Here is a 72,089-nt window from a genome sequence, read left to right as displayed (position 1 = left end):
ACCAAACCAACACATGAGCCAAACCAACACCTGCACCAAACCAACACATGAGCCAAACCAACACAACTGGCAAACCAACACACGCACCAAACAAACACATGCACCAAACCAACACGTGCACCAAACCAACAAATCCGCCAAACCAACACATGCACCAAACCAACACGTGCACCAAACCAACAAATCCGCCAAACCAACACATGCACCAAACCAAAACATCTGCTAAACCAACACATCTGCTAAACCAACACATGCACCAAACCAACACATGCACCAAACAAACACATGCACCAAACCAACACGTGCACCAAACCAACACATGCACCAAACAACCACATGCACCAAACCAACACATGCACCAAACCAACACATGCACCAAACCAACACATGCACCAAACCAACAAATGCGCCAAACAAACAGATGCGCCAAACCAACAAATCCCCCAAACCAAAACATCTGCAAACCAACACATCCGCGAAACCAACACATCTACTAAACCAACACATGCACCAAACCAACACATGCACCAAACCAACACATGCACCAAACCAACACATGCACCAAACCAACACATGCACCAAACAACCACATGCACCAAACCAACACATGCACCAAACCAACACATGCACCAAACCAACAGATGCGCCAAACAAACAGATGCGCCAAACCAACAAATCCCCCAAACCAAAACATCTGCTAAACCAACACATCCGCGAAACCAACACATCTGCTAAACCAACACATGCACCAAACCAACACATGCACCAAACCAACACATGCACCAAACCAACACATGCACCAAACCAACAAATCCGCTAAACCAAAGCATCTGCTAAACCAACACATCCGCTAAACCAACACATCTGCCAAACCAACACATGCACCAAACCAACACATGCACCAAACCAACACATGCGCCAAACAAACACCCCCCCTAAACTAACACAACCGCCAAACGAACACATCCCTCAAAACAACAAATCCACCAAACCAACACATCCCTCAAACCAACATATCCGCCAAACCAACACAACCCCAAAACCAACACAACCCTCAAACCAACAAATACCTCCAGCCAAAACATCTACCAACCGAACCAACACATACATCAAACCAACAAATCCAGCAAACCAACACGTGCACCAAACCAACACATCCACCAAACCAACACATGCACCAACCCCAACACATGCACCAAACCAACACATGCACCAAACCAACACATTCACCGAAACCAACACATGCACCAAACCAACAGATGCGCCAAATGAACAGATGCACCAAACGAACAAATCAGGCAAACCAACACATCCCCCAAACCAACACATGCACCAAACCAACAAATCAGGCAAACCAACACATGCACAAAACCAATACATCCACCAAACCAACACATCCGCCAAACCAACACATCCGCCAAACCACCACATGCACCAAACCAACACATCCGCCAAACCAACAAATGAGCCAAACCACCACATCCGACAAACCAACACATCCCACAAACCAACACATCTGCCAAACCAACACATCCCTCAAAACAACAAATCCACCAAACCAACACATCCGCCAAACAACACATCCGCCACCCAACACAACCCCCAAACCAACACATGCACCAAACCAACACATCCGCCAAACCAACACAACCCCAAAACCAACACATGCACCAAACCAACACATCCGCCAAACCAACACATCCGCCAAACCAACACAACCCCCAAACCAACACAACCCCCAAACCAACACATGCACCAAACCAACACATCCGCCAAACCAACACAACCCCAAAACCAACACATGCACCAAACCAACACATCCGCCAAACCAACACAACCCCCAAACCAACACATGCACCAAACCAACAAATCCGCCAATAGTAAGGGAAACATATGAAAATCTGTTAACTAAATTGTTACCAAAAAATTTCTTCACCAATATGTTTGTAAAGGTGTGTAATAACATGTGTTAAAATGTTGAAGGTCAACTCCCGTGGGAAACCCAGAAAAAAAGCTGTTGAATTCGGGTACCGAAAAATATTTTTCGAGAATTTTTATTTTTTTTAAATCGGCCCTTAAGTAACTTATGAGGGGTCAAATAAGGGTTTTTCATGATTCTGAGTTGATTGTTAACATTTATATTTCACCACAGACACTCCTTTGTGGAAAAATAATTTCTAAATATATCTCATTTTCTACTTTGCAGGACATGGAGTCTAGCAATATGGATGAAGACGTTACTCCACCTGTGCTCAATTGCTTCATCTGTGCACGCTCGGATACACCAGCTGAAAGGCTCATACAGGCAACTCCAAAGGGATACTCAACTTTATTGAAACAAGCAGAAACTGTCGAAAATGTTACTGTTGTGGAACGTATGAAGGAGGCTCAAAAGGAAGGAAAACTGAGGTACCACCAGAAGTGTAAAAATGATCTGTACAACAACTTTGTTGCAACCACCAAGAAGTCAGCTCAAGCATCAAAGGCAGAGAAAGAGTCATCAAAGTTGAAGAGAAGACGCACTACTTGTGAGTTCAGTTCATCAACTGGCTGCAGTTCTAGAAGATCACAGTCAGTTGACCTCCTGTATAAGGATGTATGCATTCTTTGCAACCAACCAGCCCAGCTCTACAAAAATAATCCAGCACAAGCTAGAAAGAAATACAGAGTGCCAGATAATTTGACTGCAGATACACTGAAGGCAAGCTTGCTGAAGACAGCACGGAGTCGCGGGGATGACTGGGGCACTGAAGTCACTGGACGCCTGGAAGGGATCAACGACTTGGTAGCAGAAGAAACACTGTACCATTTGCGATGCAAACTTATGTTTGCGAGAGGTGACAGTTTGTCCAAGACTGATGAGGAAGGAAAAAGGAAGAGAGGACAGAGGAGTATTGATGAGGAGCGAGAGGCAGTTTTTATTGAATTCTGCGAATGGTTAGACTCAGAATTAGAGCATGGGGTAATGAACATGGACCAAGTCCATGAAAAGCTGCAGGAGTTTGATCAGTCACCAGAGAAGAGCCTTTCTTATTCAAAGCATTGGCTAAAGATAAAACTTCTAGAGAAATACGAAGACACCTTGTATTTCACAACACAGGAAAGAAGGGCAGATGTACTCTGTCTCAAAGATGGCACCGACAATATTCTGCGAGGGCATCATGCTAATCTTGACCATGGAGATGAGAAGACTCAGATCATAAAGACGGCACTCAAGTTCATATCCAATGATATTGCCTTGATTGATTTAGGTCCAAAGTCATACCCCACCACACACATTATGACTGACATCGATAGTCAGCTGACACTTGTTCCTGCAAGCCTTCAGATGTTCTTGAGACCGATTGTCAAGACAGACGAAAGAGTTGCCGTTTGGGGGCAGAATTTTATTAAGGCCTGTCGACCTCGGTCTGGAGTATTGCCACACCAAATGGGGCTTGCCATACAACTTGATCATAGATTTGGGTCAAAATGGATGCTCAACAAGTTCCACCGGCTGGGATACACTGAGTCTTACACGGAGACACAAAACTACAAATACTGCTTCCTTAATAGTAGGAGTGGAGATGATGTTCCAGATACTTCTGGCACTCTTGACACCATTGTGGAGGAAACCGATGAACAGATTAATGATGAGGTTGCGGTTGATGCTGCGCTTGAGGATCAATCAGTGATGACAGCCAAAGTGCCAGCCAGTGAAAGTGAATTGTCAAGTAATGATCAGGTGGTCTTTATGGAGGTTGGGGAAACAAACAATGCAGTCACTCAGTTTGTTGGAGACAATATAGATTTAAACATTGTCTCTATTCACGGAAACACTCCCTTTCACTCAATGGGTTGGATCGAAGTCACCTCTCCGGCACCACCTTTGCCAGATCCACAGACAACAGCAGCTTTCCCCCGGGTGAAGTTGAAGGCACTCGACAAAGCTAAGATCCTGAGAGGAACTGAAGTAAAGATTATTCCATTTACGAACAGGAAACAGATAGGAACGAACGCGATCATGTTTCTCCCCCTCGCTGAGCTTTCCTCCTCCCTGGCTCATGATCAGCCACTCCTCACTCCAGGTGACACACTCTGGGCAGCGGGGTGGGTGATCAAAGCCAACGATCCTGAGTTCCCACACTCCAACTGGAATGGCTGGATGAAGAGAATCCATGCTAATGATGCAAAGCAGAGCACACAGATCGAGTTCCTCCCAGTTATTGAAGGAGACCCTAATGACCTCAACACCATCTTCACCACACTGAAAGAGTGCATACGGCGCGCTGGGGTCGCTATAGTGACCTTTGATCTTCCGATTTGGCTGAAGGCTGTGAATATAATAAAGCAGGCAAATCTACCCGTCATTCCAAGGTTGGGTGGTTTTCACCTGCTGAATTATAATCATTGTCATCATAGTATAAATGTTAAAAATAATAATAATTTTATTTCTGTTTTACATTATACTTTACTTGACATAGACCTGGTGCTTTTTTTTTAGGTTTTGCGAAGGGGACGCGGCTGAGTACATCGACATCTTCCTTGACACAGAAGCCACCAAGGAAACAGTGATTCAGGCTGGTACTGCGATTTTCAAGTACATTTACCATGGACGAGATACTACATTGGGTGAAATTCGGTACAACATGTTCTCAAGGAAGGCAGCGGCAGGAGTGATCAAACCAGAGACTCTACCTCCAACAGAGGGTGCAGCTGCACAACATTCACTCCGTGCCTACCTGCAGACCCGGGACTGGATCCTTCTACAGAGCATGTCTCTGAACCCCAGTGACTATGGATGGACAATAGGTGTGCATGGGTATGAGCCAGTTCCAACACTGGACCCCACGGCTCCTGAGGAGCTATTGCAGTTCACGAGCTGTAATTGTCATGGAGATTGCAGCAACCGGCGATGCAGCTGCAAGAAGAATGGGGTCACGTGCATCTCGGCCTGTGGAGTCTGTAATGGCATTACATGCAGAAACTGCAGTCATGATGTTGTTGAGTCTGAAGAAGACATAGACAATGACTGTTGAAACTTCTGACATTGTGAATGAGAAATAACACTTGAGTATTATATATGTATGTGAAATAAAAGCTACTTTGTGTGTAAATGTAAAAGTGAAAATATAAATGTTAACAATCAACTCAGAATCATGAAAAACCCTTATTTGACCCCTCATAAGTTACTTAAGGGCCGATTTAAAAAATAAAAATTCTCGAAAATAATTTTTCGGTACCTGAATTCAACAGCTTTTTTTCTGGGTTTCCCACGGGAGTTGAACTTCAACATTTTAACACATGTTATTACACACCTTTACAAACATATTGGTGAAGAAATGTTTTGGTAACAATTTAGTTAACAGATTTGTGAAATATCTCATAAAATGCCCTTACTACAAACGAAGACATCCGCCAAACCAACACATCTGCCCAATTAAAGCACACCCAAACCAGCACCTCCGCGAAACCAACACATCCACCAAACCTTCACATCCTCCCAATTAACGCACCCCCAAACCAAATAATCCACCAAACCAACAAATCCACCAAACGAACACATCCGCCCAATTAACGCACCGCCAAACTAACACATCCGCCCCATTAACGCACCTCAAAACCAACACGTCCGCCCAATTAACGCACCCCCAAACCAACACTTCCGCCAAACCAACAAGTCCACCAACCCAACATATCCACCAAACCAACACATCCACCAAACCACGACTTCAGCCAAACCGACTCATCCACCAAACCACCACATCCGACAAACCAACACATCCCCCAAACCAACACATCCCCCAAACCAACACATCCCCCAAACCAACACATCCGCCAAACCACCACATGCACGAAACCAACACAACCCCCAAACCAACACATCCCCCAAACCAACACATCCGCCAAACCAACACATCCCCCAAACCAACAACCCCGCCAAACCAACACATGCGCCAAACCAACACACCTGCCAAAAAAATACATCCACCAAACCAACACATCCCCCAAACCAAAACATCCACCAAACCATCCAACAAATCTGCCAAACCAACACATCCACACAATCAACGCACCCCCAAACCAATACATCCGCCAAACCAACACATCTGCCAAACCAACACATCCCACAAACCAAAACATCTGCCAATCCAACCAACACATTCGCCAAACCAACACATCCGCCAAACCAACACATCCACCAAACCAACACATCCACCAAACCAACACATCTGCCAAATCAACACATGTGCCAAACCAACACATCCACCAAACCACCACATCCGCCAAACCACCACATCCGCCAAACCCACACATCCGCCAGACCAACACATCCCCCAAATCCAAACAATTTTTGGGTCTTCAGGGTCTTTTGGGTGTTTGCATCTTCAGGGTGTTTGGGTCTTTTGGGTCTTCGGGGTGTTTTGGGTCTTCGGGGTCTGTTGGGTGTTTGGGGGCATTTGGGTCTTCAGGGTCTTTTGGATCCTCAGGGCTTTTCAGGGTGTTTTGGGTCTTTGGGGTGTTTTGGGGCTTAAGGGTCTTTTGCTTCCTCTGGGTCTTTAAGTGTCTTTGGGGTATTTTGGTTATTTAAGGGTCTTTTTAGGTCTTCAGGGTCTTTTGGGTCTTTGTGATTTTCAGGATGTTTTGGGTCTTCAGGGTGTTTTGGGTCTTCGGGGTGATTTGGGTCTTCAGGGTCTTTTGGATCTTCGGGGTGTTGTGGTTCTTTGGGGTCTTTTGGGTATTTTTGGTCTTCAGGTTGTTTTGGGTCTTCAGGGTGTTTTGGGTCTTTGGGGCCATTTGGGTCTTCAGGGTCTTTTGGATGTGTTGGTTCTTCAGGGTATTTTGGGTCTTCGGGGTCTTTTAGGTCTTTAAGGGTGTTTTGGGTCTTCGGAGTCTTCACAGTGTTTTGGGCCTTCAGGGTGTTTTGGGTCTTTGGGGTCTTTTGGATCCTCTGGGCCTTTAAGGGTATTTTGGGTCTTTGGGGTGTTTTGGGTGTTCGGAGTCTTTGTGGTCTTCGTGAACTTTGTGGTCTTTTGGATCTTCATGGTATTTAAGGGTGTTTGTGGTCTTCAGGGTGATTTTTGTCTTCAGGGTATTTTTGGTCTTCAGGGTGTTTTGGGTCTTTGGGGTGTTTTGGGTCTTTTGGGTGTTTGGGGCCATTTGGGTCTTCAGGGTCTTTTGGATGTGTTGGTTCTTCAGGGTATTTTGGGTCTTCAGGGTCTTTTGGGTCTTTAAGGGTGTTTTGGGTCTTCGGGGTCTTCGTGGTGTTTTGGGCCTTCAGGGTGTTTTGGGTATTCCGGGTCTTTTGGATCCTCTGGGCCTTTAAGGGTATTTTGGGTCTTTGGGGTGTTTTGGTCTTTGTGGTCTTCGTGAACTTTGGGGTCTTTTGGTTCTTCAGGGTATTTAAGGGTGTTTGTGGTCTTCAGGGTATTTTGGGTCTTCGGGGTCTTTTGGGTCTTCCGGGTGTCTGGGTCTTCGGGATGTTTTGGGTCTGCAGGGTCTTTTGGGTCTTCAGTGTTTTGGGTCTTTGGAGTGTTTTGGGTCTTCAGGGTTCTTGGTGGTCTTAAGGGTCTTGGGGGACTTAAAGGGGCATCAAAGGTCCGAGGGGTCTCAACAGTCTAAACTCTAAACAGTGTTAATTTTTTTTTGAAGAGTAAGAAAACGTTTTGGTCGCATATAAACATACATACAAACCGACATAACGACATTAGTGGGGCAACTTAGCATAACAATTGTGCATTTTGTGAGGAAAGCACCAAATTTGGCACACTAGTAGACTATCATATTATGAAAAGACCTGGATATTGGGCCATCTCAGATTCAGAGATTTGATTTTTGCAAGATTTCGATTCGATTGGGATCGAAGAGAACACCTTCTTCGTCTTCTGTACAGTGAAGTTGCCAGCCCTGAATTCTCTGGCTACATCTGGGTGCTTCATTGGGAGTGCAACCATGTCCCTCAGGTGAACAGGGACCCACCTGGCAGAGTGTGTGTGGCCTAAGGCATGGAACCATGGGACCAGTTCCGTCAGGGCATCAAGGTACATCGTGAATGAAGCCTGCCGCAGAGAACGCACGTAGACCAGTACCAACATCTCTAGTTCCAGCACAGTTGCCCAGTACTGAAAGTTGGGAATGTCTTCTCTCTGGTGACACCAGTCTTCGAACTCAGGCAGGTCCTCTGCATCATCAGCATATGTCATACAATGGCGTTCATACGCACGGTGTTGCAGGATGTGCAGTGCCGCTGCAGTGATTTGATGAGCTCTTCTTGTGCGGGTGACGTGGGCAGCTCGCAGGAAGGAGTCGGCCGTCCCTGGCGTTGCAATCTCAGCTTGCAAATCTGCAAAATCTGCAAATCTTGCAAAAATCAAATCTCTGAATCTGAGATGGCCCAATATCCAGATCTTTTCATAATATGATAGTCTACGAGTGTGCCAAATTTGGTGCTTTCCTCACAAAATGCACAATTGTTGTGCTATATTTAGCTTAGCTGCCGGACTACATAACCATATACGTTTGCCCTATTATAATAAGAGATATGAAAGTTAATATTAAATTATCACCGATTTGTGTGTGTGTGTGTGTGTGTGTGGGGGGGGGGGGGGGGTTGGGAAGAGTGCGTGTAATATCATCTTCGTCTTCTATATATATAAAAGGAAGTTTTTGTTTGTTACTTGCAAAATCGAAGATTTTTCAAAGTACATTGGTCGGTTGCGTTTGTGGTTCTGTCTGTCTGTTTGTCTGTCTGTCTGTCTGTTTGTCTGTCTGTTTGTCACCGGCCTCACCGGCCTACAATTCTAAACCGATCGTCACGAAACTTCACCAAGTTGTCTCGGTCGTCCCAATTGAGAAGCCTATTGATTTTGAGGTCAAAGGTCATCTGGAGGTCAAATTTCTAAAATCGCCATTTTTAATCCGATTGACTTGAAAATTGAATAACATTTGTATATTGCGTCAATAAATTGGGAAATGAACTATTTTTGAGGTCAAAAGGTCAAAGGTGAACTCAGGGTCAAATTTAAAAGTCATCAATTTTCATCCAAAAAGCCGTCAATTCTCAACCGATTGACTTGAAAATTGAACAGCATTTGCATATCGAGTCACTAAATTGGGAAACATACTATTTTTGAGGTCAAAAGGTCAAAGGTCAACTCAAAGTCAAACTTCCAAAATCATCACTTGTCATCTGAAAAACTAAATTTTCATCCGATTGACTTGAAAATTGAACAGCATTTGCATATTGCCACACTGAATTAGGAAACCAACTATTGTTGAGATCAAAAGGTCAAAAGTCAACTGAAGGTCAAACTTCCAAAATCATCAATTTTCATCTGAAAACCCGTCAATTTTCATCCGATTGACTTGGAAATTGAACAGCATTTGCACATTGTGTCAATAAATAGGAAAATTAAATATTTTTGAGGTCAAAGGTCAAAGGTCAACTCAAGGTCAAACTTCCAAAATCACTTTTCATCTGAAAAACTGTCAATTTTCATCCGATTGACTTGAAAATTGAAGAGCATTTGCATAAGGAAACAAACTATTTTTGAGGTCAAAAGGTCAAAGGTCAACTGAAGGTCAAACTTCCAAAATCATCAATTTTCATCTGAAAAACCGTCAATTTTCATCCGATTGACTTGGAAATTGAACAGCATTTGCACATTGTGTCAATAAATAGGAAAACCAAATATTTTTTTAGGTCAAAAGGTCGAAGGTCAACCCAAGGTCAAACTTCCAAAATCGTTAATTTTCATCTGAAAACCCATCAATTTTCATCCGATTGACTTGAAAATAGAACAGCATTTGTACATTGCCTCACTGAATTGGGAAACCAACTATTTACGAGGTCAAAAGGTCAAAGGTCAACTCAAGGTCAAACTTCTAAAATCATCATTTTTCATCTGAAAAATCATCACTTTTCATTCTGTTGACCCAAGCTTTGATCAAGATTGTAAATTTTAATCTTCATGAAATGGACAATTTGCTGTATCAATGGAAAACTTTTGGGGGGGGGGGCGGATTTTGCAAGTATCGTGCTATGCATGACGTCTTCTTGTTTGTTTGTTTGTCTGCACGCGCTAATCTCCTGAACGGTGAAAGATAGGAGGAAACCTCTGAAAAAAAAATGTCGGGACGGGCCTCAGGGAAGGTTATAGGCTAGGTGGCGAGGCCGGTCGAGGCCGCCTCGGCCAGGTTGGGCCCATTTCGCAATAAATCTTCTTCTTCTTTCAAAATTATCTTGAAGTACAACTTATGCACTTAATAGGAATATCTGATTGCAACACATGGTTTCAAAATTCTCTCTCACGGGCCCTGACAAGAAAGAACAAGGGATCTTTGAGCACTAGCTGATACTGGGCTCGCGTCAGACCTATGTACAGAAGATTAAATTCATTCAAAAAGAACCCGGGCAACGCCGGGTGCATTCAGCTGGTATAAAATAAAAATTTCCCTTCGTGGGTGTAAGTGGAGGAATTCGAGAAAAAGAAAAAACAAAAATGAAAAACAACGTTCGATTTCTTTAAAATGTCAACAGGATCACCGGGCAACTTCTGGTACTCCTGCTTGTATCTACTATATAAGAGAGATGTCTGTCTGACTGTCTGTCTGTCTGTGTGTAGCCATTTTTCTCAGAGATGGCTGAACGGATCTTCGTCAAACTTTCAGAGGTTCATCAGTCAGTGCCTGGGAGTGTTTTAGGCAAAAAAAGATCGTTTTTTTGGAGTAAAAAAAAAAAAAAAATCGCTCAATAGTGCCTAAGCTTTTTAAAATTAATGACAGTTATATACAAGTACACATTCGCATAAATAAATACAAAACAATCACCAGACATTTGAACACAAATACATCAAACAATTCTGGAAGTGTACGAATTTGGTAGTATGGCTTCTTATTCTTCCTGATCGGCATCACACTTAACTCAGAAACGTGATGAACGGCACATTCACCCACCAGCATATATATGAAACCCCTTCCTCTCCTGCCTCCCTTCCCCTTCCCCTCCTCCCCCCTTCCCTCCCCTCTCCCGCCATCAACCCCTCATCACCCCCCACCCCCCGCAACGCCAGGCATTTCAGTAGCGAGTAGCGCCATGAGTCAAAAGTAGTGCCCGATTTCTGTTTATATATATATATATATTTCTGTCAGTTGATTGTTTGTTTGCCATTTGTATTACAGTGCACAAGAAGGTAGAAAGAAATGAATGACATGTTTATCTCACCATTTATTCGGGGGAAAATTATTACGGAAAATTATTACGGAAGTGTTTTATTTCGGACGACGAAATTTATTTTGGACGAATATTATTTCGGACGACCGGACTTCTTTGCAGTGGCTATCGACCCTGTTGCTTCAAATTTCTCGACAATGAATCGTATGTTTCTTCCCTGGGGTGGGTTAATATCGAATTCCTGTGCCAAACGGCGTGCCGCCATCGTTGGTTGTTCATTACATTTGTAGTAATGTTTCACGGCCGCAACGCATTGATTCATTGAAAGGTAATTCATGGTTCAATTTGGTGCAAATTCAGTAACTTTCCAAACTCTCAGCAATAACCTGCAAAAAAAAAAAATAATAATAATAATTAAGAAAATTTATAATCTGCAAGACAATTATTAACAACATGACATCCCAGAAAGAATCTGACAGCCGAAAAAATAGAAATCGGGCACGGGCGCTACTTTTGATTCACCCTGTATATATACATATACGAGCTGAGGTACCTGGCTTCGCCCGGGTTGAATAAGAATAATACAAATATATGATGAAAAGAACATGTATATTTTAGAGCAATATCACAGTACATTTCCTACATGACGTTTTGTCAATTTTCAATTTCTCAAAACCTCTTGGTGTACAACATTTCTGGTTTTCTTACTTGGTGCCAAGACATAAAGATTGCTTGGTTTTCCAACCCTCGAGCAGCCCACGTACAGCTGGCCATGGGAAGTACCGGGCATTGCTGGGCGGGGGAAGGGAGGGGAGGAGGAAGGGGAGGGTAGGGGAACGGGGGGGGGGGGGGGAGGGTAGGGGAACGGGGGGGGGGGAAGAGGGGGGAGGGGAGGGGAACGGAGGGGAGGGGAGGAGAGGGTGGGGAGGGGGAGGAGGAGAGGGGAGGGGAGGGGGGAGGGGAGAGGTGAGGGGGGAGGGGGAGGGGAGGGGGAGGGGGAGGGGGAGGGGAAGGGGAAGGGGGAGGGGAAGGGGGAGGGGAAGGGGGAGGGGGAGGGGAGAGGGGGAGGGGGAGGGGAGAGGGGGAGGGGAAGGGGGGAGGGGGAGGGGGAGGGGGAGGGGGAGGGGGAGGGGGAGGTGGGAGGTGAGGGGAGGTGTGAGGGGGAGGTGAGGGGGAGGGGAGGGGGAGGGGAGGGGGAGAGGAGGTGAGGGGGGAGGGGGGAGGGAGAGGAGGGATGGGGGGAGGGGGGAGGAGAGGGGGAGGGGGAGGGGAGGGGGGAGGGGGAGGGGAGGGGAGGGGAGGGGGAGGGGGAGGGGAGGGGGAGGGGGAGGGGAGGGGGAGGGGGAGGGTGAGGGGTGAGGGGGGAGTGGGAGGGGGGAGGGGATGGAGAGGGGGGAGGGGATGGAGAGGGGGGAGGGGATGGAGAGGGGGGAGGGGATGGAGAGGGGGGAGGGGATGGAGAGGGGGGAGGGGATGGAGAGGGGGAAGGGGAGGGGGTGGGGAGGGGGGAGGGGGGAGGGGAGAACGGCTAGCTTGGCAAGCGATAGCAGGCTTTTTACTTTTATTTTTTCCTCAATGAGGGCTATATATATAGGCCGTGCTTGGAGACTTCAAGTTCAACATAAAGTTTTTTTATGAAAAATAATGCAGATGTATAACAATCCACCAATGCAAGTTCAGAAATGAATGCAGATCCTTTACTTTGCGATACAAACGCAATTCCCGCCATTTCCACTCACGATCGAGGCCTCCACAGTGACCGCGCCTCTTCTTCCTCCGACAACTTCGTCTCAATTCTTTCACTCAAAATGCACGAAATTCTGCCGCATGAAATTATGTAGAGGCCTCGTCGGGGGGATATAAGGTAGATAAGGAAGGCGTTGTAACAGAAGAATCAAAATAAAAGTGGAAGAACATGAGGAAATGGGAGCTATTCTGGACCCACAGCCAAACCCGACAAACCATTGCAATACACCCCGAACGTCTAGCGCCGCCACAAACCACCATGGAATTGCAGGTGGCGCGGTTTTTTTAAACCATTGATATTAAAATAAAACGTAGCCTATAACCACCAGGATTTTATGCTGATTCCGAATCTGTGTCTAAAACTTTTCTCCGATGTGTAGTTCTTGAGTTAGCTATAAGCGGACATCCAGACAGACACACATATACACACACACACACACACACACACAGACACTCCTCCTTTATATATAGAGATATATACATGAAATGCAGCCAAATACAGGCAAATCCTTGAGGAGAACCTGCTTCAGAATGCAAAAGACTTCAGACTGCGGCTTATTAGGTACCAACAGATTCCAATGAGACAAGCAGCACTCACAAGCAGCACTCACATTGATGCCTTCCTTGCCCTGACTGCGAAACACCAATCCAACCATTTATGACCGGTTGGGAATTGAATCCCGACTAAACAGCTCAGAGGGAAGTGTGCCTCCTTCTCGGGCTTAAGCTATCCTGCCGGTCCCTTACTAAGACTGATAAGTTATCAGTGATAACAAACTGCTGTAAAGGATTTGCTCCAATGAGGGGTTAACGCCTGAAATGTCAGCGTCTCCTCGCTTCCTACTATTGTGTGCACATCTCGATGAACATTCAGTTGATTTCATCCATCCTTGTGACTGGTCCACCAAATGCACATGGACAGCAGCCTTCACCAGCAAGACTTTTCTTCCTCACTTGTCCCATCTATGGAACCACCTTCCACAAGATGTTCTGTCTCACTCTTCCGTCCAAGACTTCAACCAATCAGTGCACCGCCATGTCTTATCATCCCCAAGGCTGACCCAGTGACCCATGATCTTTAGAAGCCCTTATCATCCCCAAGGCTGACCCATGATCTTTAGAACCCCTATCATCCCAAAGGCTGACCCAGTGACCCATGATCTTTAGAAGCCCCTATCATCCCCAAGGCTGACCCATGATCTTTAGAACCCCTATCATCCCAAAGGCTGACCCAGTGACCCATGATCTTTAGAACCCCTATCATCCCAAAGGCTGACCCAGTGACCCATGATCTTTAGAACCCCTATCATCCCCAAGGCTGACCCAGTGACCCATGATCTTTAGAAGCCCCTATCATCCCCAAGGCTGACCCAGTGACCCATGATCTTTAGAAGCCCCTATCATCCCCAAGGCTGACCCAGTGACCCATGATCTTTAGAAGCCCCTATCATCCCCAAGGCTGACCCAGTGACCCATGATCTTTAGAAGCCCCTATCATCCCCAAGGCTGACCCATGATCTTTAGAAGCCCCTATCATCCCCAAGGCTGACCCATGATCTTTAGAAGCCCCTATCATCCCCAAGGCTGACCCATGATCTTTAGAAGCCCCTATCATCCCCAAGGCTGACCCAGTGACCCATGATCTTTAGAAGCCCCTATCATCCCCAAGGCTGACCCAGTGACCCATGATCTTTAGAAGCCCCTATCATCCCCAAGGCTGACCCATGATCTTTAGAAGCCCCATGAGTCTTTCCTAGCTTATCCATCTTACTTCCTCGTTTCATGGTCCATGCCCTCCTCCTCCGCTTCATTTCCTGTTCATACAAAATTCCCTTTCAAATTCCCTTGCTCCCAAATGAGCCTTGCTCCTGTAAAGAAAAAAAAAGAGACGAGTTCTTCATTCTGCAGTAAACTTCTGCTTTTCGTCTTTTCGTCTTATGGAAGAAAATCCAAGCACTCCATGTATTTGGACGTTGACTGCGACTGCGACAGGATTCTGACTCGGACGTTGAATTCGCAGGTTGTCGCCGATCTTACACTCGCGGCACAGGTGAAAAACAGTTGTGACGCGCGAGCGCAGTTTGTGACGTGCGTGCCCGCGCGAGGGCGAGGACGAAGCGCTAATTGGAACATCCACTCGAGGGAGAGAGAGAGAGAGAGAGAGAGGATCGGTGTCCTAACACGACCCTGCGCTACCTTTGGCCATCTTATCAGGAGCAATACACTCATGGATTATCATGATTTATTATATGACGGGTTCGTGTTGTACTTACACAAATTTACAAATGAAGGAATTTGTTTTTATATCGTAAAATCCCAATGATTCCCCGAGTCGTGTCCATCATGACCGAAGGATTCCTCCTCGCTGGACCAAAACAATGAGGCATTTTTATGAGGTCGCAATAATCCCACAATCATAACTTGTGGTTCATATATCAGTACTCCAGTTCAAAAACACGTCACAAAACATCATAGAACGTCACAAAACGTTACCCACAATCATAACTCGCGGTTATTTCGGGTTGGAGCCAAATCAAGACTCAAATTCAAGAACACGTCACAAAACATCATAGAACGTCACAAAACGTTACCCACAATCATAACTCGTGGTTATTTTGGGTTGGAGCCAACACAGGACTCAAATTCAACAACGGGTCACAAAACATCATAGAACGTCACAAAACGTTATCCACAATCATAACTCGTGGTTAATTTGGGTTGGAGCCAAATCAGGACTCAAATTCAACAACACGTCACAAAACATCATAGAACGTCACAAAACGTTACCCACAATCATAACTCGTGGTTATTTTGGGTTGGAGCCAAATCAGGACTCAAATTCAACAACACGTCACAAAACATCATAGAAGTCACAAAACGTTACCCACAATCATAACTCGTGGTTATTTTGGGTTGGAGCCAAATCAGGACTCAAAATCAACAACACGTCACAAAACATCATAGAACGTCACAAAAAGTTACCCACAATCATAACTCTTGGTTATTTCGGGTTGGAGCCAAATCAGGACTCAAATTCAACAACACGTCACAAAACATCATAGAGGTCACAAAACGTTCGTTCCCCACAATCATAACTCGTGGTTAATTTGGGTTGGAGCCAAATCAGGAATCAAATTCAACAACACGTTGGGTATTGTTGTAGTCGGTGTTGACCCGTTGGGTATTGTTGTATTAGGAGTCAACCCATTGGGTATTGTTGTCGTCGGTGTCGACCCGTTGGGTATTGTTGTAGTCGGTGTCGACCTATTGGGTATTGTTGTAGTTGGTGTCGACCCGTTCGGTATTGCTGGATTAGGTGTCGACCTGTTGGGTATTGTTGTAGTCGGTGTCGAACCGTTAGGTATTGCTGTATTAGGTGTCGACCTGTTGGGTATTGTTGTAGTCGGTGTCGACCCGTTGGGTATTGTTGTAGTCGGTGTCGACCCGTTAGGTATTGTTGTAGTCGGTGTCGACCCGTTGGGTATTGTTGTAGTCGGTGTCGACCCGTTGGGTATTATTTTAGTCGGTGTCGACCCGTTAGGTATTGTTGTAGTCGGTGTCGACCCGTTAGGTATTGTTGTAGTCGGTGTCGACCCGTTGGGTATTGTTGTAGTCGGTGTCGACCTGTTGGGTATTGTTGTATTAGGTGTCGACCTGTTGGGTATTGTTGTATTAGGTGTCGACCTGTTGGGTATTGTTGTATTAGGTGTCGACCTGTTGGGTATTGTTGTAGTCGGTGTCGACCTGTTGGGTATTGTTGTAGTCGGTTTCGACCTGTTGGGTATTGTTGTAGTCGGTGTCGACCTGTTGGGTATTGTTGTAGTCGGTGTCGACCTGTTGGGTATTGTTGTAGTCGGTGACGACCTGTTGGGTATTGTTGTAGTTGGTGTCGACCTGTTGGGTATTGTTGTAGTCGGTGTCGACCTGTTGGGTATTCTTTCTTCTTTCCTTCGTGTATCATCAGATGGCCAGCTCAGTGTCGTGCAGCCATGCCCTTGTCTCTGGTCCTACGTCGAAGAGGCCAGCTTCTGAAGGTGGTCTGTATAGGGGGCAGGTGGTAATTATGTGTTCGGCAGTCTGCTCAGGCTCGCCGCACTCACACGCTGTGCTGTCTGCCAGGCCCCACATCTTCAGCGATGATGTGAAGCGGCCGACCCCCGTACATAGATGGTTCAGCAAGGTCCATTGCAGGCGTGGTAGGTCTTCTCCTACGACGCCACCTCTTGGGGCTGAGATGTAGCGGTGGATGCGGGTGGGCCCGGCCGTTTCCCACACCTGCTTCCAAGATGCCGCCAGCCATGCGCTTCTAGACAGGCCCTCAGGGATAGAACTGAGCATCTCTTGTGCCGCCTTGTTGTAGGGATGGCAGGACTTGAGTCTGCTTGGAGGCGCCACGATCGTTGTGGTGTTGTGCAGGATGTGCCAGTCGTGTTTCTGGGCATTCCTTGCCAGGGCGAGGGTAGCAGCCTCCCATCGGAGGCCAGCCGGGGTGATTCCCGCTAGGACTGGCAGGTGGAATGCCGGGGTGGGCTTCAAGCAACCAGCTACAATGCGGAGGGCGTTGTTAATGGCAACATCAACCTTTCTCACGTGTGGGCTTCTGCTCCAGGCTGGGGCGCAGTATTCGGCTGCAGAGAAGACCAGGGCTTGCCTGGATATTCGTAGGGTCTTGGCGGAGGCTCCCCAGGTCGTACCAGCGAGACGTCGGATAAGCGACACCCTTGATGTCACCTTGACCTTAACTTCTTCTAGGTGTTGCTTGAAGGACAGTATCCGATCTAGGCATACACCGAGGTACTTTGGGGCTTGCTGGAACTCCAGGCGTTTGTTGTCAACGAACACGTCCAGTTCCCTTTTTGCTTCTCTGTTGTTAAGGTGGTATGCCACTGACACTGTCTCACCAATGCTGAGCTGCAAACGCCACCTCCGGAGGTAGGCTACCAAGGTGCCCATGTCTTGGTTGATACCGTTTTCCATCGCCTTCCATGTTGGTCGTCGCAGCATGATGGCCAGGTCGTTCGTGTAACCGTACTTTCTGGATGTTGTATCCAGCAGGTCGTAGATGTTGATGTTAAACAGCATCGGCGAGAGAACAGAACCCTGCGGGACACCATTGCTCAGTCTTCTGAGCCTGCTGCGCTGGCTGTCGCTGGTCTGTAGGACGAAGCTGTGGTTTGACAACATCTCCATGATGAAGTTCACCATATGCCGGTCAGGGATTGTCCTCAGCAACTTCAGGTGGAGTCCACGGTGCCAAACGGTGTCGTATGCAGCTGTCAGGTCCAGGAACACTACGCCAGCTTTCTCATTGTCCTGGAAGCTGTCTTCGATATCTTGTGTGAGTAATGTTACGTGGTCCACTGTTGACCTGCCACGACGGAAACCGGCTTGTTCCCGCGGGAGCTGTGGGTCCACCACTGGGTCAATGCGGTTGTGGATCATCCTCTCCAGAATCGTAAATGGGACGCAGAGCAATGAGATCGGTCTGTAGGACTTGGGATCTTCCGCAGGTTTGTTCGGCTTCAGCAGGGCTATGACGGAAGCACGGCGCCAGGTCTTCGGGAGCTTGGACCTCCGGAGGCACGACGAGAAGAACGAACACAGCCAACCAGATGTTGTTGTGCTCCGGTGGATGATGAACTCCGGATGGATGTTGTCACGGCCTGGTGACTTACCCGCTTGAGTTTGCTCATGGCCGCATTGAGTTCGGCTGCTGTGAGGTCTCCAGAGAGATTGGCATTGGCGCTGGCCGCCCTGGAGAGAGAAGACACCTCACGCAATGTCAGGCGGGCAAAGTTTTTGTCTGCATCCGGGAAGCGACCGTTCTTCAGGAGCTGGGACGCAATGGCGTCTGCTGTCACCGGGCACCTGAATGGCATTGTATTTCTGCCTGTCAGCTGGTTGATGGTCTGCCACGCCTTGCGACTAGAGTGGGTAAAATCGATCGACTCAACTATTTCAGTCCATCTGGTCCTACGGGTGGCATCCAGCTTCTGGAGTAGTGCTGTTGCAGTCGTGTCCACTTCTTCCCTGGAGCTAGCCTGCTGATGGTCGCGCAGGAGATGGCTGCACTCCTCGTCCCAACCCGGGATGTAGTTCTTGGTAAAGCCACGCGGGATGTTTTTCTTTGCTGCACCTAGGAGAACCTTACAATAGGCTGCGTATGCGGCATCCACATCAGCAGCTTCTGGGTTCGGGAGACCGGCTGTTCTTCTTTCCGTCTCTGCAGCAAACGACTGCCAGTTAGCCTTCCGGAAGTTCCATCTCTTGACAGGTCTGCCCGCTACCGGCTGCACCAGTGATGGCACTTTGATGATGGACGGTCGGTGGTGTGAGTGGGGGAACCTGTCAATGACGCGTCTCTCAGGCTTTGAGTCGTTGGTGCGGCACACGGCGAAGGCCAGGTCCGGATTGGTGTTGGTGTTCCAGCGCGCAGAGAAGAAGCTTGGAGGCTCTGTTGGGTCGAACAGCAGCAGTGCATCGGTGTTGGAGGCCCAGTCGCTCAGCATCATTCCGTCTGGTGTTGTGTAGTTGTAACCCCAGTCTGTGTGTTGACAGTTGAAGTCACCTGCATAGATGGCGGGTGCAGTAACGGACGGGAGTGATGACGCCATCAACGCTGATGGAGGAGGCTTATATACGTTGACGACCGATGTTTCCTGGATTTTGGTGACCAGCCACTCGATGTTGGAGCCTGGTGGAGATTGGCTAATGGCTGTCCAGCTTAGTTCAGTCCTAACGAAGGTTGCCATGCCGTGTTGTTTACTGTGGATGGACCCAGCGAGAAGGAACCCAGGCAGCTTGAGGTTGTCGTCAGCTGCACAGTGTGTCTCTTGTAGGAGAACGACTGCTGCCTTGTTGAAGTCGGTGAGGTGTCGTATGACTTCGAGCTAGGCAGTGGTGAGGCCCTCGACATTGAGTTGGAGCACTGACAGGCCTTGGTTTTTGACGGTCGGAATGGCCGCCCGTCCTGAAAAGGACGTTCTATGCCTTGGTCTTGGTCTTGACCTTGGCTTGTACCTTGGCCTGCCAGCTCGATGATTGTGTGGCGACATTAGTTTCACAATTCTTGTTACTTGTAGGGAAGGCCGCAAAGAGGCTGTCGTCTTCTTCCCCTGTTGGGTATTGTTGTAGTCGGTGTCGACCTGTTGGGTATTGTTGTAGTCGGTGTCGACCAGTTGGGTATTGTTGTAGTCGGTGTCGACCCGTTGGGTATTGTTGTATTAGTATGTATGTATGCACAAATGTACAGTATGTATGTATGTATATATATATATATATATGTATGTATATATATATATATATATATATATATAATATATATATATATATATATATATATATATATATATATATATATATATATATATATATATACAGACTTGGCATTTAATATGATGGAATCTTTTTTTTGTGGGGGTGAACTTACTTTTCAAGATGTCTTAGAACCAAAAGTTCATTGGAATTATGTTGAAATTATTCTAGCTTTTGTTAATGTGACCTTTAAAAGAAACAAAAACCACATTTGACATTTCTAAACAAATAAATTGATCCTTGAAAGTGATGTAAACTGATATCGAACTCAATTCATGGACAGTACTGTGTTAAACTTCTGTACGTTTTCCAGAAGTATCTCTTTATTTTGCACATTAGCCAATTTTTTTTTTAACAAAAACAAAAGTTAAATTACGACTGGGATTACGGACAGTAAAATTACAGTTCAGTACTTCCTGTAACCCCCACGAGCATTCAGGAGAGCACGTACAGGTTGAGGCATGCTGTTCACGAGATTTGCCAAGGTTTGGACAGGAATCGCTTGCCATGCAGTGACAATAGCCTGCTGCAATTCACGCACAGAGGCAGGCTGCTGGTCCAAGTGGTCGATTTGACGCGTTAATTCTGCCCACAAGTTCTCTATCGGATTCATATCCGGGGACATGGCAGGCCACTCCATATGCTCTACACCACGGTCAGCAAGAAAGTGTTGGATCATGGGAGGACGATGAGGCCGTGCATTGTCATCTTGAAAGACAAAGTTTCCTCAAAAGGCTGCACGAGCAAATGGAAGCAATGTTTCTTCCAGAATGGCCCTGTACTTGAACTGGTTCAGGTTTCCATTCAGAACAACCAGGTCAGTTTTGCCCCCTGCATGAAAATCAGCCCAAACGGTCACCCCACCACCTCCAGCTTGGATTATTGGCACTATTCAATCTTTGTTGTGGGCTTCATGCACTTGTCTGCGCACTCGGATGCGGCCATCTTGACGATAGACCAGAAATCTAGACTCGTCACTGAAGATCACGTGATTCCAGTGTCCTGGCTGCCATTGACGGTGCTCTCTGGCCCACTGCAATAGGCGCTGGCGGTGTTATCTGGTCAGGCGTGGCTTTCTCATGGGATGCCTGGCACGATAGCCTGCTTGAACCAGTCGTTGGTTGACTAGACTTCTGGATATAGGCACATTTGTCAGTTGCTGCCACTCAGCCCTAAGCCGATTAGCTGCCTTGGTACGGCCATTGCGGACTAACCGGTGCAGCTGGCGATCATCCCTCCTTGTGGTTCTGCGGGGACGTCCTGGCCTCGGTATTGGAGTAGGGATACCCCTCTGAGCATTTCTTTTCAGGATATTTGACACCTGACCTTGAGTGATGCCATCCTGCCGAGCAATAGCACGCTGTTTCATGCCGTAATTTCGTAAAGCCACCACTCCATGACGAACAGCATTGTCGAGTTGACGGACCATCTCCAGAGGAAGCGGCAAAACTTTTGGAGACGTGCAGCAGTTGTTTTCCACTAATACAGAACGCAACAACCCTTATATACCCGACTGTGAAGCCAATCATCAAATGCACCTGTCCGTACATTTTGCCATGCCACCTGTGATATAATCCTGTTGTTGACTTCTTGCTGCGACAGACAATCAGTGACATGGTTCTTTTAACAAATAAATCACCAAAGTGTAAAAGAAACTCACCAGATTGATATACTGAGTTAAGAAAGTAAACCCAAGTCAAGAAAAAAAATAATTCCATATTAAATGCCAAGTCTGTATATATATGTTGGAACCCATCTGTGGATCGGTCCCATCGGCCGATGGGTCTGACCCATCTGTGGATGCACGAGAAATGACAATGCAGACCCATCGGCCGATGGGTCTGCGCCATCTGCGGATGTGTTGTTCACCTTGAAGGAATGTGTTGACAGAATGGTGCTCTTCAATCAGGTACACAGTCATTGGAATTACATGTGGTAGGAATTTAACAGAGATGATTTTACATATTTTATGATTTTACATGCTTATTTTTAGGTTCAAATAAACATACTCATCCACCATTGATGCATACACATTCCTTCAAGGTGAACAACACATCCGCAGATGGCGCAGACCCATCGGCCGATGGGACCGATCCACAGATGGGTTCCAATATATATATATATATATATATACATATTTATATATATATATATACATATATATATATATATATATATATATATATATATATATATATGTTTGTATGTATATATGTATGTATGTATGTATGTCTGCATACATGTACGGTATGTATATAGGTATGTATGTATGTATGCATGCATGTACGGTATGTACAGTCATGTGAAAAAGTAAGTACACCCCATGTAAAGTTTTGACTTTTTAAACATATTTCAACATACAGCTATTTGATCTTCATTTCAACAATATTGATAGATAAAGGTGATATAATATAACAAATATCATGAAACATTTACATTTTGTTGTCCATTGTATAATTTAAATAAACATAAATGCAAATTTCGCATGTGGAAAAAGTAAGTACACCCTTGGCTCTAATAGGTGGTATTGCCCCCTTTGGCAGAAACAACCTCAAGTAGGCGTTTCTTATAACTGTCTACCAGTCTCTGACATCCACTGGGAGAAATTTTTGCCCACTCCTCCATGCAGAATTCTTTCAGCTGTGTGATGTTTGAGGGGTTTCTTGCATGCACAGCTCGTTTCAAATCCCCCCACAACATCTCGGTGGGATTGAGATCCGGGCTTTGACTTGGCCATTCCAGAACCCTCCATTTCTTTCTTTTCAGCCATTCCTTGGTGGATTTACTGGTATATTTAGGGTCATTGTCATGTTGCAAGGTCCACCTTCGGTTGAGCTTCAACTTTCTGACAGATGGCCTCACATTATCTTCAAGCACCCTCTGGTACAATGAAGAATTCATAGTGGATTCCATGATGGTGAGCTGCCCAGGCCCTGATGCAGCAAAGCTGCCCCAAACCATAATATTTCCACCACCATGCTTTACAGTTGGTATCAGGTTCTTGTGGTCAAATGCTGTCTTTGGTTTTCGCCAAACATGTCTTCTAGTACTGTGGCCAAATAGCTCTACCTTTGACTCATCTGTCCAGAGAACATTGTTCCGGAAGTGCTGGTCTTTGCCTTGGTGTTCATTGGCAAACTTTAGTCTTGCCCTGATGTTCTTTCTGGACAGCAAAGGTTTCCTCCTGGCACACCTCCCATGTGGATCAAATTTGTGCAGCCTCTTTCTAATGTCTCAAAACCTTTCTGATGTCTAATGTCTCAAATCAAAGTCGTGCACTTTGACTTTAACAGTGGCAAGAGCTACCTGTAGGTCCCGTGATGACATTTTGGGGTTCTTCGAGACTTCTTTCAGCATCTTGCGGTCTGCTCTCGGGCTGAACTTGCTGGGGTGGCTTGGCCTGAACAAGTTGGCAGTTGTTTGGAATCTTCTCCACTTGTAGATGATCTTCCGGACAGTCGAATGATTGATTTCAAATTGTTTGGAGATCTTTTTAAATCCATTCCCAGACTCATAGGCATCTATAACCTTCTTTCTGAAGGCCTCAGAGAGCTCTTTTGATCTAGGCATGGTGACGCCGCACACTTCAACAATAAAGAGCAAACCAAACTAAATGTCTGAGGTTTAAATAAGACAGGTTCCTCCAAGATCCTCTCCAACGATGTTCTAATAATTTGCAGCTGAGCTGGTGCACCTGATTCTAATTTTAGGTATTTGAAGTCGTGATAAATGTCGGGGTGTAGCGGCTACCGCTGGGTTTACACAATCACCTTGCACCTACCAAGGACGCGGAGCGATCACCATGCCGGGCCCGTCCAGGACGCCCGGGCAGGCCCGCGCTCAACTTGCCAGGCCTCGGCCGGGACGCCCGGGCATGCCCGCCCTCGACTTGCCAGGCCGCGGCCAGGACACCCGGCCACGCCCCCTCTCGCCTTTCCTGGGCAAACGCTCCGGGATAATGTGTGTATATATATTGCTGCCTGATAAACGGGCTTTTCAGAGTACCCGAGTTGTTTTGTGACAATAAAGAAACTCGGACGAATTCCATCTTTTTGTCGCGTCCATTCTTCCGATTACGTGGGAGCACAGCTCCTTCATTGGTGACCTACCGACATGGACACGGCAGTTGCCCTTAAACTGCCTACCTTCTGGGAGGCTCACACGGCGGTTTGGTTCGCCCAGGCGGACTCCCTGTTCGCCCTGCGAGGCATCACGGCCGACGACACCCGCTTCCACCATGTGGTAGCAGCGCTCGGTTCAGCCACCGCGGCCCGCGCCCTGAGCCTCCTCGAGAGCCCGCCAGCTGCTGGCAAATATGGCGCGATTAAAAAGCTCCTCCTCGACGCTTTCGCCCTCCCATCGGCGGAACGCGCACGGCGCCTGCTCAACCTGCCCGAGCTCGGCGACACGCGCCCGTCCGAGCGAATGGACTACATGCTTTCGCTGCTCGGCGAGCACTCTCCGGCATTCCTGTTCCGGGAGCTGTTCCTCCGTCAGCTGCCTAGCCCGGTACGCCTCGCCCTGGTGAGCACGACGATCACGGATCCCCTCGCCCTCGCCAGGGAAGCCGACAAGATCTCCGCGGCAGGCCAACGCATTGCAGCAGCGACATGGGGCCCACCGCCGTCCGACGCAATGCCCATGGCGCCCAAGCACCCGGCACGGTCGACGACCGAACTGCCGATGCAATTGGCGGCCACAACGCCGAGCCGACCACCTCCAGCACGACGACTGGGGCCTCCACCTGACCAAGCGTGGTGTTACTATCATGCCAGGTTCGGACAGAAGGCCCGGACATGCCGACCCCCGTGCACCTTCGGCAGGCCGGGAAACGGCTGGGCCGGCATTCATTACCAGCCATGAGCGCCGGCCACACGGGCAACTTACTTTTCATCATGGACAAAGCGTCCGGGCGGCGCTTCCTGTGCGACACCAGTGCCAAACTGAGCGTCATACCCGCCTCCGATCAGGACAGGCAGTCCGCGGTTTGTGGCCCCTCCTTGGTTGCAGCCAACGGAACGGCCATCCGCACCTTCGGCCCGCGCAACGTCACCCTCTGCTTCGGCGGCCAACGCTTTACTTGGACTTTTGTAACCGCCAGCGTGCCCATGGCTCTGCTAGGCGCCGACTTCCTCTGCGCACACGGACTGCTGGTGGACGTCCAACGGCGTCGTCTCATCAACGCCGAGACGTTCAGCTCCCTGGTATGCACATTGAGCAGCTCCGCTCCGACCGAGCTGGCATGCGCCCTCCCGGCGGCGAACGAGTTTGCTCGCCTGCTCACGGAGTTCCCGGCCCTCACACGGCCGACGTTCTCGGCCGTCGCAGTACGACATGGGATCGAGCACCACATACCAACCACGGGCCCGCTGGTCTACGCCAGAGCCCGCCGCCTCGACCCAGCCAAGCTCGCCGTGGCCAAAGCCGAGTTCGACGCTTTGGAACACCTCGGCATCGTGCGGCGCTCCGATAGCGCATGGGCTTCGCCACTACACATCGTCCCAAAACCAGGGGGCGGCTGGCGCCCATGTGGCGACTACCGCCGCCTTAACGATGCTACCACCCCCGACAGGTACCCGATCCCACACATCCAAGACTTCTCCGCCCGTCTGGCAGGACGGGTCATTTTTTCAAAAATCGATCTCATACGGGGATATCACCAGGTACCTGTCAGGGCGGCCGACGTCCCTAAAACGGCCGTCATCACGCCGTTCGGCTTATTCGAATTCCTACGGATGCCGTTTGGCTTCAAGAACGCGGCTCAGGCGTTCCAGCGCTTGATGGATGGCGTGCTGCGTGACCTGCCGTTCCTCTTCGTTTACCTGGACGACATCCTCGTCGCCAGCACGTCCCGGGCCGAGCACCTCCTCCACCTCCGAACACTGTTCGGGTGCCTCAGCGAGCACGGCCTCATCGTCAACCCGTCCAAATGCCACTTCGGCACGACGGCCGTTGATTTTTTGGGCCACCACATCACCAAGAAAGGGGCCGTGCCGCTGCCAACCAAGGTCGAGGCCATCACCACGTTTCCGCGTCCCCGCTCCATAAAGGCCCTGCAGGAATTCCTGGGAATGGTGAATTTCTATCACCGCTTCATGCCCCGCGCTGCTCAACTCATGCGGCCCCTCTACGAAGCCCTCCGGGGCAAGCCGGCCAAGCACGACATCGTCTGGTCCGCAGCAATGGACGCGGCCTTCCAAAGCTCAAAGCGGGCCCTCGCCGACGCAACACTGCTCGCTCACCCGGTGCTCAACGCTCCCATCGCCCTCACCACAGATGCCTCCGACTACGCGGTGGGCGCCGTACATGAGCAATGGGTGAACGGGGTTTGGCAGTCACTCGCTTTTTTCAGCCGGCAGCTCCGGCCGAACGAGCTCAAATATAGCACGTTTGACCGTGAGCTCCTCGGTCTACACCTGGCCGTTCGCCATTTCCGCCAACTCCTGGAGGGCCGACCCTTCACGGCGTTCGTCGACCACAAGCCGTTGGTTACGCAATGGCCAATGTCACGGAGCCGTGGTCGGCTCACCAGTGCTCGGACCTCCAGGAGGCCGCCCAACGGTTTGCCCCCGTGCCAACATCCCACCACGGTGACCCCTAGTCCTACGTCCCCCCAGCGCTTCGCACAGCGGAGTACGTTTTTGTGCGTCATGACGCACATCGGGGGCCACTCCGGCCGCCGTACGACGGGCCCTTCCGGGTCCTGCGACGGGACGACAAGTCGTTCGTCATCGACATCGGCGGCAGGTCAGACCGGATTGCGGTGGACCGCCTCAAGCCGGCGCACGTGGACATCGGCCAACCGCCACCGTTGGCCCTTCCGCCGCGGCGAAGCCGCCCCCTGTCCACGGTGCCCCCCACTCGACCGCCCACCACCACACCGGACCCCCCCCCCCCACGACCCGCCAGGGGTCGCTTCGGCCGGGTCATCAGGACCCCCCTCAAATTGACCCTGCCGGTGCAAGTCGATTCTGGGGGACGTGTGTAGCGGCTACCGCTGGGTTTACACAATCGCCTTGCACCTACCAAGGACGCGGAGCGATCACCATGCCGGGCTCGTCCAGGACGCCCGGGCATGCCCGCCCTCGACTTGCCAGGCCGCGGCCAGGACGCCCGGCCACGCCCCCTCTCGCCTTTCCCGGGCAAACGCTCCGGGATAATGTGTGTATATATATTGCTGCCCGATAAATGGGCTTTTCAGTGGTTTTGTGACAATAAAGAAACTCGGACGAATTCCAGCTTTTTGTCGCGTCCATTCTTCCGATTACGTGGGAGCACAGCTCCTTCAGGGGTGTACTTACTTTTTCCACATGCGAAATTTGCATTTATGTTTATTTAAATTATACAATGGACTACAAAATGTAAATGTTTCATGATATTTGTTATATTATATCACCTTTATCGATCAATATTGTTGAAATGAAGATCAAATAGCTGTATGTTGAAATATGTTGAAAAAGTCAAAACTTTACATGGAGTGTACTTACTTTTTCACGTGACTGTATATATGTATGTATGTAGAGTATGTATATGTGTTTTTATATATGTATGTATGTACAGTATGTATGTATGTATGTATGCACACATGTACAGTATGTATGTATATATATATATGTTTGTATGTATGTGTTCATACATGTATGGTATGTATATATGTATGTATGTATGTATGTATGTATGTATGTATGCATGTACGGTATGTATATATGTATGTATGTATGTGTGCATACATGTATGGTATGTATATATGAATGTATGTATGTATGTATGTATGTATTTATTGATACTGATCTCAGAGTACGGCGCTCCCCTTACCGAGGGGGGGGGGGGGGGTTAATCCCCTCGTCTACTAAGCTGGCCTTCTCCGGTCCTGGAGCTATGACGTCACTTCCGATCAGCGGTGAATAGGGTGGTAGGCCAATTGTTCCTATTACCTAATTACCAGCGCCTTCCGGTAAGCGAGAAAATGAACCCCGCCCGAAATGCGGCTGTAATGGACACGCTGAGCGAAGCGAGCCACGACTCAGGCCGTTCACAAAAGGACTAAACCCGATTTTAGTGGTTGGCCAAATCGTGCCACAGGTACTCAACGGGGAAAAGACTAAGACGATCGGACGAGAGGAAGCCAAAGAATAAGAAAGGTGCAGGAAGAACAAATATGGTTTATTACTATCTAAAAGAGGAAATGAAAGAAGGGAATATACAAGAACAACAACAACAACAACATGCATTTTAAAGGCCATTTTCCCTGCTAGAGCGGGGGTTAGCCTTGCGGTCCCCATGACAATCTTCTCCATTTTGCCCTATTTTCTGCATCTCTCCTTGTTAACCCCCTTGCCCGCATTTCTTCTTCCACCATCTTTAGCCAAGTCTTTCTCGGTCTTCCCCGTCTTCTACTTCCTTCTACATTCATTTCCATCACTCTTCTCAACCAGTCACTTTCATCCTTCCTCAACACATGACCAAACCATCTCAACCTGTTCCTCTTCACAGCATCAATCACAGGCTCTATTCCCATCATCTTTCGCAATTCATCATTTGTCTTCCTCTCTCTCAACGATACTCCGCACATCCGTCGAACCATTCGCATTTCCACCCTTTCCAACCTTCGTTGCTGCTCTACGTTCATTACCCATGTCTCACTCCCATAAATCATAACACTTCTCACACATGCAGCATACACCTTTCCCTTCAGCTTCAACGGCACCCCCCTCATCATCAGCACGCCACTCAATTCCCGAAACTTCTTCCATGCACATCTCACTTGAGCAACCGTTGCCGTGTCTGATCCACCTTCTCCATTCAGCATGTCTCCGAGGTAGCAAAATGTTTTCACACCTTCCAGCTTCACGCCGTCTCCAAGATCCAACTCAACATTTCCTCCATCTGCAGCTCCCTCTGTGCACACCTTACATTTGAATGTAGCTGCCACACTGGTTAATGACCCTCTCAGACCACTACATTCTTGATGAACCCACTCAGCGCACATTGTACACTGAATGGAGTTCACTCCGACACCCTTCCGACACACAGCACAGGGCCACTTCCCAGTTCTTTCCACCTCGCCACATGCTTTACCACTTGCCATCACCTTCGACTTTCCGATATTCACCTTCAGACCTTTTGTCTCCATACATTCCTTCCATGTGTTCATCTTTTCCTTCAGTCCATCCATACTTTCCGCAATCAACACCAGATCATCTGCATACAACAACTCCCACGGTAAACCCTCCTTTACGTTCTGAGCCAGCACCTCCATCACAGCTACAAATAGTAGTGGACTTAGTACCGACCCCTGATGCACTCTCACCTTCACCTCAAACTCACCACTGTTCCCGCCCTTCGTCCTTACAGATGTGCGCGCTCTTTTGTACATTGCCATCACTACTCTGATCAACCATTCCTCCACTCCTAACTTCCTCAATGCCCATGTCAATACTTTGCGTGGAACCCAATCGAATGCTTTCTCCAGATCAACAAACCCAAGAAACAACTTCTTCCTCTTCTCCATGTACTTCTCCTGCAACTGCCTCACAATGAAAAGCGCGTCTGTCGTTCCTCTTCCTGGCATGAATCCAAACTGCATTTCGTCGAACTTCACTTTCTTCCTTATCCTCCTCTCCAACACCCTTTCCAATACCTTCATTCCATGCTCCAATAACTTTATCGCTCGGTACGAGCCACACTTCAGAGGGTCACCTTTCCCCTTGTATAGAGGGACGTGGGTACTCAGTTCCCAATCCACTGGAATGCGGCCTTCTTTCACCACCAGATTACAGAGCTCTGTCATTCTCTTCACACCCCAACTTCCTGCTCCCTTCAACATATCTCCCACAACTCCCGTCGGCCCTCCCGCTTTTCTACCCTTCATTGCTTTTATCGCTTCCTCAACTTCCTTCTCAGTTATCTTCTCTGCCGGTCCTAAAACTGGGTTACTCTCTATGTTGCCATCCCATTCATTCTCTGTATTCAACAACATTTCCATATATCTTTTCCATCTTCCTTTAATTCCATCTGGGTCGACAACGATTTGTCCCACTTCATCCTTCAAGCAACTCACCCCCATCACATCACACCTCTCTTTCGCTATCTGCTTTGCAATCCTGAATACTGCTTTCTGACCCTCTTCCGAATCCAAGCGTTCTCCGAACATTTTCCTACATGCCTCCTGCGCCTTTGCTACCTCTTTCTTTGCAGCCTTCCTGGCTGCCTTATAACTTTCATGCTCTGCTGCTTCTGCTCCCGTACCCTTCGCCTTCTGCCACTCCTTGAACTTCTTCCTCTTCTTGTCAATCCTCTTTCCAACTTCATCATCCCACCACCATGTTTCCGAGTGCCTCGGTGGTCCTTTTGTCCATCCACATACCTCACCAACGGCTCCCAACAGACTAGCTTTCATTGACAGCCAACCACTTTCAAGCTCAACCACATCATCCTCGACCATACTCAGCCTCTCTTTTAATGCCTCCCTTACTGTCAGCTCTTTCAACCTCCACACCTTCATTCTCGGTTGGTACTTCACCCGCCGAGCTCTCCTCGCACCTTTCACCCTTACGTCGCAGACAACCAAGTGGTGCTGTGAAACAGCCTCCTCCCCCGGGATCACCTTTGTGTCCCGGAGGTGCCCCCTATCTCGCCTACACACCATCAGGTAGTCAACGGTTGTCGTCGACCCACCTGACGTGTATGTAACAAGCTTATTATCCTCTTTCTGGAACTGAGTATTACAAATCAACAATTCAGCTCCATCAGCAAACTCCAAAATCCTTTCACCTTCTCCATTTCTCACACCATATCCGTAACCCCCATGAACTCCGTCAAAACCATCCATACTCCTTCCCACATGTCCATTTAGGTCTCCTCCTACCACAACAACTTCCTCATCTTTCACGTTTTCCATCAGCTTCTCTGTCGCACACCAGAACTTGTCCTTCTCTTCATCGCTTCGACCAACCTGCGGAGCATATCCCGAGATGACGTTCACCAAGAGCTTTCAAATCATCATTTTCACCATCATCAACCTATCACTCACTCTAGTCACACTCACCACACTGTCTACAAACTCCTCAGAAAACAGGACACCAACACCATTCACGCCCTCCAGGCACCCTTGCCACACAAACTTGTATTTCTGTCCCTGCCTACCCTTCACCATTCTCACACCACTTCCCTTCCATCTCGTCTCTTGCACACAACATATGTCCACTCTTCTTCTGACCATTACTTCCACCACTTCTCCTGATCTCCCTGTCATTGTCGCTACATTCCATGTCCCAAACCTCAGAAACCGATCTCCACTTCAGGCTGTACCCTGCCCACATGTCGTTGTAATTGTCATGGTTCTCTTTTTGAGGCAATGTTTTATGGCCGGATGCCCTTCCTGATGCCAACCCTCTTAGTCGCCTCTTACGACACGCAGGGATACGGTGTACCTATTCTAATCCAGGGTACACACTGGGAAACGTTTAAAACATGGAAATTCTGGGGGGTGGGGGGGGGGGGGGGCGGCGTCAGCATCACAGCTGCGGTTTAACATATTTAAATAAATATTTAAACAAAACCATGAAAAACAATCTGGGAAAAGTCTCTAAGTGAGAACGTGGATTTGAGAAAGCAGGAGCAGAGGTGAAAGAAAAACGAGATATAGGGGGCGGGGCACAAGTCGAGACGAGGAGGCCGCACGAGACACCCGGCCGCACGAGGCGCACGAGGCGTGAACAAAGAAACGACTAATTACACACAAATTTGCAACAACTACAAAACCAAAACCAAATAGAAACACACAACAACACATACACAACAAAATACGCAGCGGAAATTTGACAAAGAAACGAACGGGAAAACACTCAAACTTTGATGCCGTGGAGAGATCGAAGCAAGCCCGTCGCTCGAGGGACCGGAAGTCGTCTTCTGGTACAAGGGAATATACAAGAAGAGGAAACAAAAGGACATAGGGCAACATTACACACTCTTATATAACACGCCCATGACAAACAGACAGACTCACACGAAAGGTAGCTGGTAGGGGAGGAAGGTCCATGCAGATGGTTCCAGGCTCAGGGTCCGCCGCGAAGAATGGCAGGCAGCTGGCGTCGTTGGCGCTCGACCGGACCTTACAAATGTGAGGGGCTGGAATGCACGTACGTATAGCGTGCCGGACGCTCTCAAAACCATGGCAGTTCGTATCCAAAACGATCGTCCCAAACGATCCTCCGCGCAATGTTCTTGTATTCGCCGCCTCTGCGCTGTTCTCTCGCATCTGCCGATCTCCCCCGCATCTGCTCTCCGCCGTTCATCTCTGTGAAAGGGCTTTGTACTCGCGCTTTTATTGCAAGCTTCGCATATTAAGCCGCGTCCGCTTTGCTCCTCCTACCGGTGAACATGCCTCGGCCCGGATTGGTCACGAGGGTTCATTCCTACCTCCCCTCGTGACGCGTTGATGGGGCCACACCTATGTTCCGGGCCGCTCCTCCCTTCTTCTCCCACTTGACCGCGTGCGTAATGGCGTCTTGAGAAGGGTGCTGCAGCTGGCAGAGAAGCGCAATATGTTGTGGAGGGCAGTTTACGCCGGAATATGGATGGAATGGGAATTTGAGAAGGGGCCTAGATTATTTGATTAATACAACGCAGAGTCAAACTATTGGAAACAGATCGTTAACTGAAACATAGACTAATGAAATAACTAAAGAAGAAGCCTATGGTTTGCTACGTGTTGTACATGGCCTAACTCGGGTGCAACCTTTACAACGGGGGATATTTACAAGAATTATTATTATACAAAGTGAAGGTTCTAAAAACCGTAACACAGCACTCGTCTCTCCTCCAGGCACGTCCCGCGCCGACAAAAACTTTAACTTAATGTGACACTCAGGTGTAGTAGCCCTCTGCTATTAACCTTACCCTGAGTGTGACAGTTTTAAAACAATCAAGTATGTCCCGCCTGCTGCGTTGCATTCTATCTAACAGATTCACGCCCACAGGATAACCGAATCACGGAATTAGTTCTCAAAACTACACATTGACGGTGGGGAGAATTATTTACAAAGACACTATTTGGTATTTACAAAACTAAACCCAGGACCTGTTCTTTTGGGAAACAAAAGCAGAGTTTTTGGAAAGAGGAAAGGTCATGTACTGCACTGCACCGGTACACCATACCCACGGGTGCTCTGAGACGCACAATTGATATTGCAGTGCAATCTCAGAGCACCAAAAGCACCACCATAAAGCACCCAATAAAAAACACAAAGCACCATCCAGTGCACAGTTATACAGTTCAAAAAGTCACACTGGCGTCCTCGCTGCACAGCCGATGTTCTGCTGGGGTCGATGTTCTGGGTGTCTTCTTGACTTACTGCCTATTTGAGAGATAACAAAAACACAAAAAGGGCACAACAGCGTCCACTTTTTTGTTTTATTACGGCCAGCAGGGTCCAACTAGGGTGGTCCACCTGCTTGGCATAGGTGCCACCTTTACCATGGTCCGCAAGCTAGATTCCCCAGCAGTGGCCATGCCACAGCCGTGTGATCCATGATGTGGTGCTCGGCCACAAACGTGTGGTCCATAAGTGGGCTTGGCCACAAACGTGTGGTCCATAAGTGGTGTACCGGTCCAGGCAGGCAGGCAGCGGAGGTGCGGGCACACAACTGCGGTGCCTGCACACCTTTCCCTCAGTGCTCAGAGAGCACGGTCCATAGGTGGGGAAGGAAGACAAAGCAGAGTTAGCGGGGTGCAAGGGCGCAAGAGTACACATCATCACAAGGTAATGCAGAGGTGAGGTGCGCAGGAGAGTGAGCAGAGAAGGCTCGTCCCTACCATACGTCCGTCCCCCCTGTCACCTAATCTACCCTTGCCCCTTACCCCATATTTACACAATTTTACAAATTCGGCGCTAACGTCCTGTCTTCCCCATATCTCCCCTAATACCAAATTCGTCCACAATCCCTCTAAACAAATTTGCCATCAATCAATTTATCACCAATCCTCCTAAGGAGGAAGAGATGGAACATCAGCACAATGTTACCCCCACGTCATGATGCGTCTCACATACCAAATGTCTGCACAAACCGGTGGTGTGGAGTCTTGTCACCCTGGTGAGTGGATGCGGATGGTGCGAAGACTCTTTCTCCTAACTACCTTCTAAATGACTTTAACACTTTTACTCTACCCGGGGTCTTTCCCTGCAAAACCATTGGCCATTTTTACTCGATGTGGTTCGAAGAACCGAACTCCCATTGCCCAAACTGTGGTGCTCACCAATTTGGGGTCTCATTCCCCCGATTCTACTCCCTGTGCCCTCGCACAATTTCCGGGCTGGGTTGTGTGGTGCTCCCAGCAGGTCCGCTCACCTGCACACCTCCGCCACTGCAGTTGTCTCCGAGCTTACCTGCTTCTTACCCTAACCTACCTGGGGAAGGCCCTCTGGTGCTCTCACCCCACTACCGCCCTCTGTGGCGTCGGACTACCCGGGTCCGTCCTCCGGATCCTCGGGCCCCATTGAACAACTCTACTGGCTCCCAGAGCCTACCTGTGGCCTCACCTGGCCAACAGACTGACAGTGGCGGAGTGCTCAAACAATCACACTCACTAACAGGCCACATGCCCAGCCATTCCACTTTACTCATGCACCAATCACAACACTCCTGTGCAACTACCCGCACCACGGATGCCAATATCCAACTACAATTTACCTACTCCCTCTACCTACTTTTAAACTACCCTCCCCGGGTACTCGTGAAGGGGTCCATCTTCCCCACTCACTCCTTTCGCACCAACCACTCCACTCCACGTATTCCACACTACTCACTCCACACCATTCATTCCATACTCCATTCCATCTATTCCAACTCCATTCTCACTTGCCATCTGTATTCACTTGCACACCTGTGCCCACACACCTGGTGTCACTTGCACCCTCCTTCCCTTCAGGACCATTCACTCAATACAATACACAATCACACCTTTCCACAATACTCTGCTCAATCACTTCATGCACACACACTGCATCATCTGATCTAACTACTCCCTTCTGAAACTCGCGGTCCCTGTCTTCCCTTATACTAAGCGCTCCCGCGTCGTTATAATCCAACTAATCAGCTACATCCCCTCTACAGGTACAATGTCACTACTTAAATCTAATGTTACCTATTGTAATTTTTCTAAATCCCTATACATTATAACCTAACCCTCCCGGGCTAGTTTTCACAGCCATACCCCATAAATCTATAGCTCCTTTGCCCGCACAGACATGAGGGATGGTAGAGATACCACCCCCTGACACTGGGTATCAATTTCCAACCATCACTATTATCCCAATTTCAAATCACTAGTAATTTCAAGCCAATTCCCTACCAATTCCAAAACAATTACACTATCATCATCACAGTCCGGTAAACATGAGCCTCTCGGTGCGTCCATGCATTCTTTACAGCTCGGCTTCGCAAAGCCGAGCAATGCATACGGGTGATTTGGTCTCCTGCAGGTTGGGTCCGTCCGGCATTCGATTCAGGGGAGGAGGTTTGGCTGGGCCAAGGTTCAAGGCACCATCCCTACGCGGGGCCTTGCGCTCCCAAGCGCGATGGCCTAGCTTTGCCCGGATGGAACGCCGCCACCACAAGGGGGCGCCGTTCCGACCCCTCCTACCTCCCCTCGAACCGGGCCGGTCGCCTTGCCTGGCAAAGCTCGGAATCGACCGTGCAGGATGGGGCCCGGCCCGAATTGTGCATGACGCTCCGAACAGGAGCGACGCGACACCGATCCCTGCCGGCTCCCGCAGCCCACACCGCCCGGCACGGACCGGGAGCTCGCGTCAGCTATACGTCGGCCGAACCGCTGCCCCGTCAACGTCGATGCTCCCCATACATGCTCACACCACGCGTTCCTTTTTTTGCTCATACATCCCATACACTCCGTCAATTCCACCACCGCACTCTCTGTTACACATCACTCGCTGTTCGCACACTCCATAACACACCTTGGCGCACACTCGTTGTTCGCACACTTCTCGCGTGCACTCTCCCCCATTACGTACTCCGTAATCACCACGGGTGTGCACTCTTCCGTTACATCCCCTGTAACACTCCCCATCACGCGCTCCACCACCAACTCAGGTGTGCCTCCTCGCACACGCTCAACCATTCCAAGTGTGCATCCTCGCACCCGCTCCTCATCCATCTCACTCTCCGTATCACTCTCATCACACATGCACTCCGACATGCATTCTCGCTCGCACTCGGTATCACTCCCACACTTTGTAACACACTCGCTCTTCGACACACACTTTTTCCTAACACGCGTGCCATTTTCTCTCACACAGCGCACCACGGACCTCCCACAAATGCCTGCGATATGCTGGGATCCCAAGCGCGCGAAAAGAATTTTCGCGCCAAACATTCTCCCGCAAAATCTTTTTGCACCATATACCACCTTACTCAACTTTGGGATCCTCCTCTCCACACGCACCTGCAAATCTTTATAAGGATTAGCAAGTACGGCATCAGGATGTGAATTCAGACTTTGTATGCATTCCATCTCAATCTCCGATTTAATTCCTCTCTCTGCCGTCTCTCCAATCCCAATTTCCACTATTTCTTTGCTTTTAATTGCTTTTCCCTCGGCGGCCGCCTGTTCTAATAAAATAAAATTCTCTACTTCGGCAGTCGCCGGCTTCCCCATACCCCGGGTCACGATCTCTATACCCGTCCAGTTACCTGTGCCTTGCTCCAACTCGCTTCTCCCGCGCTCCTCGAGTCGCGTTACCCCGTCGTGTACAAATGCGCTCCTCCCGCCCGACCTGCGGTTAACCTCCCTTTCCAATTCTTTTGCCTCATACCTGGCTTTGTCCCTCGCCAACCCCTCATTAATTGCTTTGGCTTGGCCATTCACGTCCTCCAATTCGCCCCCTAATTTGCCTTCTAGCCCCCCAATTTGGCTTTCTAATCGCTCCCCCATTCAATCTTCCAAATTACTCAACCCGTCTCTCAATCCCCCAATTTGGCTTCCCAATTGCTCACTATTCCTTTCCATCATTTGTTCCATTTCTCTGCTGGATTTTTCAGCCATTTTTGCCATATACACCATCATCTGCGCCATGAAGAGGTCCAGATTCACTAGTGCTGCGGGCCCGGCTACCGCGGCCATGTGCGAGGCGCCGCCATCTTGTGCACCCGCGACCACGTGCGAGGTGCCGCCATCTTGTGCGCCTGCAACCCCCGCTACCGCACCCTCTTTGCTTTCCTCCTGCCTCTCCCCCATCTCCTCCCTGGGGTCCTGGGTCGACTCTAACCCCTCTTCTATCTCCCCCACCGGCATCCGACCGCCTTGATCATCCATGGCACGATATAATTTGGTTTTTAAATAATAAATTTTGGCCGCTCGTAATTTTGACCAAATTTTTAAGATGGGTTAAAAATTTAGTTCGGGTCCAATCCCACTCCCCGGCACCAATTGTTACGGATCTCAGAGTACGGCGCTCCCCTTACCGAGGGGGGGGGGGTAATCCCCTTGTCTATTAAGCTGGCCGTCTCCGGTCCTGGAGCTATGACGTCACTTCCAGTTAGCACTGAATAGGGTGGTAGGCCAATTGTTCCTATTACCTAATTACCAGCGCCTTCCGGTAAGCAAGGAAATGAGCCCCGCCTGAGCCGCGGCTGTAATGGACATGCCGAGCGAAGCGAGCCACGACTCAGGCCCTTAACAAAAGGACTAAACCCGATTATAGCGGTTGGCCAAATCGTGCCACAGGAACTCAATGGGGAAAAGACTAAGACGATCGGACGAGAGGAAGCCAAAGAATAAGAAGGGTGAAGGAAGAACAAATATGGTTTACTACTATCTAAAAGAGGAAACGTAAGAAGGGAATATACAAGAAGACGAAACAAAAGGACATAGGGCAACATTAGACACTCTTATATAACACGCCCATGACAAACAGACAGACTCACACGAAAGGTAGCTGGTAGGGGAGGAAGGTCCAGGCAGATGGTTCCAGGCTTCGGGTCCGCCGTGAAGAATGGCAGGCAGCTGGCGTCGTTGGCGCTCGACTAGACCTTACAAATGCGAGGGGCTGGAATGCACATACGTATAGCGTGCCGGACGCTCTCAAAACCACGGCAGTTCATATCCAAAACGATCGTCCCAAACGATCCTCCACGCAATGTTCTTGTATTCGCTGCCTCTGCGCTGTTCTCTCACATCTGCCGATCTCCCCCGCATCTGCTCTCCGCCGTTCACCTCCGTGAAAGGGCTTTGCGCTCGCGCTTTTATTGCAAGCTTCGCGTATTAAGCCGCGTCCGCTTTGCTCCGCCTACCGGTGAACACACCTCGGCCCGGATTGGTCACGAGGGTTCATTCGTACCTCCCTCGTGACGCGTTGATGGGGCCACGCCTATGTTCCGGGCCGCTCCTCCCTTCTTCTCCCACTTGACCGCGTGCGTAATGGCATCTTGAGAAGGGCGCTGCAGCTGGCAGAGAAGCGCAATATGTTGTGGAGGGCAGTTTACGCCGCAATATGGATGGAATGGGAATTTGAGAAGGGGCCTAGGTTATTTGATTAATACAACGCAGAGTCAAACTATTGGAAACAGATCCTTAACTGAAACATAGACTAATGAAATAACTAAAGAAGAAGCCTATGGTTTGCTACGTGTTGTGAATGGCCTAACTAGGGTGCAACCTTTACAAAGGGGGATATTTACAAGAATTATTATTATACAAAGTGAAGGTTCTAAAAACCGTAACAGTATGTATGTATGTATATATGTATGTATGTATGTATGTATGCATGCATGTCCGGTATGTATATATGTTTGTATGTATGTGTGCATACATGTATGGTATGTATATATGTATGTATATATGTATGTATGTATGTATGCATGCATGTACGGTATGTATATATGTATGTATGTAGAGTATGTATATATGTTTTTATATATGTATGTATGTATATACAGTATGTATGTATGTATATATGTTTTTATATATGTATGTATATACAGTATGTATGTATGTATATATGTTTTTATATATGTATGTATGTACAGTATGTATGTATGTATGCACACATGTACAGTATGTATGTATATATGTTTGTATGTATGTGTGCATACATGTATGGTATGTATATATGTATGTATGTATGTATGTATGCATGCATCTATGGTATGTATATATGTATATACGTGTGTATGTAGAGTATGTATATATGTTTTTATATATGAATGTATGTATATACAGTATGTATGTATGTATATATTGCTGTGGATATGAGAATTGTGTTTTTTATTGTGGTTGTAAAAATATCACCCTCCTTCCTCCATTTGGTGTATAAAGGTCAAAGGTCGTGCCTGTAGTTATTCCATATACAATGACGTAGCAAATCATAGATTTCCTCCTTGTTTAGTAGTTATCTCCTTATTATGTGTATTAGATTAAGGCTGTGTCTTCCATTAATGGACACTCCATTGCACCGAATTCAAACAAGGTAGATTCCCTTCACATTCCCCTTTCGTCAATTGCCAACTGCATAGGGCGGTTTGCTGCATTCTGCTGCTGCTGTGGGTTGTGGTTTTTCGCTGCAAGACTCCATTAGCCATGAGGTCATCTCGGAGCAGAAGGTGGGAGGAGTCGGCCCAGCGCCGGGGACAAGGCGTGGCCTTGCCAACGCCTCCTCTAAGGGCGGGATCAGTGAGCCCTTGCGACCAATCAGGGCCGAGGCGAGCTCACCGATGGGCGTGTCCTGGAGGCCGGCGGCTTGATCGCCCGAGGCGTTATAAAAGCGCGGGCGGAAGCCTTTGAAGAAGTCCTGAGAGTTGCGAGAGTGGGAGTCGTCGAGAGAGCATCCAGGCGATCAAGTGCTGCGGTGAAGAGTGAGAGAGAGAGAGACGCGGCAGATGAGGCCAGAAGCAGTACCCCGAGCAGTACCACGCAGCTTTGACTCCACCACGCAGCTTTGATTCCACCAAGCAGCGTTGGCTCCACCAGGCAGCTTTAACTCAACCGGCGGAGCTCGTCCTGCGGCAGCTCGCACGACCACAGCTTGGGCGCTGACGGCGGTGCCGACCGTGGCCGCGGAGGAACGGAGCTGCCGCTCCCGGCCCAACGGTGACCCAGTCCCGTGGACCTCCCTCTCCCTCCAGCTATCCACCTCCTGCATTCGTTCCTGACATCATTCCCCATGTAAGTGTGCTCGTTGTCTGTCTTTGTCTTGTCCTTGGGGTTAAGTAAGACTGTAATATATAAGCTAATAATAGCACTGTGTCTCCTTGCTCCTTTCTGTCGTTATTTTCTTATCCTTCTTCCTCCTTGGTTATTTTGATGATTTGTAAATAATAATAAGAAATTAGATTTGTTCTTCCTACCTTGCCTTTCTTTCCCTTACATCCGTCGTCGTTGTGATTTCCTTCATTGGACACCTGTGGCACTATTTGGCCAACGTTTCAGGATGGGGTTTGGTCTTTGCTAATGACTCGAACTTTGGGTTGCTAAAAAACCGCTCGGCAACTAGACCATCCAAACCGGGGTTCGAGCGGGAGTCCCTCCCTTGCTCACGGTCAGGAGTGGCACTCAGGTCCTTGGGACTTTTTGTAGACCAAATACCCTGGCTGCTCCCGACCGGGAGGAGCGTTGGGACCCCCAGGACTCACGTCGGTCAGTCGCGGACAAGGGGACTAATCCCCCCCTTCTTAAGGGGAAAAGGCCAACGGAGAGATCCGTAACAATTGGTGTCAGGAGTGTCGGATTCGGACCTGAAGCGCTTAGCGCGCTCAAATTACGAGTGGCCCTAGATTTTATTTTATAAAATATCCTAAATTTAAAAATCGTGCCATGGATGGTCAAGGCGACGGGGTGCCGGTGGGGGGAGATAGAAGGGTTAGAGTCGACCCAGGACCCCAGGGAAATGTATGTGGGGGAAATGGAGGAGGAGAGAAATGAGGATGTGGTTGAGGGGGCTTCAGGGACACAAAATGGCACCCTCGCACACGTGGTTGCGGCGGCACCAAGTGTCGCTGCGCCCGTGACCGTAGCAGCGCCGCCGATGGACTGGGGCCTATTTATGGAACAAATAAAGGCCTTTATGGTTAAGTCGGGTGAAGAAATGGAAGACAGAAGGAGGGCTGACAGTGAGCAATTAAGAGAGGGGTTGAACAATAAATTTGAGGGGTTGGACAGTAAATTTGAGGGGTTAGACAACGGGATAAAAGGGGTGAAGGATGGGTTAATGGGGCTGGAAGACAAGATGGAAGGCAAATAGGGGAGCAATCCGCCCGGGAAATCAAACGGATGGGGAACCAGATAGAGGAGGTGAAAATAGGGTTGGAAGGTAAATTGGATGCTCAGGGGAATGAATTGGAACAGATGAGGGCGGCATCTACTAAAGAGATGGAGAAGATGGGGGAGGAAATAAGACGAGGTGTAAGCGAGGATGTCTCGAGGGTACGCGAGGAGGTAAAGCGAGGTAAGGAGCGCATGGAGAAAGAGGTGAGAAATGGGACGGCTAGGTTACATGGGGGCATAGAGGACCTGACACGGGGAATAGAGCAGCTGACAGTGGGACAAAAGGAACTAGTGGAGCAGGTGGAAAAGAATACTGCGGTACTAGGAGGGTTGAAAGCGACACAAAAAGAACTCAAAAATGAACTCATAGCGACAAAGAGGGAATGTCAGATGGTACGTGAGGGACTGACAACGAGGTTGGACGAGGTGACAGAGGAAATGGAGACGAAGGAACGGGAGGTGAGGACGCACATAGAAACGGTCAAGGTGGCCTTAGAGGACGAAATTGAGGAGACGCACCGGGAAATAAAAGAGGTGAAGCAAAAGTTAGAGGATGTGGAAGAGGGGGTGAGTGAAATTAAGAAGAGACGGAGGGAAACTAAGAAGGAGATAAAGGAGGAAGTAATGGAATATGTACAAGGTCGGTGCTCAAATCGTGATGGTGTGCTTGCTAACCAAATAAAGAGTTTGCAGGTGCGGAGGAGGTGCGGAGACGAGGTGCCGAGGTGAGTGGCGATATACTCAGAAATGTATATGGTGTGAGGGGAGATTCAGTCGGCTTGGGGGTTGGGTTGGACCCGGGTGTTCGTGAGAGGCCGCTGGTAAGGTGTGCGACAGGTACGGAGTGTGAAGGAGGAGGTGTGAGAGGATGTCCGACTATGGGGTGTGTGAGGAAAAAGTGCGTGCCGAGGAGTGAGTGTGCTGTCGAGAGTGAGTTGGTCGTAGCGCGTGTGCGAGGGGGCACATGGAAGCGCGTGATGGGGAGTGTTACAGGGGATGTACCGAAGGAGTGCACACCTGTGGTGAGTGTTACGGAGGACGTAACGGGAGAGTGTGCACGAGAGAGGTGTGTAACGGAGGGGTGCATGATAACAGAGTGCGCTGTCGAGAGTAAGGGTGAATGCGCGACCGAGTGTGGTGGTGAGAGTAGTGAGAGTGACACAGAGCACGACTTGGTTGTAGCAGGTGAGAGAGGATGCACACCTGGAATGAAAGGATGTACACCTGGAATGGAAGGATGCACACCTGGAATGGTCGAGCGCGTGTGGGAATGCACGCTTGAGTTAGTAGTAAAGCACGTGATTGGGTGTGCGAGTGAGTGCACACCCGTGGTTGTCACCGCGGATGTGACCGAGGAGTGGGCGCGAAGAGGTGTGTTGGTGAGGTGTGCGAACGACGAGTGTGTGCTAAAGTGTGCGGTGGTCAGGTGTGTGACGAAGTCTGTGAGCAGAACAAGTGCAATAACGAAGTACGCGGGGTGTACGGGCGGCGTTGGAGCACCGAGCTCGGTGAGGATGAAAGGGGTCGCGTATGCATGTGAGCCTGCAGGTGGAGCATCGACGCTAAACGGGATAGCGGTTAGATCGACTTGTAGCCAAAGCGAGCCCTCGGTGCGTGCCGGGCTTCGTGTGCAGCGGGAACCAGTGGGGATCATAACCGCGGCGGTTTCAAAAGAACCGCCGTACGCGATCCACGCCGGGCCGCGCTCTGAACGACCGTGTCCGTGCTCCGCTAGGTGGAACGGGCGGCCCGGTAAGAAGGGTCGGGACGGCGACCCCTTTTGGTTGCGGCGTTCCGGCAGGGCGAGATCGGGTCATCAGGCGGGAGACTGAAAGGCTGAAAGGTGGACCTTGGGATCTCGGCCCGAGTAAACCTCCTTCCCTGCACCGAATGCCGGACGGATCCAACCGCCGGCACCGAACAACCCGCATTCATTGCTCGGCTTTGCGAAGCCGAGCTTTGGAGATGAATTGGCGCACCGAGAGGCTCCAGTGAGTAGACCTTGATGATGATAGTGTTTTGGACCAGAAATTGAGATAGAAAAAATTTGATGATTGGTGGAGTGATTGGGAAATTTTTGATTGGTTGCAATTGGTTGAGCCAAATTTATAGTGGAAGATGCCCAATGTGGTGGGATGGCAAATCCACCATCCCTCACACCGGGGGCAAAGGATCAATAGTTTTATGGGGTTTGGCAGTGAAAACTAGCCCGGGAGGGTTAGGATAAAATGATAGGGATCTAGAGAAGATTGACCATAGGTAACGGTAAGGTTAAGTAGCAACAGTGGACTGGTAGTGGGGACATAGAGAGGGTAGTGGATGATAATGACGAGGGAGCGCAATAATATAAGGGGCGACGGGGAAGCGCGAGTTTTAGAGGGAAACCAGGTAGATCAGATGATGCCGTGTGTGTGTTTAAAAGTGAACAGGTGTATGGAGCAGTGTATGAGTGAGTAATGGTGATTGTGTGTTGTGTTGACCAAATGGTCCTGGGAGGAAGGAGGGTGCAGGTGGCACCAGGTGAGATGGCACAGGTGTGCAAATACAGGTATGGAGAATGGTTGTATGAAATAAATGGTATGGAATATATGGAGTATGGAATGGATGGTATGGAGTGAGTATGGTGAAAACTGTGGAGTGGAGTGGATGGTGCGAAGGTGTGAATGGGGAAAAAGTGGACCCCTATCACGAATACCCGGGGAGGGTAGTTTAAGAGTTAGGTAGAGGGAGTAGGTAAATTGTGGTTGGATATTGGCATCTGTGGTGCGTGTGGAAGAATGGTGTTTGGATGGGTGCATTAGTGTTGTGGAAATGGCTGGGCGTGTGGCCTGTTAGTGTGTGTAGTTGGTTGAGCACTCCGCCACTGTTAGGATGTCGGCCAGGTGAGGCCAAAGGTGGGCTCTGGGAGCCGGTAGAGTTGTGAATGGGGCCCGAGGATCCGGAGGACGGACCCGGGTAGCCCAGTGCCAGAGAGGGCACCGAGTGGGGAGAGCGCCAGAGGGCCTTCCCCAGTAGATAGGTTAGGATAAGGAGCAGGTAAGCTCGGAGGCAACTGCAGTGGTGGAGGTGTGCAGGTGGGTAGACCTGCTGGGAGAGCCACACGACCCAGTCCTGAAATTGTGCAAGGGCACAGGGAGTTGAACCGGGGGAGTGAGACCCCAAATTGATGAAGCACCACAGTTTGGGCAATGGGAATTTGGTTCTTAAAACCGCATAGAGTAAGTTGGCCAATGGATTGGCAGGGAAAGACCCCAGGAAGTGTAAAGCGTGTTAAAGTCATTTAGAGGATAGTTAGGATTAAGAATCTCCTCGCACCATCTACATCCACTCACCTGAGGTGACGTAACTCCACACCATGCCATGTTTTTATTATTTTTTGGTGCAGATGTTTGGATTGTGAGATGCATCATGACGTGGGTGTGACATTGTGCTTTGTTGTTCCATCTCTCCCTCCTTATGAGGATTGATGATGAATTGGGTGATGGCAAATTTTGAATTAGAGGGATTGTGGTGACGAATTTGGTGTAGGGGAAATATGGGGAAGACGTGACGGTAGCGACGAATTTGTAAACGTGTTAGATTTTTTTTGTACATATGGGGTAAGGGCAAGGGTAGAGTAGGTAACAGGGGGGGTGACATACGGTAGGGACGAGCTTTCTCACTTTGCTCTCCGTACGCACCTCGTCTTGCATTGCCTTGTTGATGTGTACCCTTGTGACCTTACCCCTCACTCACCTGTCTTCTTCCCCCCCCTTGTCTCCCACCCGAGGACTGTGCGCCACTGGGCGCCGAGGGGAGCGTGCGGGAGTCCGCCATTGTGTGCCCGAAACTCCCGCAACCAGCTGTCTGCATTGATGCACCACCTATGGACCACATGTCTGTTTCTGAGCACCACTGATGGACCCCATGGGTTGGGGCATGGCCCCCCTGCTGGAACCGGCCATGATGGCCTGAGATCTTGCTGGCGGACCTCGGTCACAGGGCACCTAAGCCACACAGGTGAACCACCCCTAGTCAGCCCTGTGGGCCATAAATAAAGAACAATGGACACGTTTTGTGCATGTCATTTTATTATTGCAAATAGGCCGCCAGCAAAGAAGAAAGACAACAACTGGAAGAATACCAATGGCCAGCAGAGGGAGCCGAAGAAGAAGACCAGCACCAGGGGTTTGTTGGGTTTTTTTTATTGAACTGTGGTGACTGAGCACCGATTGGTGCTTGATGGTGCTTGATGGTGTTTTGGTGCTTTCTGGTGCGTCGATGCAGCACAGGCTGTCTCCCCACACCCCCCTCCCCCAAAAGAACAATCACAGGTCCTGGGTTACGTTTTGTAAATACAAGTAGTGTCACTGTAAATAATGCTCCCCCATCGTTCATGTTGAAGTTTGAAGACAATTCCGCAATTCGGTTAGCTGTGGGCGTGAGTCTGTTAGGCAGGGTGCAATGGAGCAGCGGGACATATTTAATTGTGTTTTGAAACTGTCACACTCAGGGTCAGGCTAAATGTAGAGGGAACTACACCTACATGCCACACTAAAGGTAAAAGTAATAGAATAGACCCGGGACGTGCCTAAGAGGAGGAGGGTGCAGTGTTGTGGATATGAGAATTGTGTTTTTTATTGTGGTTGTAAAAATATCACCCTCCTTCCTCCATTTGGTGTATAAGGGTCAAAGGTCGTGCCCATAGTTATTCCATATACAATCACGTTGCAAATCATAGATTTCCTCCTTGTTCAGTAGTTATCTCCTTATTATGTGTATTAGATTAAGGCTGTGTCTTCCATTAATGGACACTCCATTGCACCGAATTCAAACAAGGTAGATTCCCTTCACATTCCCCTTTCGTCAATTGCCAACTGCATAGGGCGGTTTGCTGCATTCTGCTGCTGCTGTGGGTTGTGGTTTTTCGCTGCAAGACTCCATTAGCCACGAGGTCATCTCGGAGCAGAAGGTGGGAGGAGCCGGCCCAGCGCCGGGAACAAGGCGTGGCCTTGCCAACGCCTCCTCTAAGGGCGGGATCGGTGAGCCCTCGCGACCAATCAGGGCCGAGGCGAGCTCACCGATGGGCGTGTCCTGGAGGCCGGCGGCTTGATCGCCCGAGGCGTTATAAAAGCACGGGCGGAAGCCTTTGAAGAAGTCCTGAGAGTTGCGAGAGTGGGAGTCGTCGAGAGAGCATCCAGGCGGTCAAGTGCTGCGGTGAAGAGTGAGAGAGAGACGCGGCAGATGAGGACAGAAACAGTACCACGAGCAGTACCACGCAGCTTTGACTCCACCAAGCAGCTTTGACTCCACCAAGCAGCGTTGGCTCCACCAGGCAGGTTTAACTCAACCAGCGGAGCTCGTCCCGCGGCAGCTCGCACGACCGCAGCTTGGGCGTTGACGGCGGTGCCGACCGTGGCCGCGGAGGAACGGAGCTGCTGCTCCCGGCCTGACCGTGACCCAGTCCAGTGGACCTCCCTCTCCCTCCAGCTATCCACCTCCTGCATTCGTTCCTGCCATCATTCCCCGTGTAAGTGTGCTCATTGTCTGTCTTTGTCTTGTCCTTGGGGTTAAGTAAGACAGTAATATATAAGCTAATAATAGCACGGTGTCTCCTTGCTCCTTTCTGTCGTTATTTTCTTATCCTTCTTCCTCCTTGGTTATTTTGATGATTTGTAAATAATAATAATAAATTAGATTTGTTCTTCCTACCTTGCCTTTCTTTCCCTTACATCCGTCGTCGTTGTGATTTCCCTCATTGGACACCTGTGGCACGATTTGGCCAACGTTTCAGGATGGGGTTTAGTCTTTGCTAATGACTCGAACTTCGGGTTGCTAAAAAACCCTGCGGCAAATAGACCATCCAAACCGGGGTTCGAGCGGGAGTCCCTCCCTTGCTCGTGGTCAGGAGTGGCACTCAGGTCCTTGGGACTTTTTGTAGACCAAATACCCTGGCTGCTCCCGACTGGGAGGAGCGTTGGGACCCCCAGGACTCACGTCGGTCAGTCGCGGACAAGGGGACTAATCCCCCCCTTCTTAAGGGGAAAAGGCCGATGGAGAGATCCGTAACAATATGTTTTTATATATGTATGTATATACAGTATGTATGTGTGTATGCATGTATGTGTGACATATAGCCATAGGGGGAAGTACTTCGTTTAGAAAGGTGGCATAACATTAGGTTTAAAAGTGACTGGATTGGTATTTTTCTCTTTTCATATGTGCACAAATATTGCCTACACACACACACACACACACACACACACACACACACACACACACACACACACACACACACACACACACCGGAGGTGGATACTTCGAGACCTGTTACGTCTCTGATCCCTCTCCTGAAACCCACCCACGTGTGGAGATAGCAACCAACAACAACATCTTACACACACAAACACCCCCTGTTCTAGCACACATGCATGTACATACACACTCACACACACCAAGGTGGATACTTTGAGACCTTGGAGGGGTCCATTCCACCTTCTGAAACACGCATATGGAGATAACAACCAAACAAGCGTGAATAACTAATGTAACGTGTTCGATAAGGTGGTATAATAGACACTGCGTCAACAGAGGTGATTTCCGGAATTAGTTTATTTTTACGAATTTTACAATCTTTATTTCATTTAAATTTAATTAAATACATTAAATAATGTAGAACACAAATCGCATTATTTTCCCTTCCAAAACATATCCATTTAGCAGTACCGTTCTTAGGCGTGTTAAATAAGGTGGTGTATAAGACTGCTTTAATAGCGCTAAACATCCGGAATTTGTTTTAACGATCTTTAAGATCATTATTTTATTTTGATTGAAGGATATGCATGGGGGGTAACATTTTATATTATCTATCTCGTTTGATTTGTGATTCCCGTACATGCTTTCACTTTGTCAAAGCAAGTCGTTTTTAAAATTTCATTTTATTGTAGCGCGGTAATGTAGCGCGGTGCTATGCGCGCGACTTGTTTTGCCAATAAAGGAAGCAACAACGATGTAAACACAAGCGTCTTTATTCAAAGGGTCAAACTATAGCACTGCCGTGCTCGGGGCTGTGTGCCCCGTGTATATCCCGAGGCCACGCCTACCCCTCGGGCGTGGCCGACACCCTCCTGGTGCATGGAATGATGTCATCGCGCCAGCGAGCCATCGTGTCCGCCACACGCGCCCCCCCAGAATTCCCGCGCACCTGAAGGGTCAGTTTGCAGGGCAAATGGATGACCCGGCCGAAGCGCCCTCTGGCGGCTGGCGGCGTCTGGGATGCCCGGATGCCACCGGCTGCCCCTGGGATGGGTGCGGGGCTGGGGGCAGCATGCCGGCGGGGTTGGGCGGTGCCGGGGGGCGGCGTGCCGAGGGGCGGCCCCGACGCGGGGGCTGAGCCACTGGTGGGGGGTGGTCCACGTCGAGGTGGGCCGGTTTGAGGCGGTCCACGGAAACCCGGTCAGGAGTACCGCCGATGTCCAGGGTGAAGTGCTTCGCCCCGGTCCCCAGCACGCGGAAGGGCCCGTCGTACGTACGGGGGCCGCAGCGGTGTCCGGTGGGCGTCGTGTCGGACGAACATGTACTCCGCCGTGCGAAGCTCCGGGGCGACGTGCGTTGGCGGGTGCCCGTGGTGCGCCGTCGGCACCGGGGCGAACCTCTGGGCGGTCTCCTGCCGCGCGGAGCGCTACTGCGCCGCGGACCATGGTGCCGTGGAGTCGGGGAGGAACTCGCCCGGCACCCGCAGCGGTTTTCCGAAGACCAACTCAGCCACGGATGCGCGCAGGCCGTCCTCGTGCGCCGTCCGGAGGCCCAGCAGGACCCAGGGGAGCCTGTCGACCCAGCCGCCGTCGCGGAGGGTGGCCCAGAGCACGGCCTTTAAAGAGCAGTGGAACCGCTCGCACAGGCCGTTGGCCTGGGGGTGATAGGCCGTGGTATGGTACAGCTGGAGACCGAGCCCCTGTGTGACCGCCCCCCAGAGCTCTGAGGTGAACTGGGGGCCGCGGTCGGACGAGCGATGAACGCCTGCGCGACGTCCGCCGCCGTCGTCGCTGCCAAAGGCACGGCCTCCGGCCACCGGGTGGTGCGGTCTACCATGGTGAGGACGTGGGTGAAACCCCGCGAGGGTGGCAGAGGTCCCACCAAGTCCACGTGAACGTGGTCGAACCGACGTTCGGGCACCGTAAACGGGGCCAACGGGGCCTGGGTGTGGCGGTGCACCTTCACGCGCTGGCACGCGAGGCACGTCCTGGTCCAATCGCGGATGACCTTCTGGAGGCCATGCCAGACGAACTTGTCGGCGACCAGCCTCTGGGAGGCCTTTGTGCCCGGGTGGGACAGGCCGTGGATGGCGTCAAAAACCCGGCGCTGCCAGCCCGCGGGCATGATGGGGCGAGGTCGCCCGAGGGAGACGTCGCACAAGAGGGCCGTGCCCGCACCGTCGAATGGCACCTCGGTGAGGTGGAGGCCCGTGATGGTGGTCCGCAAGGCCTGGACGTCTGGGTCGGTGGTCTGGTCCGCCGCCATCCGGGCATAGTCGATGCCGAGGTGGACCGCGTGGGCGACGGCCCGGGAAAGGCAATCCGCCACCGGGTTGTCCTTCCCCGCGACGTGCCGGATGTCCATCGTGTACTCGGAAACGGCCGCGAGGTGACGTTGCTGCCGGGCCAACCACGGCTCGGCGACCTTGGCCATCGCGAAGACCAGGGGCTTGTGGTCGACGAAGGCCGTGAACGCACGGCCCTCGAGCAGATGGTGAAAGTGCCTGACCGCCAGGTGAAGCCCGAGCAACTCACAGTCGAAGGTACTGTACCGGCGTTCGTGCGGGCGGAGCTGCCGGCTGAAAAACGCCAGCGGTTGCCAAGCTCCCCGCACCCATTGCTCGTGCACCGCGCCCACCGCGTAGTCCGACGCATCGGTGGTGAGGGCGATCGGTGCATTGGGCGCCGGGTGCGCGAGCATGGTGGCCTTAACCAGGGCGAGCTTCGCGCCCGCGAATGCCGCGTCCATCTGCTCGGTCCAAGCGACGTCACCTTTGCCCGGCTTCCCCCGGAGGGCTTCGTGCAGGGGGCGCAGGAGCTGGGCGATGCGGGGCAGGAAACGGTGGTAAAGGTTTACCATGCCTAGGAACTCCTGGAGCCCCTTGATCGTGCGGGGGCGCGGAAACCCCTTGACCGCCTCCACCTTTGCTGGTAAGGGGATGGCCCCGTGCCTGGTGATGCGGTGCCCCAAAAAGTCGATCTCGGCGACGCCGAACTGGCACTTGGCGGGGTTCACGATCAGGCCATGCTGGCCCAGGCGTTCGAAGAGCGTGCGGAGATGGCGGAGGTGCTCTTCACGGGACGCGCTTGCGACGAGGATGTCGTCCAGGTAGACATAGACGAAATCCAGGTCACGCAACACGCTGTCCATCAGACGTTGGAACGCCTGAGCCGCATTCTTCAAACCGAAGGGCATCCGAAGGAATTCAAAGAGGCCGAATGGCGTAATGACGGCCGTCTTTGGGATGTCCTCCGGCCTGACGGGGACCTGGTGGTAGCCGTGTATGAGGTCCACCTTCGAAAAGCAGGACATGTTCGCCAACCGGGCGGAAAAGTCCTGGATGTGGGGGACCGGGTAACGGTCGGGGGTGGTGGCATCGATGAGGCGGCGGTAGTCCCCGCATGGCCGCCATCCCCCGCCAGGCTTCGGCACGATGTGTAGCGGCGACGCCCAAGCACTCTTGGAGCGCCGCACGATGCCCAGCCGCTCCAGCATAGCGAACTCCGCTCTCACCACCGCGAGCTTCGTTGGTTCGAGGCGGCGGGCCCGGGTGTAGACCGGTGGCCCGACGGTGGGTATGTGATGTTCCACACCGTGCTTTACGGCTACCGCCGAGAAGGTGGGCCACGTGAGGGCCGGGAACTTGGCGAGGAGGCGGGTGAACTCGTCCGCTGCCGGAAGCGTACAAATTAACCTCGCCGGGACCGAACCGCTCAGCAAGCAGCTTGGCGAGCCGCTCGGTAAGCCGCTCAGTGAGCCGCTCAATGAGCTGCTCAGTGCGCAAGCAAGCGAGCTGAACGTTTCAGCCTGGACAAGGCGTCTGTTCTTCACATCTACCAACAACCCGTTTGCACAGAGGAAGTCCGCACCGAGCAGTGCCATGGGGACACTAGCAGTTACGAACGTCCACATGAAGCGTTGCCCTCTGAACCGCAGGGAGAGGCAGCGCTTCCCGAATGTGCGTATGGGTGTTCCGTTCGCGGCAAGCAACGCGGGGCCCCGGCCCGCGGTTCGCTTGTCGGACGTAGAGGCAGGGATAACGCTCACCTGTGCACCAGTGTCGCATAGGAAGTGGTGCCTGGACATGGTGTCCGTTATAAAAAGAAGGCTGCCGGAATGGCCGACGCTCAGGGCATCTACCGAGCGCCGGCTTGGCAGTTTCCCGACTTGCCGAAGGAGCACGGCGGGTGACAATTCCTCGCCTTGTGGCCAAACCTGGCGTGGAAATGGCACCAGGTTTGCGACGAAGGCGGAGGCCGTGGTTTTCGCGGTGGTGGTGGGCGGGGCGTGGCGGCGGCCACGCGGTGTGCATCAGCCTCGAGATCCACGAGGTGTGGTGCATCAGCATCAGCGTCAGCCACGGCCGCACCAAAGCTCGCCCTCGTGTCACATGCCGCGAAAAACTTGTCGGCCTCAACGGCCAGCGCTCGGGGTTCCTTTATCTTTGAACCGGCCAACGCGAGGCATACCTGGGCCGGTAGCTGGCGTAAAAAGAGCGCCTGGAATAAGAAAAATCCGGTGCTTTGTCCCCCAGTAGCGACAGCATATGGTCCATTCGGACCGATGGTCGCGTGTCGCCGAGGTCGGGAAGGTCCAGGAGACGGTCGGCCCGTTCGTCCTCTGCGAGGCCAAACGTGGCGATGAGGCGAGGCTTGAGCACCTCGTATCTGTGGTCGGCCGGTGGGATTCGCAGGATGGACACGACGCAGGCGGCTGTGCCGGGCCCGAGGGCGGCGATGACGTGGAAGTAGCGCGTCTCGTCCGCCGTGATGCCACGAAGCTGAAACTGGGCTTCGGCTTGCATAAACCATATCTCCGCCTGAGCTTCCCAGAACTCGGGGAGTTTCACCGCGACCGCGTTGCTGCTCGTCATGGCGCGTTCTGTAGTTCAGCGTCGGCGGAACTAGTCGAGGTCACCAATGTAGCGCGGTGCTATGCGCGCGACTTGTTTTGCCAATAAAGGAAGCAACAACTATGTAAACACAAGCGTCTTTATTCAAAGGGTCAAACTATAGCACTGCCATGCTCGGGGCTGTGTACCCCGTGTATATCCCGAGGCCACGCCTACCCCTCGGGCGTGGCCGACACCCTTCTGGTGCACGGAATGATGTCATCGCGCCAGCGAGCCATCGTGTCCGCCACATTATATTATATTTCTGATAATCTAGAATTTCTGACCTGGTCATCAAATAAACCCAGAGATAACTACTTCGACAATCAGCCAATGGAAGAGCTTCAGCTTCAACTCCGGTCCCGCTCCTCCTGCTCTCTCAAAACTCTGGTCTTCTGTTCTCTCAACCAGCAGACCCTTCCGAGCACGTCCAACACCTTACTTCACACTTAATGAGAGGGTTCCATCACGCTCTTCCATTCAGGGCTTCAAGCAGGCAGGGCTACTGTCTCATGTTATCCCCTATACCTACCTCAAACGTTTATTACCCCATTGCCCCTATGTTACCCAACCCTCCAACATACAGGTTTCCTGCCATCTCTCGTCTTACCTTGCTTGTTGTATCCACCTGTGGCCCTGTTCTCACTGCATCCACGCCTCTTCACCCTTTCGCAGCTTGCTGTTTAATGAGCCTCAATTTTGTACAAACACCGCAACAGTCGTTTGTGACATTTTGTGCACCGGCAAAGACAATAAACACCTGCATTACAAAGCGTCACCTGAAGATACTTTTGCTGGTAATATGTTTTGTGTGAATAGATTTGTTCGTTTCAAACAAAATCAGTGTCAGTCTGTACTTCTCCCGACGTGACGTCAAATTCTCCCAACGTGACGTCACAGTGATTCCATCGTCAACGAGGAAGGGAAAACGAGGTGCGTGTTGCCCGAAACCTCAATACTGGATCTTCAGAAGGTCGTTGCGCAAACCTTTCCCTCCCCCTCCCAACCCTAAGGTGCCAAACCCCACCCCACTTCAAGCCTTCAAACCCCCACCCCCAACGCATCTACCATCCTCCAAATCCCAACTCAGTCCTCTCCTCCTCACACTCCTCCTGATCAATGGCAGACAGACAGCCACAGAGAACCAATGACGTGTGTGTGTATATATATATATATATATATATATATATATATATATATATATATATATATATATATATATATATATATATATATATATATATATATATATATTGTTACGTTTGTAGAGGGTAGGCAGTGATTACCCTACTCCAGGTAGAATTCTATTGGTCGTGTGCTCCAACTTTCGTGGAGAAGAAGAAACCCCATGTAATAAGTAGGAAATTTGTTAGACCGGATGTCATGGAAGAGCGTATCTTTGTCCCCATGAGAGAGGTGGGGTTTGTTAATTAGCTAGGGATTATGGGTAATTAATCCCCAGTATATAATGGCCTCTGTTATTTTTCCTCTGTTCCTTATGACACATGCAGCACACACAAATAGTAAGAAATCACCCAATAACCACACTAAATAAAAACCAATCGAAAGTAGGATATTGAGCATTACCGTGGATAACATCGACTTGGTGAGTACATCGGGACCAAAGGTCCGTGAGGCCACGCCCCAAAGAGCAGTGATTGGTCTGGGATTTGATTGGCACAAGGTCAGGTAAGATGGGACTCGCTGATAGGAAAGGACACTGAGACGTCGTGAGATGACGTCAGAGCCTCGAGTACAAAACAATTAGAACGGCGAACATTTTCTATCTCAGGTTCTGGATCTGGTGGTCAACTGTCCTGTCCCGACATCGCTTTTCTTCTTTCCTTCGCGATTCCTGGCTTTTGACAATGAACGGTGGAGGCTCTGGACTTCATCGCATCGTCTGGCTGTGGTGTTGGTGTTGGTGAACAAGATCATGAGAATAAGCGCAGCTGGAAGACGTAGAGTCCTCAGACGATCTTTGACGATTCCTGACGTGGTTCAAGTGCAACTTGGAGCTAAGCTCCCACAATAAATAACACACTTTTACTTTCGTGCTTTTATATTTCCCTTTGTCCGTATTTGAGTCTGTGGAATTGGAGGGGCGCTCCAATTAGGAATTTAGTTTATCATGCATTCTTTGTGACCGGCATTGTCTTTAATAAAGCCGGTAGTTTTTGTACATTTTACTTATGTGTGGTTTGAGTTAATTTATCCAGGTGCGGATAAGTCGGGTGGAAGCCCACCAGGTAAGTTCGTCATCCTCCTTTCCTCCACGTGTAAGGAATACCATCATTTTGGATTTAATGCCTGGTAGTAAAGCTCGTTTGGTCATCCGTATCACCCTGTGGTGTTAACTACAGGGTAGTCACATGGCAATATAAAGCAAAAGTACCCATAACTTCAATAACAGGTTTAATCAAAAGACAGAGACATTGGCGTTTCCCAACCCCCTCCCTCCCACCACCCATTCACCCCAAAACCCCCTCCCCCTCCCACCACTCATCACCCCAACTCGGCAACTCATCCTCCCACTGCCCTCACCACAGCCCCTCCTCCCGCCCCTCACCCCAGCTGCATGTCCCTTACTGCAAGAAATATTTCCCTCACACGATATGCTTGGCTCCCTCTGGTCAATTTACCTGTGCGAAGAGTGCTTTAACCTCAACGTTTAACGGTAAAAAAAGGAAATTGTAATACTCTGCCATTACAACCAGGTGGCGCTACACGGTACACATTTACATAGAGAATTTATGCCTCCCCTTACCCCCACACCATCATGTGAGGCCGTGGCCAGAGCCTATGTTACACCCCACATCAAGCTGTATTTGTACCCCAAGTTTGGAGTTTGTAACTTAAAAGATGTGGCCGTGCATAAGGAACAAAGGCAGACAGACAGACAGAAAGCCACAGAGAGACAATGGCAAATAATAATTTTCAAGGTCAAACAAACAAATTCAGTAAGTTCAGAACTTTTGCGCAGCGTCTTTTACACCACCTTATTTAACACATTACATTAGTTATTCATGCCCGTTGTTTGCGTCCTTTATGAAGTTTTTTAAAACAGTGAGTTTCCTGTTTGTAATGATTTTCAATTTTGTTTGACTTCCAGACAGACAAAGTAAAAATATTATCTCACGTAGTCACTCCTCTCTGTGCATGTGTGATCGAGCCAAATTCAGAGCCAAATCACTGCGAAACTACAGGTTCGTTTTCCAATTAATGTTCCAATTTGTGTTCAAAATATAACATTCAATTGAAATTAAGTTGTTCCTTGATCATAAACTGACGTTTGTAGACACACGGACGGACAGACGCGAACCAATTGGTTAACCCTGCTTTTCGCTTCGCCCGCATGGGGTAAAAAAAACATGCATTGCCTCATTTCTTCCGTTTGAGTTGTCGTCCAAATGTACCTTTATTTCCTCAAAACACACCTTTATTTCATTAAAGAAGATGCGTTGTTCAGTCTTCAAATGTACAGCAGAGGCCTGAGGCATGTAAGCAACAAACAACATGGTGGCACTTTTATTACCTCCGCCACCAAAGGTGGATGGATCATGGAGGTTATTTCTTTTGAGGTTAGAATTGTGGGTGGAGTCATGCCATGGAAGCTCCGCCCTGGATGGACAGACCTTCAGAGCGACAGACAGATTTACTGGCAGAGAATATATGTGTGTGTGTGTGTGTATATATCTCTATATATAAAGGAGGAGTGTGTGTGTGTGTGTGTGTGTGTGTGTGTGTGTGTGTGTGTGTGTGTGTGTGTGTGTGTGTGTGTATATGTGTGTCTGTCTGGATGTCCGCTTATAACTCAAGAACTACACATCGGAGAAAAGTTTTAGACACAGATTCGGAATCAGCATAAAATCCTGGTGGTTTTAGGCTATGTTTTATTTTAATATCAATGGTTTAAAAAAACCGCGCCACCTGCAATTCCATGGTGGTTTGTGGCGGCGCTAGATGTTCGGGGTGTATTGCAATGGTTTGTCGGGTTTGGCTGTGGGTCCAGAATAGCTCCCATTTCCTCATGTTCTTCCACTTTTATTTTGATTCTTCTGTTACAACGCCTTCCTTATGTACCTTATATCCCCCCGACGAGGCCCCTACATCATTTCATGCGGCAGAATTTCGTACATTTTGAGTGAAAGAAGTGAGACGAAGTTGTAGGAGGAAGAAGAGGCGCGGCCGAACTGATAGAAGCCGACTGTGGAGGGCCTCGATCGTGAGTGGAAATGGCGGGAATTGCGTTTGTAGCGCAAAGTAAAGGATCTGCATTCATTTCTGAATTTGCATTGGTGGATTGTTATACATCTGCATTATTTTTCATTAAAAAACTTTATGTTGAACTTGAAGGCTCCAAGCACGGACTATCTCTATATATAAAGGAGGAGTGTGTGTGTGTGTGTGTGTGTGTGTGTGTGTGTGTGTGTGTGTGTGTGTGTGTGTGTGTGTGTGTATGTATGTATGTATGTATATATATGTGTATATGTGTATATGTGTGTCTGTCTGGATGTCCGCTTATAACTCAAGAACTACACATCGGAGAAATGTTTTAGACACAGATTCGGAATCAGCATAAAATCCTGGTGGTTATAGGCTACGTTTTATTTTAATATCAATGGTTTAAAAAAAACCGCGCCACCTGCAATTCCATGGTGGTTTGTGGCGGCGCTAGACGTTCGGGTTGTATTGCAATGGTTTGTCGGGTTTCGCTGTGGGTCCAGAATAGCCCCCATTTCCTCATGTTCTTCCACTTTTATTTTGATTCTTCTGTTACAACGCCTTCCTTATGTACCTTATATCCCCCCGACGAGGCCTCTACATAATTTCATGCGGCAGAATTTCGTACATTTTGAGTGAATGAAGTGAGACGAAGTTGTAGGAGGAAGAAGAGGCGCGGCCGAACTGATAGAAGCCGACTGTGGAGGGCCTCGATCGTGAGTGGAAATGGCGGGAATTGCGTTTGTATCGCAAAGTAAAGGATCTGCATTCATTTCTGAACTTGCATTGGTGGATTGTTATACATCTGCATTATTTTTCAAAAAAAACTTTATGTTGAACTTTAAGGCTCCAAGCACGGACTATATATATAGCCCTCATTGAGGTAAAAATAAAAGTAAAAATCCTGCTATCGCTTGCCAAGCTAGCCGTTCCCCCCCCCTCCCCCTCCCCTCCCCCTCCCCTCCCCCTCCCCCCTCCCCTACCCTCTCCTCCTCCCCCTCCCTCCTCTTCTCCCCTCCCCCCCTCTTCTCCCCTCCCCCCCTCTTCTCCCCTCCCCACCCTCTCCTCCCCTCCCCACCCTCTCCTCCCCTTCCCCCCCTGTTCCCCTCCCCCCCTGTTCCCCTCCCCTCCGTTCCCCTCCCCCCCCGTTCCCCTCCCTTCCCCCCCGTTCCCCTCTCGTTCCCCTCCCCTCACCCCTCCCCCCCGTTCCCCTCCCCCCCCGTTCCCCTCCCCTCCCCCCCGTTCCCCTCCCCTCCCTCCTCCCCCCCCTTCCCCCGCCCGGCAATGCCGGGTACTTCCCATGGCCAGCTGTACGTGGGCTGCTCGAGGGTTGGAAAACCAAGCAATCTTTATATCTTGGCACCAAGTAAGAAAACCAGAAATGTTGTCCACCAAGAGGTTTTGAGAAATTGAAAATTGACAAAACGCCATGTAGGAAATGTACTGTGATATTGCTCTAAAATATACATGTTCTTTTCATCATATATTTGTATTATTCTTATTCAACCCAGGCGAAGCCCCCCCTCCCCCACTTCCTCCCCTCCCCCCTCCCACTCCCCTCCCCTCCCCCCTCACCCCCTCCACCTCCCCCACTCCCTCCCCCCTCCCCCTCCCCCTTCCCCTCCACTCCCCCCTCCCCCCTTCCCCTCCACTCCACCCTCCCCCTCCACTCCCCCCTCTCCTCACCCCTCCCCCTCACCTCCCCCTCCCCCCTCCCCTCCCCCTCCCTTCCCCCTCCCCTCCCTTCCCCCTCCCCTCCCCCTCCCTCTCCCCCTCCCCCCTCACCTCCCTTCACCCCCTCCCCTCCCCCTCCCCCTCCCCCTTACCTCCCCCCTCCCCTCACCTCCCCCTCCCCCCCTCACCTCCCCCCCTCCCCCCTCACCTCCCCCCCCTCCCCTCTCCTCTTCCCCCTCCCTCTTCTTCTCCCCTCTCCTCCTCCCCCTCCCTCCTCTTCTCCCCTCCCCCCTCTTCTCCCCTCCCCCCTCTCCTCCCCTCCCCACCCGTTCCCCTCCCCCCCCGTTCCCCTCCCCTCCCGTTCCCCTCCCCTCCCCTTCCTCCTCCCTCCCTTGCCCCGCCCGGCAATGCCGGGTACTTCCCATGGCCAGCTGTACGTGGGCTGCTCGAGGGTTGGAAAACCAAGCAATCTTTATGTCTTGGCACCAAGTAAGAAAACCAGAAATGTTGTATACCCAGAGGTTTTGAGAAATTGAAAATTGACAAAACGTCATGTAGGAAATGTACTGTGATATTGCTCTAAAATATACATGTTCTTTTCATCATATATTTGTATTATTCTTATTCAACCTGGGTGAAGCCCCCCCTCCCCCTCCCCCTCCTCCCTCCCCCTCCCCTCCCTCCTCCCCCCCTCCCACTCCCCTCCCCCTCCTTCCCCCTCCCCCTCCCTCCCCCTTCACTCCCCCCTCCCCCCTCCCTCCCCCCTTCACTCCCCCCCTACCCCTTCACTCCCCCCTCCCCTTCCCCTCCCCCTCCACTCCCCCTCCCCTCACCCCTCCCCCCTCACCTCCCCCTCCCCCTCCCCTCCCCCCTCCCTCCCTCCTCCCCTCCCCTCACCCCTCCCCCTCCCCTCCCCCCTCACCCCATTCCCCTCCCCCCTCCCCCCTCACCTCCCCCTCCCCTCTCCTCCTCCCCCCTCCCCCTTCCCACTCTCCCCCTCCCTCTTCTCCTATCCTCCTCCCCCTCCCTCCTCTCCTCCCCCTCCTCCCCCTCCCTCCTCTTCTCCCCCTCCCCCCCCTCTTCTCCCCTCCCCCCCTCTTCTCCCCTCCCCCCCTCTTCTCCCCTCCCCACCTCTTCTCCCCTCCCCCCCTCTTCTCCCCTCCCCACCTCTTCTCCCCTCCCCCCCCTCTTCTCCCCTCCCCACCCTCTCCTCCCCCCCCCCCCGTTCCCCTCCCCTTCCTCCTCCCCTCCCTTCCCCCCGCCCGGCAATGCCGGGTACTTCCCATGGCCAGCTGTACGTGGGCTGCTCGAGGGTTGGAAAACCAAGCAATCTTTGTCTTGGCACCAAGTAAGAAAACCAGAAATGTTGTATACCAAGAGGTTTTGGGAAATTGAAAATTGACAAAACGTCATGTAGGAAATGTACTGTGATATTGCTCTAAAATATACATGTTCTTTTCATCATATATTTGTATTATTCTTATTCAACCCGGGTGAAGCCCCCCCTCCCCTCTCCTCCTCCCCCTCCCTCCTCTCCTCCCCCTCCTCCCCCTCCCTCCTCTTCTCCCCTCCCCCCCTCTTCTCCCCTCCCCCCCTCTTCTCCCCTCCCCCCCTCTCCTCCCCTCCCCCCCCTCTTCTCCCCTCCCCACCTCTTCTCCCCTCCCCCCCTCTTCTCCCCTCCCCACCCTCTCCTCCCCCCCCCCGTTCCCCTCTCCTCCCCTTCCCCCTCCCCTCCCTTCCCCCATCCGGCAATGCCGGGTACTTCCCATGGCCAGCTGTACATGGGCTGCTCGAGGGTTGGAAAACCAAGCAATCTTTATGTCTTGGCACCAAGTAAGAAAACCAGAAATGTTGTATACCGAGAGGTTTTGAGAAATTGATTATTGACAAAACGTCATGTAGGAAATGTACTGTGATATTGCTCTAAAATATACATGTTCTTTTCATCATATATTTGTATTATTCTTATTCAACCCGGGCGAAGCCGGGTACGTCAGCTAGTATATATATATATATACAGTCACGTGAAAAAGTAAGTACACCCGATGTAAAGTTTTGACTTTTTCAACATATTTCAACATACAGCTATTTGATCTTCATTTCAACAATATTGATAGATAAAGGTGATATAATATAACAAATATCATGAAACATTTACATTTTGTAGTCCATTGTATAATTTAAATAAACATAAATGCAAATTTCGCATGTGGAAAAAGTAAGTACACCCCGACATTTATCACGACTTCTAATACCTAAAATTAGAATCAGGTGCACCAGCTCAGGTGCAAATGATTAGAACATCGTTAGAGAGGATCTTGGAGGAACCTGTCTTATTTAAACCTCAGACATTTAGTTTGGTTTTCTCTTTGTTGTTGAAGTGTGCGGCGTCACCATGCCTAGATCAAAAGAGCTCTCTGAGGCCTTCAGAAAGAAGGTTAGAGATGCCTAAGAGTCTGGGAAGGGATATAAAAAGATCTCCAAACAATTTGAAATCAATCATTCGACTGTCCGGAAGATCATCTACAAGTGGAGAAGATTCCAAACAACTGCCAACTTGTTCAGGCCAGGCCGCCCCAGCAAGTTCAGCCCAAGAGCAGACCGCAAGATGCTGAAAGAAGTCTCTAAGAACCACAGAATGTCATCACGGGACCTACAGGTAGCTCTTGCCACTGTTGATGTCAAAGTGCACGAGTCTACCATTAGAAAGAGGCTGCACAAATTTGATTTACATGGGAGGTGTGCCAAGAGGAAACCTTTGCCGTCCAGAAAGAACATCAGGGCAAGACTAAAGTTTGCCAATGAACACCGAGGCAAAGACCAGCACTTCTGGAACAATGTGCTCTGGACAGATGAGTCAAAGGTAGAGCTATTTGGCCACAGTACCAGAAGACATGTCTGGCGAAACCAAAGACAGCATTTGACCACAAGAACCTGATACCAACTGTAAAGCATGGTGGTGGAAATATTATGGTTTGGGGCAGCTTTGCTGCATTAGGGCCTGGGCAGCTCACCATCATAGAATCCACTATGAATTCTTCATTGTACCAGAGGGTGCTTGAGGATAATGTGAGGCCATTTGTCGGAAAGTTGAAGCTCAACCGAAGGTGGACCTTGCAACATGACAATGACCCTAAACATACCAGTAAATCCACCAAGGAATGGCTGAAAAGAAAGAAATGGAGGGTTCTGGAATGGCCAAGTCAAAGCCCGGATCTAAATCCCATCGAGATGTTGTGGGGGGATTTGAAACGAGCTGTGCATGCGAGAAACCCCTCAAACATCGCACAGCTAATGAATTCTGCATGGAGGAGTGGGCAAAAATTTCTCCCAGTCAATGTCAGAGACTGGTAGACAGTTATAAGAAACGCCTACTTGAGGTTGTTTCTGCCAAAGGGGGCAATACCACCTATTAGAGCCAAGGGTGTACTTACTTTTTCCACATGCGAAATTTGCATTTATGTTTATTTAAATTATACAATGGACTACAAAATGTAAATGTTTCATGATATTTGTTATATTATATCACCTTTATCTATCAATATTGTTGAAATGAAGATCAAATAGCTGTATGTTGAAATATGTTGAAAAAGTCAAAACTTTACATGGGGTGTGCATACTTTTTCACGTGACTGTATATATATTGTTTTTTTTTGTTTTTTTTTGTTTTAATAAACAGGAATTCAATTCCTGCGTGGGGCTCGTGTGAAAAATTCTGACTCAACCTGGGACTCGAACCAGGGACCTCCATCACTCACGCAGTGACAGCCCACTGTGCTATTGACCCAAAGGAATCTCCTCAGAAATTTTCCACACTTGACACTGCGAGCATATATATATATATATATATATATATATATATATATATATATACACATATATATATATATGTGTGTGTGTGTGTGTGTGTGTGTGTGTGTGTGTGTGTATGTTGAATGCAAATTTTACAGACATGGCGGCATACTTTCACAGCCGCTGAGACCTCATGCAGACTTACCATCATTCAGAAGTAACAATCAGATACTGAAAGTTAAAGCTGACGTGCGGGAATATCGTGCGGGCATATGAAAACTGATGGCTTTTTGAATGACAGCTGTAACTCATATTGTTCGATTGAGTTCACCTTCTCATCAGGTATCAGTGTCCATCAGCTTTGAACGAACCAATGTCTTGACGAACTGCAGGTGAAATCGAACCTTTCAAATGTAAATTGCATTTCTCAGGCAAAGTTCCACTTTTTCCAAAAGGAGAATCAAACATGTTGGGATTGACATTCACATGTAGTTAATGAAGTCTTTTGGGTCCTCAACCTGCAATTCGTGACACATTTGGCTTGGGGCATCTCCTTCATTTCTAGTACATCTCATTAAACGTTCCTTCATCCATTCTGTTTTTATTTAATTTCGTGGACATTGTTTTATCCCAAAGGGAAATTTTTGGAGATTGTAAGTTACAGACATCGTAACTAGAGAGTTCATAGAATACCTTACCCCGTGCAGTCTTGAGAAACAAGGGCATGGGCAAGGGCTTCATGAACCTGCGAGCGGCAAATTTGATTGGTCACAATGACGTTAAATGCCGTAATGTTTTGTCCAATTACTGCTAAGCTAGCCGAAACCCGTGGAACATCCACGGAAGGGAGGATGTGGTGTATGGATAGAGTGTACCATTATGGATAGCATAGGGGATTATGCTTGTCCGAGTAAGAGTTAGGAAGAAAGATGAGAATGAAGAGTGCGTATATGAACAACGTATTTATTGCAATCTACTTAAATGACAACGCTACGATATACTTTTGAAAAATGAATGGATTCGTAATAGGAATCGGCATAGCACCACTCTGGCCACACTGGCGCAGTGGTATGTGTCAATGGAAAGGAACAGCAGTCGAACCATAGACTTAAAAAAAAATGAACGGATTAGTAAATCGACTGGAATTAGCCCCATGCTGGCGCATTGGTAAGCGTCAATGTCAAGGCAGAGCAGTAGGAATATAATACAATGAACGCATTATCAGAGGTTGAAATTATTTTAAAACTTCTGGATAAACAATGTTTGGAGTAATAGTCAAGCCTCTGACGACTCCTTGCGTACTCGTATTATCAACCTTGATATATACATCTTTGAACGACCGTGCTCTTGAACATGCCACATATAACTGGCCGTGGGAGAAGACAGGAGCAGGCAAATAGATACCCAGTTTACGGAATGTTTGGCCCTGGGCTTTATTTATGGTCATTGAATATGCCAGGCGAACAGGAAACTGAGTTCGCTGTAGAACGAAGGGTAAACTGGCATCAGATGGGGCGAGTCTGATATGGGGTATAAGAGCTCGTTGTCCCTGGTGGGCACCTGTTAGTATTTCTGCATCAAGTACGTGAGAATGAAGGTGGTGAAGGTGAAGTCTAGTGCCATTGCAAAGACCTTGACGAATATCGAGATTCCTGAGAAGCATTATAATAGCCCCTGGTTTGAGGCTTAGACGGTGTGGCGGCATTTGACATTTTTGCACAGGAAATGACAAACAAAGAAACAGTTCATTTCCATTGGGTAATATTACGATGAGAGATCAGCCGATACGTTTATTATGTCCATCAGCATCCATGGCACTTAGAAAAAAAAAACGTGGCATCAGCCAGCCGCAGCCAACTATCACGTACCGTCTCGAAGTCAATGCCATCCTTTTATCTCTTCGTATACACCTCACTGATTTCTACCTTATCGTGAACAGGGTAAAGCCTACTTTGATAATCATGAACGGTGGCAGATGCAGGAGTTGGTGAAACGAAAGGGGGGGGGGGGGGGGCTGATCATGACCTACCCTACGCCACATGGCCTACGCCATTTGTTGAGATCATGGCCACAACAGAAACACAACAACTGGATAGGTTGGAACTAGGCCTACGCCTACTTTTCGTCACTCGGCGAAGTACACTTTGTTTTAAGCTTTCAGAAGCTGAAGCCTTGGTATTTATTGCTTTATATGATATTGATGGGCTGCTGATCGGTTTCACTTCGTTGTAATCACAGTATATGGAAGAAATTATGGTAAACCCACCTGATGAGGTTAGCGTACACCGCGATCGACGACACCGGCACAAATGCATGCTCAGGATTGTCCACTCAGTGGACGGCTTGCTTTCGCCTTCGACTGTCCAATCAGCGGACGGCTTGCTTCGCCTTCACCCAGCAGACACCAATAAGATGGAGTCGTATCGGCAGTTAATCGGATGCTTTTGGGCCCCAACGTCGGCTAATTCAGATTTTTCGAGTATGGCTGTACGTGATAAACAAAGAGCGCGGTTCGTAGATCGTAAATCCATTAGTGCCGTGGGCATCGGGTCACTGGGTGCGGCGTAAAAGGGATAACAAAGTCGCGTCCTTACGCTATTATTATATAGATGGAAGGTTTTTGCAAGTGTCAATAAGGCGATTTGTGTTATACAGTGTTCAAGTTTATAATTCAATTGAAAGAAAATAAAGATTTTAAAGGTCATATAAATATTTTTTCTGAAGTTTACTGCCGTTGATGTACCGTCTTTCACATCACCTTATTACTTGCAAAATCCAAGATTTTTCTTGTATATTGGTTGGTCTTGTGCGTTATTCTGTCTGTCTGTTTGTCAATCGCCTACAGGTCACAATGTTAAACTGATCTTCACGAAACTTCACCAGATGGGAGAGTTGGTCATAAGGAAGAAGCCTATTGATTTTGAGGTCAAAGTTCACCTTGAGGTCAAATTTATAAAATTGTCATTTTCCATCCGATGGACTCGAAAATTGAACAGCATTTGCATATTGAGTCACTAAATTGGTAAACCAACTCTTTTAGAGGGCAAAAGGTCAAAGGTCAACTCAAGGTCAAACTTCTAAAATCATCAATTTTCATCCAAAAAATCATCACTTTTAATCCTATTAACTTGAAACTTAAACAGCAATTACATAGTGCATCACTCAAATGGGGAAGCAACTATTTTAAGGTCAAAAAGTCAAAGGTTGACTAAATCGCGAGACAGATCTCGCGAGATCTTGGAGACGGCGGCAGGGATTTTCGAAGCTCCACACGGTCTCCACGTTCTTCGAAGTTAAGTCTGTTCACAATTGTATTTTGTCGAAACTGTATTTATCTTTCGGTGTGTGAAGTTATTGTGTGCAACTTTGGTTGTTTCTCGGTGTTTATCTTTCATAAATTGATCGTCTGTTTGCCGTGTCGTGTCTTGAGGCCTTGTACAGTGTGCACTGTACAACCTTGAGGCTTTGTTTTTCTCTCAGCGGTCCGTCGTTTGTGATCCAATAACTTTCGTTCTCTGTATTCCCAGTCTTTTCACCCATAGCCTACTTCCTTGTGTAAATCTCAACTCAAAAAAAAAAAAAAAAAAAAAAAAAATTTTTTTTCCTTCACTGTTCTCATTCGTTTATTCATTCTTATTCGTTCGTTCGTTCTTCGACCACGTGTTTCTCCCCCATTTCCCCAGATAGTTTTCACTCATTAACCTTCAATGTTTACACTTTCCCCTCAAGTTATGTATTCCGTCATATTTTATAACACCTTTTTCTTCTTCTTCTTTAAAAGGCTGCTTTCGACTTGCTCACCAAATCAATTCATCCCAAAAAAAATATCCATCTCCTATAGTGCCTTTTTTCTACATTCCCTAAACTCTCCTGCACTCCATCCTCCATCCAGCGTCCTTAAACGTATTTTTAACTCGAAGATCACAAGAAACTCATTTTGCAATAAATGTTCGTTTCCCATAAATCGTACACTTTCAAAAATCCAATCTCACCCCTCCCCTCCAAATCTTCCCCATAACCCCTCCCCTCCAAATCTTCCCCATCACCCCTCCCCTCCAAATCTTCCCCATCACCCATCCCTTTCAAATCTCCCCCCTTGCCCCCTCCCTCCTAAACTACCCCCTCACCCCTCCCCGCCAAGACGCCCCCTCGCCCCTCCCCTCCTAGACTCCTGCCTCACCCCTCCCCTCCAAATCTCCCCCATATCCCATCCCTTTCAAATCCCTCCCCTTGCCCCTTCCCTCCCAAACTCCCCCCTCACCCCTCCCCTTCAAATCTCCCCACCCTCATTGCTTCTCAATTTCCCCCCTCTCACTCCCCCTCCTCAAAGCGACCTCCCCGCTTCTTCCCCCTTCAAACTCTCACCTCCATCTCCCCCAACCTTCTGCCTCGCTCTTCCCCCTCCTCAAATAACACCTCATTGTGGCTCACCCAATCACCATCAAACCTTTTGTCCGCCCCATCCTTCCCTTTCTCCGAGCTATTCTGAAATCTCTGACACACCTTCAACAGCTCTCCCTACCTCTTCCACCTCTTCCACATCTGACCCTACCCCTCCTCCCCCCTGTTCTGTATCTGATGCTCCCCCTTCCTCTTCATTAACGGTATGGATCTCAAACATCCGGGGCCTTCGTTCAAACTTAACTGAAATCTCGCGAGATCTTGGAGACGGCGGCAGGGATTTTCGAAGCTCCACACGGTCTCCACGTTTTTCGAAGTTAAGTCTGTTCACAATTGTATTTTGTCGAAACTGTATTTATCTTTCGGTGTGTGAAGTTATTGTGTGCAACTTTGGTTGTTTCTCGGTGTTTATCTTTCATAAATTGATCGTCTGTTTGCCGTGTCGTGTCTTGAGGCCTTGTACAGTGTGCACTGTACAACCTTGAGGCTTTGTTTTTTATCTCAGCGGTCCGTCTTTTGTGATCCAATAACTTTCGTTCTCTGTATTCCCAGTCTTTTCACCCATAGCCTACTTCCTTGTGTAAATCTCAACTCAAAAAAAAAAAAAAAAAAAAAAAAAAAAACATTTTCCTTCTCTGTTATCATTCGTTTATTCATTCTTATTCGTTCGTTCGTTCTTCGACCACGTGTTTCTCCCCCATTTCCCCAGATAGTTTTCACTCATTAACCTTCAATGTTTACACTTTCCCCTCAAGTTATGTATTCCGTCATATTTTATAACACCTTTTTCTTCTTCTTCTTTAAAAGGCTGCTTTCGACTTGCTCACCAAATCAATTCATCCCAAAAAAAATATCCATCTCCCATAGTGCCTTTTTTCTACATTCCCTAAACTCTCCTGCACTCCATCCTCCATCCAGCGTCCTTAAACGTATTTTTAACTCGAAGGTCACAAGCAACTCATTTTGCAATAAATGTTCGTTTCCCATAAATCGTACACTTTCAAAAATCCAATCTCACCCCTCCCCTCCAAATCTTCCCCATAACCCCTCCCCTCCAAATCTTCCCCATCACCCCTCCCCTCCAAATCTTCCCCATCACCCATCCCTTTCAAATCTCCCCCCTTGCCCCCTCCCTCCTAAACGACCCCCTCACCCCTCCCCGCCAAGACGCCCCCTCGCCCCTCCCCTCCTAGACTCCTGCCTCAACCCTCCCCTCCAAATCTCCCCCATATCCCATCCCTTTCAAATCCCTCCCCTTGCCCCTTCCCTCCCAAACTTCCCCCTCACCCCTCCCCTTCAAATCTCCCCACCCTCATTGCTTCTCAATTTCCCCCCTCTCACTCCCCCTCCTCAAAGCGTCCTCCCCGCTTCTTCCCCCTTCAAACTCTCACCTCCATCTCCCCCAACCTTCTGCCTCGCTCTTCCCCCTCCTCAAATAACACCTCATTGTGGCTCACCCAATCACCATCAAACCTTTTGTCCGCCCCATCCTTCCCTTTCTCCGAGCTATTCTGAAATCTCTGACACACCTTCAACAGCTCTCCCTACCTCTTCCACCTCTTCCACATCTTACCCTACCCCTCCTCCCCCCTGTTCTGTATCTGATGCTCCCCCTTCCTCTTCATTAACGGTATGGACCTCAAACATCCGGGGCCTTCGTTCAAACTTAACTGATCTCTCCATACAGGTTGCTTCTGTCAAACCAGACGTGATCTGCTTAACAGAAACTTTCCTCCTTTATGATGTCTCTGATTCCATAGTATCTCTCCCGGGCTACTCCCTCCTCCGGTATGATAGACCTGAGCCTCGTCCTGGAGGCGGGGTTGCTATCTTTATCAAAAACTCTCTTCCTCACTCGCCCTGCACTGCACTCTCTCCACCTCACCCCCAGGAATACCTCTGGCTACGGCTTCCCCTTCGCTCCCACCTCTTGTTCATATGTGTGTTGTACCGTCCACCAAACAGTGATGACTCCATCTACATCTCGCTGTCTGATGATATGGACCAACTTCTATCTACTCATCCCAACTCTCTCTTCCTCATATGTGGTGATTTCAACTGTCATCATGCCAGTTGGCTGCGTGTGGGTACCTCTCTCACCAGCCATGGCTCCTCAGCAAAGGACTTCTGCGACTCACTGGGACTGACACAATCTGTCAATTTCCCGACCCGGATCTCAGTCAACGGAACATCTTCTCTTCTGGACTTGGTTATGACTAACTTCCCTGAAAATGTCTGCTGCTCTTCTTCTGCTCCGATCGGATCATCTGATCATGTCCTTGTTAAAGTGGACATCTCTCTGACCATCCTCAGGGAGCCTGCTCAGCGTCGACGAGTCTGGCATTTCACTCAGGCCAACTGGCACGGTCTTCAAGCAGCCATCAATCATCTGGACTGGTCTCCCATCTCTACCACCTCTGACATCAACTCATCCTGGGAATTCTTCCAAAGTAAATTGCTCTCTCTCATGCACAGATTTATCCCATCTCGTCTTCAGTTGTCATACCCTTCCTCCCGTCCATGGTACACGGAATCTTGTGGTGAGGCTGTTGCCCAGAAACAACTTGCCTTCGTCTCCTGGAAAGCAAATCCAACGGAAGGAAATCTCATTTCCTTTCACAAAGCCCGAAACAAGTGTGTGTCCACCCTCAGGAGAGCCAGGAAACAATATCTCTCCGTTCTCAAGACCGAACTCTCTTATCTGTCTCCCTCTTCCAAATCCTGGTGGCGTCTGGTCAAATCCGTTTCTGGTGTTTGTTCCCCCTCCATCCCCTCCCTTACCTCAAACGGCTACACAGCTGACTCCGCACGTGAAAAAGCTGAATGCCTCAACTCTGTGTTTGCCTCTAAATCTTGTGTCCCAAACCCATCCCTCTCTGTACCCACCATACCCAGTCGTACCCTGCTGCTCCTGGACTCCGTGTCCTTTCCTCCTGACAAGGTGGAAAAGCTTCTGTCAACCCTCGACTCTGATTCTGCAACTGGACCCGACGGCATCAGCCCACGGGTCCTAAAATCCTGCTCTGCTGCTCTATCTCACCCTCTCTCTGTTCTCTTCACCCTCTCTTTTGCTCAAGGTCAACTGCCATCTGCTTGGAAATCAGCCAACATCACCGCTTTGCACAAAAAAGGTGCAAAAACAGATCCTAGCAACTACAGACCAATCAGCCTTCTCCCAATTATCAGCAAAGTCATGGAATCCATCATTGCTTCGGATATGAAATCTTTCCTCTTCTCCAATGGCTTGATCTCTGATCATCAATTTGGTTTCAGACCAGGTCACTCTACTCTGGACATGCTGCTTCTGCTGTCTCAACAATGGATGGAGGTCCTCAATGCCAAACAGGAAATTAGAGCTGTCTCCCTCGACATATCACGTGCCTTCGACACGGTCTGGCACCCCGCTCTGCTCACCAAACTCTCCTCCTTTGGTATCCATGGAAATCTCCACGCATGGCTGGCGGACTTCCTCTCTAGTCATCGTCAACGTGTGGCCCTGAATGGGTTTCTCTCATCTCCTCTTCCTGTTCAGGCTGGAGTTCCCCAAGGCAGTGTTCTGGGCCCCGTGCTTTTACTGGTCTTCATCAATGATCTCTCTGACTCTCTCGAAAATCCTCTCTATCTCTTTGCTGATGACTCCACTCTCTGCCGCTCCATTCCTCTTCCCTCAGATCGGCAGTCTGCTGCCTCCTCACTCTCTGAAGACCTGGACAAAATCACAGACTGGTCAAACAAGTGGAACATGTCTTTCAATCCTGACAAATCTCACACTCTTACTATGTCTCTCCGAAAAGATCGACTGGACAACCCTCCCATCTACTTTCTCAACAATCCTCTCCAAGAAGTTCTGTCGCTCAAGATTTTGGGTCTCACTATCTGCCATGATCTTTCTTGGGAAAACCACATTTCCAAGCTGGCCTCCAAAGCCAGTCGCCGACTGGGCATCCTCCGTCGTGCGAAGTCCTTCCTCGGCACACCTGAGCTCCTCACCACATACAAGGCTTTCATCCGCAGCTCAATGGAATACTGTTCTCCCCTATGGGCCGGTGCTCCTGCCTCACACCTAGCTCGGCTTCACGCTGTTGAAACCAAAGCTTTCAGAATTATTGGAATCTCCCGCGATGAAGCTATCTCTGAGGGCCTTTCACTCACTCACCGCAGGCAGGTAGGTGGTCTTTCTGTCTTCTACCGACTCCTCTCCGGCCTTGCACCCCCAGCTCTCTCTGTGCTCTGTCCCCCAAATATTCCTACAGGTCGCACAAGATCTGCCAGCAACCCTCTGATGGTTAAACTGCCGAAATCTCGGCTCTCTGCTCACCTTCACTCTTTCATTCCTCTTTTCTCCCGCCTCTGGAACAAACTCCCTCACTCCCTTCAATCCCACTCCTCCCTCCAGGTCTTTAAAACAGCTGTTCACCACCTCTTATCTTCCCCCATCCAAAACCTTGATCTTTTCTACCCCCGCTAATTCACCCCAGATCCACCTTGTTTGAAATTCCAACTTCTTTCCTGGAAGTCCTGGCAGTGTCCATATGTTTTATACCTCTCCCACCGCCCCCTTCCCACGCCCCCCCCCCCCCCAAAGCCCTCGCCCTCTCTCAGATCTCTCGATGTCTGCATGTCTCTCGGTCCCTGCTCTCAAATGTTGTGTTTGTGTCCTTCCCCCTCTCTCCCCATCTTGTCTACCGCTCCCTGTTATATGTTTTATGTGTCGGTTTGTCTTTCTGTGTGATTAATCTTCGCTCTTTCACGAGCCTCGACCTTGTATACAAAAAAAAAAAAAAAAAAAAAAAAAAAAAGTCAAACTTCAAAAATCATCAATTGTCATTTGAAAAATTGTCAATTTTCATCCGATTAACCTGAAAATTAAAGACCAATTGCAAAGTATGTCACGGAATTGGAGAACGAACTATTTTTGGGGTCGAAAGGTCAAAGGTCAACTCGAGGTCAAACTTCTAAAATCCATTTTCATCTAAAAAAAAATCATCAATATTCCTTTGATTGAAGCGAGCTTTGATTAAGATCGTCAATTTAAATCTTAAATTAAATGGACAATTTCATGTATCCATTGAACATTTTTTTTTTGGGGGGGAGGGGGGTGTATTTTGCAAGTATCGTGCTCTGTATGACGTCTTTTTTGTTTAAGACTTTACATTAGTCCTTTGTACCTGCTGTTTCTGTCCTTTATGACATCCTTAAAAACAGCAAGTTTCCTATTTGGAATGATTTTCAATTTTGTTTGACTCTCAGATAAGATTGATCTCATTCTCTGTGCGCTTGCGCGATTGGGACAAATGCAGGGCCGAAGTACTATTAAACTACAGTGTTGTTTTCCAATTCGTGTACCAATTACTGTATAACATTAAATTAAAGTTAAGTTGTGC

Source organism: Myxine glutinosa, chromosome 7 (genome assembly GCF_964187855.1).
Source record: "Myxine glutinosa chromosome 7, kmMyxGlut1.1, whole genome shotgun sequence".
In the NCBI taxonomy this organism is placed as follows: domain Eukaryota; kingdom Metazoa; phylum Chordata; class Myxini; order Myxiniformes; family Myxinidae; genus Myxine; species Myxine glutinosa.
Note: the sequence above shows the minus strand (reverse complement) of the source record.